Source organism: Oenanthe melanoleuca, chromosome 2 (assembly GCF_029582105.1).
Source record: "Oenanthe melanoleuca isolate GR-GAL-2019-014 chromosome 2, OMel1.0, whole genome shotgun sequence".
Classification (NCBI taxonomy): Eukaryota; Metazoa; Chordata; class Aves; order Passeriformes; family Muscicapidae; genus Oenanthe; species Oenanthe melanoleuca.
The window spans coordinates 117,617,207-117,689,295 of record NC_079335.1 but is presented as its reverse complement, the minus strand read 5'-3'; the positions used below and the strand labels follow the sequence as shown (position 1 = coordinate 117,689,295).

Here is a 72,089-nt window from a genome sequence, read left to right as displayed (position 1 = left end):
CCACCCCCAACACAAAGAATTTCTTCCTCACGTTGAGGTGAAACTTCTCGTGTTATAGTTTATGGCCACTACACCCTATCCTGTAGCTGGGAACACTAAAGAATCTGCTCCAATCTCTGAGCACCTGCCTTTAAGGTATTTTTATGCTTTAAAGAGATCCCCTCCCAGTCTTCTCTTCTCTGGACTAAACCGGCCTAGCACCCGCAATCTCGCCTCATAAGTGAGATGCTTCAGTCCCTTAATTATCTTCGTGGCCTGTGCTGGACCCTCTCCAGCAGCTCCTCGTCCTTCCTGTACTGAGGAGCCCAGAACTCGACACAGCATTCCAGATGGGGCCTCACTAAGGCCGAGTAGAGTACGAGGTCGCGTACTTCTTCTTTACATACACAGGGAAAAAACCAAACAAAAACACAAACAAAAAACCCAGCAGTAACAAGAAGCCTCCCAGTCTCTAGGCTCTGCCAAGGGCAGCCCCGCCCTCCCTCCGCACATGCGCGGCGATGGCGGCGGGGCAGCGCGGCGGGGCGGCCCTGGGCCCGCGGGCCCTGCCCTCGGCCCCGCCGCTGCCCGGCAGCTCCGCACGGGCCGGGGCGGACAGCGGCCATCGCAGCCGGCCGCCCCACACCCGGCCTCGGCAATGGCCGCCGAGGGCCCCCGCGAGTCCCCGCCCGGCACTGACCGAGATAGAGCACTACGGGGATGAAGCCCCAGCGGATGGCGAACTGGCCGCCCTTGAAGAGCTGCTGTAGCCGCTGCTTGGCCTCCTTGCTAAGCTTCGGCATCCCGGCGGCGGGGCAGAGAGGAGGAAGAGGAGGAGAAGGAGGAGGAGCGCAGCCGCTCTCGTAACAGCGCCGTGCGCTGGGCGGGACCCATCGCTGGGCTGCGGGGCGGGGACCGGGGCTGGCCGAGCCCTCGGGCGGGCGAGGAAATGGCGGCCGCGGGGCGCCCGCTCTCAGCGGGGTGCCCGCTGTGCTCCGGCTGCCTTCTGCCCGCTGCGGGCCTGTCCCGGCCGCCTTCCAGCGCCGCAGGCTGAGGGAGCTCAGCGGGACCGGGGTCGGCCCAGCGGGGCCGCGCCGCTGTGAGGGGCGCGGGGGCTGCGAGCGCTGTGGGCCCGCCTGCCCGCCTCGCGTCCTGCCGCACGCGTGTGCTTCTTCTTCCCCGGAGACCCCGAGGTGCTGAGCACACCCCGCCTCTGGAGCGGGGGAAGTGCCTTTGGTAAGTGGAGAGTAGATATGGAGTGGTAAGAGAAAGTGCTCCTGGAGGAAACTGGAAATGCCTCTCCATGGTGCTGTCAGTGAGGCTGCGTCAAGGAAGGTGTAGGCTTGATATTAGCAAAAGGTTCTTCATCCCGGGGTGGTTGGGCACTGGAACAGCTCCCCAGGGAAGAGGTCACAGCACCAAGGCTGACAGAGGTCAGGAAGTGTTTGGACAACACTCTCAGGCACATGGTGTGACTCTTCGAGTGTCCTGTGCTGGGCCAGGAGTTTGATGATCTTTGTGGGTCCCTTCCAACTCAGGATATTCCATGATCTTTGATATCAGGCTGTGTGATGTATCCAGTCCATGGAAACAAGGAGTTCAGGGAGTGAAAACTTTACTAGAAATATGGGGAGAGAGACCTGATTCCTAAAAACTGCCAATACAGCACTTGGAGCTTGTTGTGCTTAAAAACCTCAGAGCCCAGATAAGCACTGAAGCATAGTCTTTGTTAACTAATAAATGTGCTTGCAGAACCACCAAGCTACTGTTTGTTTGACACAACTTACCTGATGCCTTGCTGCACATTGTCTATGCTGTTGACTCATCCAGTTATATCATGTCTTTACCATGTTTTCATTTTTTCTCAGGTAGCCTCCTGCCTTTTGCTGTAACACCAGATTCAAACCAGATGCAGGTCTTCAGGTTTCTGCTATTACTAATGCAGCTGCAGCAGTTACCACCATCAGGCTGTATCATGTCTGCTACCTATTGCAAAGTTCTGCATGTTATATATTGGTTTGCCTACAGCAGTTACTTGAACTTTTGTAGCCATCTTGTCACTTTAAGAATAACAGCATGTCAATGATTTTTAGGGACAAAAAGAATCCAGGGATATAATAAATATTACTTATTCAGATTATACAATTTACTTCCAGTATATGGATGCCTGTTCTGCCATTTCATGATAAAAACAGGAGCTTTTAGCTCTACTTGCTCTCCAGGTAAGGCAGGTAGCAAACTGCAGGCAACATGAGGGGTTCTGGCAGCCCAGAGCTTGCTTTGCCACAGTCTGTGAATTATCAAAGTGTGGGGGATGAAAGAATATTTTGGTGAGGTCATGGCACAAATGTGGAGTCATGTCAGAGAATGCACAGCCTTTCATGTTATATACCAGTCCTAGCTCCCAGTGCTTCCATATACATTAAACGTGGGATACACCAGTATTTCCAGTCATATGGCTGACACACATTTAATGATACCTGACAAGTAAAGTAGAGGCATAGGGTTTGTGAGTGTCTCCTGAATAGCTTATCCCTATGGAAAGCTTAGGCACCAGTGCTGTATTCATCATGAACATCAATATGAAGCTCATAGAACTATGAGCCTACTCCTTTCCCAAAAGAATATGCCTTTGGGGTGGAAGAATTCTGGGAATTCTAACTGAAAACTGAGAGAATAAGTCTATCGATAGGTTTGAGTTTGATTTCAGTTTTTTTGGTATATCACTGTTGTGAAACTTTTCAAGTTAGTACGCATAAGTAGAATTGTACAAACATTCAAAATTACAGATTTACTCTTCTGAACCAGTGTAGTACAAGAGGCACATTCATTAATCAGTAATGGCTTGTCATATTCAAAACAGGACTCAAACCATTGAACCTGGTTTTTTGACTTGCAGGAACCTGTATTTCAGCAGTTTGTATTAAATTGGTTTTCCTTTGTAGATGAGGCCAAGTAAGATCTGTTTTCACACTGTGGTTACTGTTACACTTCATTCTTTCTAAGCATACAAAACCAACTGTTCATTACAGCACACAGCTTGTTAATAATCTCTTACAAAATATTGCAATAAAACATGACCCTCTGTAGTGGAATTAAATTCAAAAGGTACTTTTCCTTCCTGTAATTTTAGTGCAAGTGGGATTCAGATCAAATGTACAAATACCTGATATGAAGGGTTGAACAGCTGCTCTGTCTCCTTTGAGAATTGGTTTAACAGTGTCACGTGTGACACAGTGCATATTATGTTACTGTGGGTGTTCTTGAGAAAGAATACTCACCAAAGTGTGCCACATGTACCAAATCTTCTCTTCTTCCCTTCACACATTGAGTCAATGAGTAATTTTCAGAGCACAGAAATGTGTTATCCTTCATTTCTCATATCTGCCAATTTGAATAAAGAAGATTGTAGGTTATTTTATTGATTTAACTACAGAAGCAAGGAAATTAATAGCACTAAAGTTAGTATTACTTTGCCAGTTTTTTCACAAGCAAAATCAGTGCTAGGAGAGCACGAAGGTGTGTGTTTGGTGTGCAAATAAACCAGTGTTGATTCTGTATAGTTACTGGTCTAAATTTACAGAGCCTCACATACTGAAGCTCTGAAAGGATGTCTGTAAACAAAGAATTTTGATTGGAAAAGAGCACTTATTTCATCATAGCACATATCCATAGTCTCAAACTGGCCAACATACCATATTTGAATTAAAAGACCTCAACTAGCCAACCAACAAACCCACAAAACCTCCATGACAAATAAAACCAGTAAGTGGTTGTGCTGGTTCCAGAAGTTTCCATGCCTTTATTTGATTCCTGTGTCACCAAGGATGTTAGAGGTCTAAGAGCTCAGCAGTCCTTTGGTAATCTGCTGACTCAGTCAAAGGGGGATAGAGAGCAGCAGTCATCCTTCCTGCAAGTTCATGGGACAGCACTAGTCACATAATTTAAATATTGACAATTAACCTCTAAAAGCAAATGTGCCTGTGATAGGGCATGAAACACTGAGCTTTGAGTTTTGAAGGGAGAAAACCTAATACCCAAAGAAATGGGTAGTGTAAGATGGAGGTGACTCTGCCTGGAAAAGACAGGATTTTATGGGTATGCTATGAGTATTCATGTTTGTAATTTATTGTAACACTTCCATGAAGAATTTTTATTTAATTTGATTTTTTCGTGTGGCTGATAATGAAGACGAAAGCACTTGGAATGGTGTATCCATTAACTAAGAAGAACAAGAGCCCCAATTGCTGGAGTGACAAAAGAAAATTAGTGATGCCATAGATGTTGAAAGTCTTTTGTTGCAAAAAAAATAAATCTCTTTGAATTTACTTTGCCTTGTAGCTTAGTGTGATCAGCAATAACAATAAAATCAGAAAGGGAATTGCAGAGGTTTCAGGCATGACAACAAGAACATGAATCCCTACTGTTTTATTAACTCATTTAGCAGTAATTCCACAAGTGTTTTCACAGCAAATGAATATCACTAATACGCATGGTAAAATGGCCAAATATTTCCAGTTTTATGGATAAATTAGGGAATTGAGATTCTTATAGACATGACTGAATCCCTGAAGTGTCAGGTTCAGGGAAATAATGTCACTTGTTCAGATTGCTTTAACTTGTCTTTCTGAGTGCAAAGGGTACCTTTCAGGTTAAATAATTGCAGAGCTCTAAAGCTTTATCTCAGCAAACCACAAACTAAAGCCATGCAACAGTACATGCAACTCAGGCTGATGATGGAGACAAGGTGCAGTGACACATTGAAGTCTGTGAAAAATCACTGTAAACATTGTAGGAAATCCCTGCTGGCCTCCATTATGCACTTAGCAGTCTCACTTTAGAGATTTCCCTGATTTACTGACAAGAAGCTGCATTAAATTCATCTGCTTGGGAACAAAGTTTGAGTTTGACCCTATTTAGGAGGAATTTAGATTTCAAAAATGCTATGGTGTATATTTCATACTCTGAGGTTATACCATAAATCAGTATAAATGGCACAAGAACATAAGGAAGGTCTCTTCAACAGATTTCCACTGCAGGCTGAACCTTTATGATGCCAGTAAAAACAGTAGTATATTCTGACTAGGCATTCTATTTCACTCCATTGTTACGACTAACCTTCCTATTTTTATTGTGCTCTAATAATCATGTTCCTTCTATTCCATTTTAGTATTCCTATTCATCTAGTCTAATAAATCCCCACTTCTCTGCAGTACCACTGATCTGGGAAATGCTCCTTTTCATTTCACAAAGACAAGAAAAGGCAGAGACAAAGTGAAATGGAAAGTACTTCAGTCAAAATAACAAAGACTTAGGCTGTCCAATTAGGTTATGTGTGAAATAACCAGAATTCTAAAATGTCTCCTGAATGTTAATTGAGACCTAGATTACTCTGGGGTGAGTATGTTTGAGTTCTTGCATTTAGCGTAGTCTCAAAACATGCTTGGAATGCAGAGCTGTAATGCATATAAAAAATTTCTCTCCAAATTATAATCTTCTTCATATGATTTTCTGTATGATACTTGGATGTACTCTGGTCACTGTCTGATATGGGATATTTCCAAGAAAAGTGATATTGCCAGACACTGTGCTAGTCTCAGCTGGGGTAGAGCTAATTTTCTTCACAGTGGCTGGTGTGGGGCTGTGTTTTGGATTTGTGCTGAACATGTGGTTGATGTTTTTGAGATGTTTTTGTTACTACTGAGCAGAACTTGCACAGAGCCAAGGCCTTTTCTGCTTTTTGTACTGCCATGCCACACAGGCAGGACAGGTGACCCCAACTGGAAATATCCCAAAGGAATATTCCAGATCATATGACATCTTGCTCTGTATATAAAGTGGGTGGAAGAAGGAGCAAGGAGGGGACATATGTGGTGATGGTCTTTGTCTTCCCAAGCAACTGTTGGGTGTGATGGGGCTCTGCTCTCCTGGGGATGGCTGAACACCTGCCTGCCCATGGGCAGCAGTGAATTAATTCCTTGTTTTGCTTTGCATGTGTGCACAGCTTTTGCTTTCCCTATTAAACTGTCTTTATCTCAACCTGTGAGTTTTCTGGGTTTTGCACTTCTGATTCTCTCCCTGATCCCAGTGTTTGTGAGGCATAGTGAGTGGGTGGCTGCGTGGGGCTTGGCTGCTGGCTGAAAATTATTCAAAATTAGTACAACAATCAGAGTGGCAGGAACAAACAGCAAAGTTTAGTAATTTTGTATATTTAATACAGTAACTGTACAATTTATTTGCTTAAAAATAAACCAAAACTGAATGGTGACATGGATTTATAATTTCATTGTTTTTTCATTACAGCTTCTGAGTCCAGGGAAGGAGAAACGGCAGTCTGAGGTGAGACAGCATTGAAAGAACCTCATCCAATGCTTTTAGAGACCTCTGGGAAGAACTGTTGATGTGCTTAAAAACTGAATATTACCTGCTTCACAACCATAGTGTTGTTTGAAGCATGGCTTTCCCATTCTGCCCATCTTTACTTAATAATGAAGATCAAGTGTTACACTTGGAGATACTGCTACCTTTTACCACAGATAGTTTTTCTAAAAATACAACAGTTCTTCAATGCATGTTTTTAGGATTGCAGTACTTGGCCGAGGATGAAAACAATAATCTGATTCCTTACATACTTTTGGTGATACGCAAAAATCTGATGGACAAAAGGATTTTCTGAGGCCAAAATTAATACCCATATTTACTCATTCATTGTTTTTAAATTAAGCTCTTTTTTTTTTTTTTAGCAGCTGAGCGGAAAATGTTTTGTAGACTCTAGGAGGATTTTCCTCTAAAGCTGTTTTATTAATGTAAACCTTTTCTTTGTCAACAGATCTCAAATCAATTTTTTTTTTTTGCTGAAGAATGTGTTGTTTTAACAGCACATATCTATAAAGATTTTAAAGGACTTTTAAAAAGTTTGTTTTAGGCAAATTTTTACTCAGATTTAAACAAGGTGAGGAAAACAAATAATATATTCTGATTTTCCAAAGTCTTTGCTTGTATGCTTGCCTTTATACCAATTCCAACCTTAGTAAATTGTATTGTAGTGAAACAACCATGAAACTGATAATATAATTCTTTGCAGAGAAAAATGAAATATTTCTCTCTGATACAGAAGATACAATTGCAGCATTTGAAAAATAATTCTAACTGTAAGTTGTATTCTGATTTCTCTCTTCAATGAATGTTGTAATAGTCTTTCTTAGCATCCAACTACAAAAAAATGCTGCTGAAACAACTTTTTCTGACAATGAAATATTTGAAAATGTAACTGATTGATGCACAGCACTTGCTTTACTGATTTAAAGTAGAGCTTTTGGATGCACTCTCAGATTTTGCAAGATAAAGGTATACAAGGTACTAATTAACTGTGGTTATGTGCTAAGAGAAAACATGTAGTAAAGCCAAAAGAAGAACCTCTGAGCTGAAATGTGCCAGGTAGATCTGAAACAGGTCTGTGTGGCTTTTTTCCAGTTTGTTCTGGGTTTTGTCTTAAATCCCAGTAAAACAAATTATATGTAGTTTCAGTTACTGTATATACCCTTAAGTATCCTTTTTTGTTCAACTTCCCAAACAAGAAGTTTGTTTGTTGAAACTAAGATTTTTTTAAAAGTGTAAATTAAAATTTTATTCAGTATAATTTTAATTTCAATAGGATTTAAAGCATAGCACAGTCAAGGTTTTAGTGTTGTCATTATAATCTTTTTAACAATTCGTAATGCAAATTACAGAGTCCAGAGCATAAAAGGAAAGGTAAAAATATGTGTATTTTCAGATCTTAAATAAGATTGCCTAGTCAACAAAGGAAATGTGTCATGTGTATGTACAAACTGAATAATGCATAGTAAAACTAAGTGTAATCTAATTATTTAATTAAACCGAACATAGCTATTAATTTACCTTCATTATTCATTTTGAGTGAATTTACATCAGTAACTTAAAGACAAACCTATTGTCATATTCCTAATTCAGCAGGACCTAACCATGATCAGCAAGGTGAGGAGCAGTTCACACCTCCTCTGGCCAAGCCCCTCAGGATGTGCTGCCTGAGCTTCCTGCTGAAGGTGACACTCCAGCAAGAGCTGCCTTTCAGAATTGGGAAATTCAACCAATATGGACAAAAGTATCAACGTTTATGTCTGTCTTTAGTTTTTGCATTTCAGTAGTTGAGATTTCACTGAAAATTCTTTGAGTTCTTCAGCACACAGAAGATTAGAATTAGTATCATAATGAAGAGTAAATAAGGCCTTTCTTAGGTACCAGAAGGCAATCAAGGAAATCTCTTTTCTATCTTTCCAAGTCTCATCTGGTACTATCAAGATTAAATGAAGCACAACTCATGGTTAATGAAGTTTTTACTATTCCAATAAAATAAAATTTAGTCTCTTAAAATGCTTCCCTTTTGCCTTTCATACGCAATTTCTGTCCATGCTTTGTCTATTTTAGTGGAGTTATATGCCATATTTAGCTTTTAGATTTTACTAATTTCAAAACATTGTCAAATAGACACACTAGTGTGTCTTCTCTATATATTGTCAGCCTGATTCACATGCCTGTAAGTTCATCTAAGACTCTTTGCACAGAAAACAAATGACATTCAGGGAAATACCTATCAGTTTTTCAATAACTGCTGTTCAGTTAGGATTATTAAAAATCTCAAACTTTACTCTCCTACAATTGCAGAACAACTGCAATTTAGTCATTTTAGAGGCTGGAGTCCAGTTTAAGAGGGTGATTTTGGCAATAGGTACTACAGTGATTAATGATATTTCAGTAGCTTTTCCATTACTCCCTGCCTAGAGAAAAAACAAACAAATAACAAAAAACCCCACAAAAAATCAACAAACAAAAAAACCCACACCAAACCCATAATGGCAGATTAGTTGCTTGCCTTTCACTGCTTCTTGTAAAATGTTAATGGACTCCTAAAGGTTTCATTTTTGAATGAGAACAATTTCAACAGGAGCTGTAGGAGATGCAGAGGACATTCAAGGAACTTGTGAAAATTCCTTATGTTCTGCTTTATAAAGTCTGTTTGGCACATTTGGCAGAAGCTGTGAATCTGACTCTGATTTCCAAGCATTTAAACAGTCCAAATAAAATGCTGGTTCTGTAATACTTTCATATTTTCCCTTTTATTTTCAAGTGTATATTAAGTACACATCTGAAGAAACAATATTGTACTCCTTTATTTTAGATGTAGGTAGCAGTCACAAGAGATTAAATGCTGTTGTCTGTAACGAAGCATGAAGATGACAAGATATATGAACCAGAGGCTTTTCAGCTCCATCACATCATCCAGGACATAATTATACAGATTTTGTATTTCAGACACCAGTGTCACCTTGGGGTTGAAATCATTCTAGATGAATCTGTGTGAGTAAGTATAAATAAGATAGTTCCCCGCACCCCAATTAACTTCCTACTTTAAAAATAGAAAGGAAAATATGTCGTCCTGAGTTTAGAGATGAGTTATTTATGTGTGGTATTTGTGATGGAAAATTCTTTCTAAGATAAGCACAGTAACAAATGGTCTTTTCTTCTCTCATATTTTATGGGGACAGGCTGCTTCTAGTGACAGAGTACTAGACTAGACTGATCCTGGTCTGTTTTAGGGCATTTGATTAATACATACAGCATTATCTATTAGAGTCATTAATTGTATCAAGCAAAATATTTTTCTGTAGTTTTTCTATTAAATTTCTTTAAAGCCACATGCAGAATGTTACTTCCCATTTTGTATTTTAGTTCCATCAGCTCTAATATGGATGATATGCTGATGGGCTTTTGAAATCCTAAAAAACTTCAATCTGACAGGGAGCCTAGATGGGACTTCAAAAAATTTTACAAATCATTTAACTACTATTACAAAATTTTTATAAATGCTGAATAAAGATATCAATTAATAAATGTATCAGCCTCTATTAATTTAGTTCCTTCACTTCATTACAGAAAGACACTATTGATCCAAAATTTATTAGCAGTGTTCTGCTAAAGCCAGTGGAGGGCAGACTTGAATTGGAAACTTTTTGCTACTGCAGTTACTTGAAATAAAAATACCAGATAGTGCCTTGAGCTCGAAGTCTCATCACTTCTCTACTATTCTAATTACACTTGTGCTAGATAAAAGCTTCTTTGCAGTTGCTGTTTGACAAAATGAGTGTTTTGCAAATGTTTAAATAAAGATGCTAATATGAAAGTGAATAAGTCAGTGTATCAGCAGCTGTGTGTTACTCATCAGGGATAATCCACACTGCTTAATCCTTAACCATGTAAATCTTGAAGTGTTTTTTAAAAGCTAGTGAATATAATTATCCCCATTTTACAGATGAAGAAAATGAGGAATAGGGCAGGTTTGGGTGACCTACAGAAGCAAGACCAAAATCCAGTTTTTTGAGATCTAATTCAGTGCTTTGGACACATAAAATGTTTTAACTCTTGCAAACATTATGGAAATGATTCCTAATAGCCCAAACTGTGGAGACTGAAGAGCTTACACTGATGAAATAGCAGACAACCTGACAGTCAGGTTGTAGTTCTTAAGAATATTCTTCCCAAGAAGATGGGTGGCAGTCAGATCAAATGCCTAAAGATCCACTTTAAAGTAGTATTTTATTATTAAAAGAAGTACTTCACGTTTTTAAGCATATTTGTTATTCATTAAGGTAGGTTGTAGTCTTTCCAAAAACCTTGATGATGGCCCATGTCTGACTCTTGTTATGTCTAATGTGTTCTGACTTCACACATGTTTAAGTGCTGTTTGAAGGTTTGTGAGAATATATTATAAAAGAGGCCACTTTAAGCTTCTTGGTGATTACTCCTTGTACCTCGTGTAATTGTACACCTCACAAAGAATTGTCACCTCCAAATTGTCATCATTTTCCATAATTCACAGAGGCCTGAATATGCAATTATCTCAAAAGGGAAAAGATTCGTTTGCTCTTCTGCAGAACATAAACTCTCCTCAAAATAGCCACTAATTGAAGGCATTTGTGTACAGGCTTATTTTATAGTAAACCACTGGATGCCTTAGCTCAAGAAGCAGCAAGAAAGATAACAATTCAATTAACAAAAACTGCTGCTTTGAGAAATGTGGTTTCCAGTGTCAAAGTTATTTTACTCATCCCTAATTACACATTGCTCAAAACTGTTAACCATTATTAGGGCAAATAAGTCTGAGATTTGGGAATATGCCTCGTTTTACCTTCTGTAAGCTTCATAGGTTTACACCTCTACCTCCATAATGATCTTTCAGTAATCCTAGATGGTGTATATTTTGTTTGTACCCAAGTTTCCCTTTTATTTGTAAAATATGTGTGAAATGTTCAAAATGTTAGTGATTCAAGAGCAGTTAAGATATTGCAGCCTCAGAAACACATCATTGTTATGCAGAGTTGTGTTTATTGTGCTGAGCAGGCCCAGCTGAGTTACAGAGGGAGTTACAGATAATTCAAATTAACTTTTAGAGCAGTAGCTGTTGCTCTAGGCAGAATTGCCAGAAGCTTGTCCCTATATTTCTTTACATGGAAAATAACAGATAGATGTGTGTACTGTCTGAATAGAGAACATGATGACATTGTGTGCTTATGCCAAAATAAATACAGTAGTATTTTATTGGAAAATTTAAGTTAGTATTGGACTTAAAAAAACTGGAATATGCCATGAATAAAATACATATTTGATCAAGATCAGTTCCTCTGGTAATGTTCCTTCAGAGGTGAGAGTTTTAATGACAGGAAAAGATACTTCTGCATCTATGGAATGTAAACCCTGCTGCTGTCAAGTGGCCAGGACCCTTAAATCTGTGTTGAAGTGTCATTGTCTTAGTAAATCAAAAATGTTTATACTTGCTGTCCCAAGTAGTAGAAAGAACACCAGTAACTCCTTCCATGTTTAGAAATCTGTGGAGTCTGCTACCTGTGAGCAGACTCCACTTAAATAAAGTCTCTGGAATTGCTAATTGCTAACCTCATTCTTGACATACTTCAGCCTCCAACAGCCTGCCACAGCTTCTGTTACACCTTCTGGGATTCTATCTATAGCAATTTTTTTCTCTCCCCAGTTGGCTCCAAGCCAGAAATATATCCATTTCCACAAATGCTTCTTAACCTTATTCACACTGTGGGGAGGAGTCATATTTTTTTTCTTTCTGCTTCTCTGAGTGGTAGATACATCTATAGTAAATTCAGGACTTGGCATGTTTGCTGTTTAATGGACCAGTGGTTACAATGCCTTTTCTAAACTACTGTTTGTTTCACTTTAAGTGCACTGAATAAAACTATTTCTCCATGGTCATTTCATGGGCATCTTACTGTAACATGGCAATTCTAAGAAAACACATTTAATCAATTTTCTGATAAGCTTGTATTCTTTTTTCTCAGTAGGGCTTTCTCAGTTGACAGAAATCTGTTGGAGCGAGTCCAGAGGAGGTCATCAAGATAATTAGAGGGCTAGAACACATCTCCTACAAGGAAAGATTGAGAAAATTGGGATTGTTCAGCCTAGAGAAGAGAAGGCTTCAGAGTGACCTAATTGTGACCTTTCAGCACCTGAAGGGAGCCTACAGGAAAGATGGAGAGGGACTTATTACAAGAGCATGTAGTGGCAGGACAAGAGGGGATGGATTCAAACTGACAGAGTAGGCTTACATTAAGTATTAGGAAAAAATTCTTTGCTGTGGGGGTGGTGAGACACTGGAACAGGTTGCCCAGAGAAGTTGTGGATGCCTCATTCCTGGAAGTGTTAAAGGCCAGGTTGGATGGGACTCTGAGCAACCTGGTCTAGTGAAAAGTGTCTCTGCCCATGGCAGGGAGGTTGGAACAAGATGGTCTTTAAGGTCCCTTCCTACTCAGGCAATTCTGTGATTCTATGTACATGTGTATAGACACTTATGCATTATTTGTATATAAATGTACACAGAACTGCAGGTTTACCAGAATTAATTGAAAATGAGCCAGCTTGAATATCAATACCAGCACCATTTCTGAGGATATATGTATAGACACATATAGCAAACTTCAACTGCAGCTTGGAAGTCCTCAGTGTTTCAGCTACCTAGAACTACCTATGCAAATATTAGTAAATTAGGAGCACTTATATTAGGTTGATACACAGGAGTTCTATGGTAGAGGCAGGAACAGATAGTCCTGAATTTTCTGACTCCAATTTCCACAACATATATTAGAAAAAAGTGTTTTCCTGCACTTCTGTACAGTTGTGGTGAGTGCAGTATCAGAGTCTGGTCCAAGCTCTGAAAAAAAGTGTGTGATTACAAAAATAGTCACAGACCATCACTCCATGTTGGCATGCTAGACTGTGAACAAGGATTCTGCATTAAGATTGTACATAGGACAGTGGGTGGCATCTCTTGCTGCATTCTGTGGCATCTTAACCACATTTAACTTCTATTTTTATTAGATCTTAATGTTAGGGTTGGGAAAAAAAGCAAGTTCTAGCTTGAGCAAAATTTGGTCTGTGGCATCTTAACCACATTTAACTTCTATTTTTATTAGATCTTAATGTTAGGGCCAGGGGAAAAAAGCAAGTCCTAGCTTGAGCAAAATTTGATTTATCTCCAACTCTAATAAATCCAGCCATGCAACTTCCAGTCCTCTCAGGTGTTCAAATGCCTGTCCCTGGAAAACATGCCTCTGCATTAGAACTCATAGAGTGAACTGCTGGATCAGTAAAGTTCTGTTCTCTCTAAAGTACTGTAACTTCACTGTGCTATCCTACATTTCAAAGTATCTAATGCTGTCATGTAGCTGCACCTAGCACTGACTGATAACTCCATACCCAGCACTGGTCAGCACTAGCAAACCTCAGCTTCAAGGTTTAAGGCAGAGTCAGCATTTTGGGCTCCTGTCAGCAATAATCTATAACTTCCATTGCTGGGAACAAGCAAAAAGATATTAAACCAGGAATGGTTTACCAACAGTAAATTTAGAGCAGTAACTTCATGAACATCAGTGGGAGCAGTGTGTTCAAATCTTCCAGCACGTCATGGGAAATACAGACTATCAGTTTTCCATTACTATTTTGGCAGGCATAATTTTGTTATTTTAAAAGCTGTTTATATTGGCCACCCTAGTACTTTCATTATTTCACACATATTTCAGCATTTCAAGAAGTCTGTGCTTCAGCAGATATAGGGGATATAGTGCATGTGTGTCCCCAAATTTTAGTTTCTTTCACCAATTATGATATATTATATTTACCAGCTTTATTTACATTTCAGCAGGGCATTCATCTGTGTGCTGTCAAAGAATGGTGGGGGGGCATTAAATTAGATATTTTAGAGAGATTATGAATTCTAATAAAAGGACAGTTAATGACAATGTGTGAAAGCACCAGTAGCAGCAGCAGAACAGAGGGTTAAAAGGATGGATTAACACAGAAAACCATTCCCAGCAGAAAAGTTAAGGAATTGCTCTGTTTATGTCAAGGCCAAGGACCTGCACTTTGAAAACAGCCAAAACACAGATGACCTGTCAGGATCCTGATCCCAGGAGGATGGTACCAAGGCTGCAGTGTCAGATACGCCTTGCCTTTCCTGTTTTCCTGTCTGGAAAACACACGTGTTGAAAACAGGGAAAAACAGGCAATGGGCAGCATCCTGGCCTATCAGTTGTGGAGAACAAAGCAAACAGGATTCTGAGGTAAAAGATTTCAGCTGGTGCCTCCTAAGGGAAATGACAGATCTGTCCAGAAAACACTTTGTTGTCCCTAGTCAAGGGCTTGTAGTGAGGGCGTGGCAGCAGCATCCCCATTCCTTTGTGTCGAGCTCAAAGGGTCCTGGCCAGGCCACTGGGAATCTATGAGTTGGTTATCAAGAATATACAGTGTCAGAATGTCAGAGAATTAACTCTACAGCAGAATGAGTGCATAAAACTCTACAGCAGAGTGTGAGTGCATAAAATCAGCTTGCCTAAAGATTTTATAAATAAATGCCTTCTCCCCTTTCGTAAGATCTTGCACTGAACAGTGTGTCACTGATTCCTGTGTTACAGCAACTTCCCCCTGTTACACAAATGAACAGCCATGCTTGTTGAGGACCATATCATAATTCCCCAACAGACAGAGGGACAGAGATGCTCATGACTTGCTCTAATTCTTGCATTCCATCCTAGATGTGGCATAGTAACAAACTGTCGCAATTTATCTACAAGTACGGAGATGATCATTTCCTCCTACAGCTTATCCAGAAGGTTGGTTTGCCCAACACAGATGGATTTTGCACAGCATTTCATGACATGGAATTTAAGCTTCTTTGAGGAAACCCATGCTCTACTGAAGTAAAATAATCATCGAATCTTAGTTGAGTAGTTATTGATAAAAAACACATTACTCCATGGAAAGCCACATGAAAAACAAAGGGCTGGAAAGAAAGTGAAGGAGGAATGCTGAAAAAAATGTGCTGTAAGTCCTGGAAATATAAAAATGAGGAAATAATGTGTTGGCCTGGATTTAGCCAGAGTCACAGTATTACTCAAAGTTGGTAGGACACGTGAATAATGCATTCCAACAGCCCACACTATTCCGAATCCTTAGTGCCAGAGAAAGAGACTGCTAGAAGAGCTCAGTTGCAACAAGGCTGGGCTGTAGCATGCAGAAAGGGAGATTTGGATGGGGTTTCTTTCACAAGCTTTGATAGGGTTCACATATCAACTTCTGTAAATGATGAGATTAGGGCAACAGACTGTATGGCCCTTTGCACCTGCCAGTAAAAACCTCATGGAGAAATAAATATCTTTGTCCTTCTCCCTCCTCATAGTAACATTAAATAAGCTACAGTATGTATGTCCACTTACCTTGTCAGCCAGATGTCAGTGAAGCTCAAAGTCCTTGTGTTAAGTACTGCAAAAGCCTTTTCCCAGAGGACTAATCTGGTGTTACCTGGGAGCTGGCTGTATTTGATCTTAGACACGTATCATGTTTGTTCTGACACAACTGTATATTTATTCTTTCCACTTTAGGCCAGACTTTTGCAGAAAGTAGAAAGTCTGCTGGTAGCTCATCAGCCAGTTGGTCTCTGCTGTAACCTTGAGCTGGGTCTTTCTAAATTGAGGTTACACCTGCTAATTTAGCAAGGACTGGTGACATGCTCAGACTGCCTGAAAGAGTTTCTCCCTCACAGCAACTGAAGGGAAAGAGGGCAGGTGCCATAAGGAATTGATGCTTAGAGATCAATGCCTGGCAATGCTAACCTGATAAATGTGAAGTCTTTGAGACACTAAGTTTGTGTCCAAACATTCAAATGTTTTATTGACATCACAAACTGGATTTTCTACCCAAGTAAAATGTCTTAAATCCAGCACAGTCTCATAATTGTCCTCTCTGGAGTGCCTCTAGATCTACAGAGCTCAAGAGCAGAAATTTGCTCTGTGTTTCTTCTCTTACAATAGGTCCTAGAAGGCTTGTCAAGCTTCTGCCTTCATATATATTTGGCACTCAAATCAAAAAATGAGCTCTGGAGAGGGGGAAAGCCTGGTTTTTCTAAGAACTGTGTCTGCCACACAATAAACTATAGATTTGAGGGGCGAAAAATATGATGTGCAAAAATAGGTTTAAACCAAATTTTCTCCCTCACACAGCTGGACCAGGGTGAGTGACCTGAGGGATACTCTCAGCTGACTACCAAGACCTGCTGGAGGAAGGAGGTGACCTGACTGGAAGATGTCCAGCCTAGCCTGTGGTGACAACAAAAGCTGCTCCCCTGTGGGTGCTCAGGACTTCCCTGCCAACAACATCAACTTCTGACTTATCAGGCAAGACAGATCACTGGAGCCCAGCACAATGAATAATCCCCTTGCTAGATCATCTTCAAGGATAAAGAGTCTTAATTCAGGCATTACTAAATTACACAGCTTCAAAATTACACTGCTCAAGATTAATTAAGCTGTGAAAGCAGCCAGGCACTGGGTACTGACAGTAATTCAGCCACACCACAAGAACTCAGTCTCAGTTCTGCTGCAGCTCCACACTGCACAGCAAGGCAATAACCAGGAGCTCAAAAAAAGAGGTGCATGAGCCACTGCCAAAATGCAGTGAGCTCTCATTCAGCTGTGTAACAGCTGTTTTTAAGCCATCACATAAGCATTTTTCATTAAAATATAAAGAATCTCATTGGAAAACCCAAAAAAATGTCTCATGGACCTGCCTGCATAGAAGCACAATGCAAAGAGGTGACCCCAGGCATCACTTGCAAATGAAGCTCAGGCTATCAAGTCTCCATGAGGAAAAGGTTTGGTGTGTTACTCTGGCTACAGAGGGAAAGAGAGCTCTACCATCTGCTGATAGGTACGTGGTAAATACTGCTTTTGTTAACTAATTGCAAGAAGGAAATCTGACAGGAGCTGACTGGAAAGCTGGCACTTCTAACAGTTGTCTTGTGAAGTTTATGACAGTCATAAAAAAACAGTCATGGGCAGATCTCTGACCATGAGGGCAGAATTCAGCTGCATGCACAGTCTTTGGAAGTTGTCAGAGGAGATGGAATAGGATCATAGAATCATAGAACAGTTTGGGTTGGAAGGAACCTTATAAATTTCCTAGTTCCAACCCTTCTGCCATAAGCAGGGACACCTTCCACTAGACCAGGCTCCTCAAAGTCCCATCCAACCTCACTGAGGTAATTTCCTTCTATATATTTTATACACAATACAGATACAAACAACAGAAAAGATATAAACTAGAGTTTCTAGCATGCTTTCATTGTAAAAGTCCCACTTAGGAACAGAGCATTTTAAAATTCTGGCGTTTTTGTATAAGAAAATCTCATGCTCTTTCCCAGCCCTATTATAGATGGTAAATGTTTCTCTTCTTGCAAGGTCAGGATTAGATCCAGCAAGTGAAATACAAAACATTAGAATAATCACAGAGCTGTTCAACAAGCAACACTATCTACCCTGACCAGCCCAGTGAGAAGAAACTGAAATTATGGAATAAATGCCTTGACACCTAAACTGTAGAATACCTTTAAATAGTGGAATATGTTCCCTTCCTGCAGAAGCAGGTTTGCACTACTGTCAGAAACTCTGGTTTGTTCTCAGTCACCTCAGGGCAGCTGAGTTTCTGTTAACACAGAGGAAAGGTGGAAAGTCTGATAAACACTGTTAGAAGACCATCTTACCTGAAAACATGCAGCCCATCATGCAATGAGGACAAACAAATTCCATTTACCTCAAGCTGTAAAACTTTGGTGTCTGTGTAGGCTGCCAGTGGTGTCAGTGCTTGTTGTGTCTTTTTGGACTCTGATGGAGACATTCCATTTTCCTCCTTCACAGGAATCATAAATGGTAGCTGTTCCTTATGCAGAAGGATTCCTTATTTCTTACACTGCAAGACACCATCTGAGTAAAAGGGAAAAGGTGGAATGGTATTTTTGTTTCTGCCTGAAAAAGCAGATCCATATCATAACTACACAGACCAAATGCAGGAAGTGGGATGTATAAATACTTACATTTCCAACTCAAATGCCAACATTTCTGGGCATGCTGCCCCAAACAGTCTGGTGTTTAAGCAGATACCAGCTCTTGGAGAGATTTCTGCACTTTGAGAAGTAAAAGTGCCTCTCAGAAATGCTATTCGTCTTGGCCTTTTGGAGCAGAGAGACCCAGAATGATACCCCCTTGCTTTTCTGCTCATGTGCTCCTAAGAGAGCCAAGGTGAGAGGGAACAACCCAAGTTAGGTCAAGTTAGAGAGGGCTCTTATGCCATAGAGGCACATATGACTGATACATCTTTAGAGCAGACACCATCTGTATGACTGAAAGGTGACCTCCAGAGAGGCTCCAAAACCAGGGCCACAGCACTAAAGACCCAGGACCACACAGAGAAGCCACTACAGAAACTTAGAGCTTGTGTGTTGAAAGCTCTGGTTCCACAAGGTGTCTCAGTGTTGGCCTGGAAAAATCAAATTTGAATGGCATTGACTTTCAAGTAGTAATCTGCATGCAAGTCATGTTCTTCTAGGAAACTGTGGGCCTAAAAAAAGGAAGTTTAAGATAGGTGCAATCAAAACACAGCCTAAGATGAAGAAGGACATTCCTCTTTCACAGGCATCAGCACTGCCACTCTTACTGAATTCAGAAGTCAAGATGTTCACTCATAGAATACAGAACATGCACCTTCATTCCAGACAAGTGGAAATATTTTGAAAGGATGCTGGAGCCTCCCATGAAGTGCTGTGAATAGTGACAGAAGAAAGCAATACTGTGGCTGATCTATTGAAACCAGATCAATGCTGTGCTGTCCTTTTGGAGCAAGCCTGTCTGGCTGCAGCTGTCAGGAGGAGGAAGTGGCTTCAAAGGCTCCAGCCTACATGGGCAAAGCATTTATCACCCTTTAATCTTCCTTTAATTTTTTATCCATGCTTTGGAGTCCTCTATGTAAGTAAGTGCAGATATACAGGCAGATACCCACCTCCCTATTCTCCAGACACAGGTGGATAAATAAAGGTTTGAGCAGCATGCTTTATCCTGTAGGTGAGGGTAGCTGGATACTTTCTCACCTTCAAACAACTAAATGTTGTTAAGACTCAACTCCCCTTTTCAACATGTTTCTCACTTTTTTTATTTAGTTATTAGGGAAGAAAAAATTTTAAACACACTGGCTAATTGTGCACAGTCTAATAAACTGGACTAAGAATAGTTTTCCTGCCATCAGAAAACATGACATTTTTGCATCCCATGTCCAACACTGAGCTACCTGAAGCAGAATGGAAGACAGAATCCATCTGTGTTGGAAAGTGCCACCCTCTCTACCAATGCTGAATCTTCTTACCTCATACACATTGTTAGATTCTGCTTGATTCTCACAGATGAAAAGTGCTCAGGGAAACTTAGAGGAATATCTGGCAATATATTCTAGTGCATACCTTTTTAAAATTGTGGTATTTATGCCATCATCTCCACTTCCAGGGGTCTGCAGGTTTGGGCTCTACTGTACCCAACACTCAGCCTCTGAGGTTTAAGGCTTTGTCTTCATTCCCATGGTCGTTTGTGGTACCTGCACCAACACAGGCCAGTCCTCAAGCCTGAAAATCCATCAGGACAGGAGAGACACAGGATCAATTTCTATGGGAAAATTTGAAAATCATGCTTGGTTTCTAAAGAGTGTTTTAGAGCAGGCACAAGTAAACTATCAAATGGACAACAAACTTCTGAGAAAAGCAGTCCTTTAGACAAGTCTGCATTTTTGGTGGACAACCAAAACTGTTATAGATTAAGAATAATAAATTTCCAGATACCCAGAAACATTAAATCAGTTTCTGGCAGCTCTGCTTAGTTTCAAGAAGTCTACAGAAAAATTGCACTTGGCAATAGCTCTCTTCTCAGTAATTCTGTGCCTGCTCCTAGGAGATCTTTCTGCCACTTAATCTATTTTATTTTGGTTTTCAGTCCAAAGAAGGGCAGTGAAGCTGGTAAGAGGTCTAGAGCACAAATCTTGCAAGGAGTAGCTGAAGGAGCTGGGGGTGTTGGAGAAAATGGAGCTCAGAGGGGACCGTATTGCTCTCCAGAGTAAAGGTGGGGTCAGTCTCTTCTCTCAGGTGACAAGGGACAGGACAAGAGGAAATGGTCTCAAGTTGTATCAAGGAAAGTTTGGATTGGATATTTTAAAAAATTCTTCCTTGAAAGGGTTGTCAAGCATTGGAACAGGCTGCCCAGGGAAGTGGTGGAGTCACCATCCCTGGAGGTACACAAAAGACAGGCAGATGTGGCACCTGGGAATGTGGTTTGGTGGTGGGATTGGCAGTGTTAGGTTAGTGGTGGGATTCAATGATCTGAAAGATTCTTTCCAACCTCAATGACTCTTTGATTTTACATCTATTTACCATTCAAAAATCAGACTAATACAATGTGCTATACGTGTTTTAGATTCTGGTAGGATATATGGCTTAATTTTAACTCCTCCACTTTGAATGAAGATTAATTTTATGCAACACTGCTTTCAGTGCTCTCTGTAAGGTATTTAGACAGGGGTACAGCAGCTCCCAGCTCCTCCAGTGCAGTGATCAATAGCAGTGACACGTTACTCTTATGCCACAGCAAGTGACATATGGCCATGTAGCTGCACATTATAATTAACCACTGATTAACAACAGAAAGAGGATTGACTGTTACATTCAATTAACTTGCCTTCCTTTCAGCTGACAAGCAGCTGAGTGCTGAACATTTAATATACTTTTTGCAAATTTCCTTCTCTGCAAGTATTATAATTGCTGTAATTAGCAGAGATCAACTATGACAGCAAAACTCTCATTTCATCTATACAATGCAGTAGCTTAGAAAAAGTTAGGTTTTATCTGTTTTATTACTTAACTAAACAGTATTTCTCTTCTACAACAAGTTCTCACAGAATTCCATGTAGTTTTTCAGATAACTCAATCAACTTCTAGATAACTCTACCAAAAATTTTCCCAAGAAATGTGATTGTGGTGAGTTCAGTTAATGACAGTCACGTGCACATCTACAAAGAGGTACATCTGTGTACCTGTGTGAAAAATGCTCCAAGTGTCTCACATTTGCAGTTGAATGAGTTGGTATTGTCTCTCATGTTGTTCCATTTACTTTGGACTGTATACCAGTCCATAGGGAAAAGGCTGCCAAGGCACCCTGAACCTCCTTTTTTACTTTTTTCTGTTTTCCCTGTGGTGGCCTGCTCATATTATCTAACAGAGACTCAATGTTTTATTTGACTTGACTTTTTGATCTGCCTGTCAGCATAGAGGTTAGAAGTAACTGGCAAGACTAGAGAGGGGTTTATGCCAGCTAATAACCTGCCCACTGAGCAGATACTGAGAAATTTGAGCAGAAATGGTCAAGTCAGATCACACTTCTGACAAAAGGACCCAGTGCCTTTTGTGCCTTCAGGACTGTAACCCTGCTGACCTTCATGTCATCCATTCAAACCACATGAAGACTTCTATTGCATCTGCTTAACCCTCAAGGAAATGTTATCTGCTGTGATAACTGAGAGCAGGTCAGGCACTGACCCTGTGAGTCACCAGGCTGTGCTCCCTGGCATAAGGAGTCCCCTGTATCCAGACCATGGGCCACGTAAGGGAAGCTGTGGGGCTGTGAGGGAATGATGCCCAGCTCAGGCTGCCCCACCTTCCACTGGCCACAAGAACACCTTTGGCATCACTCTGTCCTTGTACTGACTGGCCATGGGGTGGCAATGTCAATCTTCTGGAAAATACTTTCTTACACTTGCTTCCTGCTCTTCTCCCTTTGGTTTTCTTCCTTGTTCTCTTTTTATAGTGAAGGAATCTATACTTACATTTTAATTTTCTTTATGGAAGTTGAATTCAGCTTTTTCTCCTAGCAATAGTTCACCATGAAGACTTTCTGACCCTACTAGACTGGATATTCTATTCTGCTCCCTCTTCACTCAGCTCCTTACTGAGTGCTAAATATTATTCCTTAAATTAATTTTATGTTCAATGCCAACTTTCCATACAAGTTTCCTCTCCTTGTTAAGATGGCAAATGCCAGAGGCTCTATCCTTTGGCTGAAACTTCTTTGAGCATTGCATCTTGTGCTTTCCAAAAGGTACCAGCCATGCATTGGCAGCAAAGCATGGCAAGAAAATCATCAGCACTCAAACTTATGTAGAAGAGTGCAGCCACCAGCACTGCCCACAAATGTTCTTCTAGTCCCATGGTGGGTTGTTTCAGGACTAAATTCCCTGTGTTTGTTGCTGTGGGAGCTCCAGAACTTTGCTCCCTCTCCAAGAAGGAAGCAGGGAAGGGGCAGAATACCATGGCACAAGTTCTTCACTCAGGAAGGTGCCTGCCCTTGCAGTTAGATGGGAGCCAGGGGAGAAGAGATTTCTTCCAAAAGCTCCCAGCTCTGTGTGTCTCATTCTGTGCAGTTTCTTCATTCATTCAAAAGTGCCCCCAGAGACAGGCAGAGAGGAAGCAACATTTTGAACTGCTCTTGAGGCTTGTGGTTTCTCCTCCCATTCACCTCTTTTCCCAGAGCTCAGTACAAAGTGTGCTTTGTGTGGCATGTTCCTCCCTTCAAGCATGAAACAGAACTACCCCTCAGCACTTGTGCTGTACACTGCCTACTCTTACTGCAGTAGGAAGGAATAATTACAGGGATTATGAATGTGGTACTGAATGTCAAGGCATATTAAAGCTTTTCAGTATCTCAAGAGCAAATCAAGATTCTTCCAGGGGGCTGCTTTTCTGCCTGAAATTGAATTATGGCATCGAGTACCTGATGAGTAGATCTACCTAGCAGCTAATTTTGTTGGTGTATTTAAGAAGTTACTCATCTCACCATTACCAGAATGTGTCAAAACTCCTTGTGCTCCCAAACACCATTTTTTATCCAGTATGGCTCCTAAGGAACAATAACACCCTGTCATTCATGGAGAATGGGGCACACGTATCTGCTGCAGTATGTATCACACATGCCAGGTTCTGTGAAAAAATCATGAAGTGTGGATCTAGGAGAAATCCATTGTTCAGTAATTTCTCATTAGTCCATAAGCACATTTTATTTTGAGCAATGATGCAAAAGCAGGGAATTAGCAGGAGTTGTTCAATGCTTTTGTAGCATGGCTTCCTATGCTGGCAGCAGGGAAAAGCAAGTTCTCATGGATAACCAAGGAAACTTAAAGATATTAATTTGATACAGTGTGCAAAAGAGTCAAGGAGCTCTTTCCCAACCCAAATAGTTAAGAATCAAGATTTGCCAGAGGACTCAGCTAGAGCTGAACACTTATCATCACTCCTAAGGAAGCTTTAACAGCCTTGCTGCTATTCTACCTTAAAATTCAAAAACTGGTAAAGAAAGGTATTACATACTTTTAAGTGGGATTATAAAGCAAGAATAGCAGAAACTAGAATGATATAGAGAGATTTGTTCTCTATTTCTTTCCTCCTTCCCTATTTTAGACATTTAAAAATTGAAAATGCAGCTACTTCATGATTAGTCATATAATCTGAACAGATGCAGTTTGAATCTTAAATCCCAGCACCTGTCCACATTATTTCAAGCTGATCTTTACAGCCTGGCCAGAGAACCACTAAACCAGATCTATTCTTCCTAGACATCTGCCTGCTTGTAAGGCCTTTAGCAAAGCAGACAGCTGCTGACATTCAGAGCTCTGCTGAAGCCACTGATGCTGTGCTAAAGCTTCTTTTGGCTTAATGCAGCAAGAAAGGGAATGTAGGGATTCAATTCAGTCAGGATCAGTAGGAAGGCAGCAATGCTAAGCCAGTTTTTCAGGGTGAGAAGGGAGGAAGACATGGGATAAACACCTCATGGGTGTCAGAAAGGATCTTCCTAGCTTGGGATGTCCTGAATGGTTTGACAGTGCCTGTATCCTTCTCCAGTCATTACAGGGAGAGATGAAATCAGTAGTTTTGCTAGAGAGCAGTTGGATTGGTGTTTCCTAATAGCTGAAATGAGGAATATAAATCCCAATGAACAAGTAAACAATTTCCTGGCAAATATCAATGCTATTACCTTGTGAGAGTCATTCCACTGATTTACTACAGCAGATTTCTTAAACACCAACATTTTAGGGGCAAGACAGTCTGCTGAAAGATGACATTTGGTATGACAGTTGGTTCACAAAATGTTATCATATATAATGCTATCCTGATTCCCTCTGAATTATTAATTAAGTCTGAACTGCAGGCTATTAACAATAAAAACACAAATGCCTTTTACCAACTAAAAAAGGAAAAGGAAAAAATAGTATTGTTATTTTTTTAAAAAAAGAAAACATCTTTAAGAAGTAACTTCAAAAGCCTTTACAATTTATACTCAAATCAATTTACTGCTGGCAGATAAAACCATGAGGAAAATATATGAGTGACTATATAACCTTTCAGTGCCTAGCTACATCTAGTTTAGATGGCATCCTAATTCATTGGCACCAGTGCTGGGGCAAGCTTTTACCAGCTCCAGCACTCTCCATGGCAGTTATACAATCTCCATACCTTGATAGATGAAAACAATACATGAGAAATATACACATACATAACAATTTACATTTTATATGTACCTTTTAAATGAGTGGTATTCAGTGAAATCAAAGATGATGTACAAGGACTTGTAGTGAGGGGTAAAGGTTTACAAGGGGTAATGGTTTCAAACTGAGAGTAAGTTTACATTAGATATTAGGAAAAAAATCTTTACTGTGAGAGTGGTGAGGCACTGGAACAGATTGCCCAGAGAAGCTGTAGATGCCCCATCCCTGGAAGTCTTGAAGGCCAGGTTAGATGGGGCTCTGAGCAACCTGGTTTAGTGGGTGGCATCCCTGCCCAACGGAAGGGAACTGAATCCAGATGATCTTTAAGGTCCTTTCCAACCCAAACCCTTTTGTGATTCCATGACTTCATGCATGAAGAAAGTATCTTTCTTTCCAGAGAAAGCACTGAACATTTATTACTCTGGTTGACTATTTGTATTGCAGAAATTATATCCACACCAAGGACTTCTCGTGCCAATACGTGACACACCTTCATTTATTTTGTTGTGCATTGTGGAGGCTGCAGGTGACATTTCTCACCTCTGAAATGTGCCCTCTCACAGGACAAAAACCTACCACCACACTCCAGACCAAGCAAGTCTGTGTGGAGGACTGCCAGTATTAGTCAGCACTACTGATGAGAACAACAAGCAGGCAGCTTGTCAGAAGAGCTGTGTGACTCAGACTGACTTCCACAAGTCCTTCTGCACCATTACATTTCTGCATTGTCCCTGCACATGCAGAGTAACAGATGATTAAACACAACCTTATTTTAGGAATCAAGTTAAGGAAGCAGGCTCAGTGCACTGTGAAGGCTTGTTCCACACAGGTTTCTGGAGTTTCACAGTGGCATTCTTCCCACTACCCTGAATTAGCAGGTGTATTTATTACCTGGCAGCTGTGGGCTGGGAGAAAACCCCCATACTGAAGTCATCTTTAATGCAGAGCCAGATTAACATAAAACATGAAAAACAACTATTACAAGCTCAGTGCAGGCAACCAGCTGTGAAGTTTGTAGGAACAAATGTAATTTCTGTAGCTTGTTACTAATTGCCTGCAATACCTTCTCAAGCCCCTTTACCTGTGAATTGTCCAGCAGGCTCTCAGCTATACTCTCACCCTCCAAACACAGGCAGTATTTTGGAGTACCACATTTTGAGAAGAGAAAAATTCCCCAAACTCATGTTGTCTTGCACTAATCAATAGCTATTTGACCTGAAATGATGTAAGAGCCCATTTTAAGCACTGCCTTCCACTCACTAACTGAAATTGCAAATCCTACACACTTACAGGACAATCAAGTCTAATTTGTACCTTTGCAAAGGAAAACTTTTACCTACTCTGATGCTTGGAATCAGATTTCCTTTCTCACCCATTTAAATGAAGGGAAATTGAGTTTTGTCCATTCAAAAGATGGTTAAAGACTGATATCTGCAAAACAGGATAAAAAAGGCCAAGGTACTCACTGCCACCTTTGCTTCTGCTGTTACCAGCAGGAGCAGCCCCCAGGGCTGCCCTGGACACAGTGCAGATAATGGCTGTGTGCCAAACCACTGTTAACACTCACACCACCAAAACTGCCACTGCTGCCCAAGCAGAGCTGCTTTACTGACAGGATCACCATCTGCTTCTGCCAGCGTGCAACTCATCTGCTTGGACTTGCCCTTCACCCACCAGCATTTCTCAGCCATGGTGTCCTTCCTGACTGGGTTTGCAGACCCTATGTTATATAAAATGGGTATTCAGCATAATTTAAGTAATGCAGTCAACCATACTATGACTTCTGGATCTGTAGAACGAAAACTGAACAAATATGTTGCTATGTAATGTGTACTTCAACAAAGTCTGTAAAGAGGCAAAATTTTCTGCTGTACAAAGTATATACAAAAGCATGCAACTTCAAAAAAAAAACAAATTTATTTTACTGCCAAAATTATTAAACACTAAAAAGACAAATCTTGTAGCCTATACATTAGGAATGTAAGTTTTCATGTACAATCAAGAAAACACTTCACTGCAAAAGAGGTGAAAAACTGTGTTTCTAAAACAGTGTCACATAATGAGCTGAAGATTGGAAGTGTGGCAGTTGTTTAAATTCAGGTTCTCATGTGAAGACAGGCATCCATAGACTGATGTAGGAAATATCAAATGTGCACATCTAGTCTCAGAAGTAGAATTATACAAATACAAAAGGCAATATATTATACATCTATATACAGCACTGTAAGCCTCAAACACCAACAAAAGGTATTGGACAATTACATTAGAAATTTCTAGAATTTCTCATAGGAAACCTCCTTAGAGAGAAGTGTGGCTAAAATAGCTCTATTTCTGTACCTTTCAAATTTGTTAGGTAATCAAGGCAATTCAAGACATTCAAATCCATTCAGAAAAGTCATTGCAGCTCTACAGCAAGTGGTTAGAGGCCATACACCTTTAGCACAAATGTTACATATTCTCACAACAAAAATAATTCTTCTCAGTTTCAATGAGTTTTGCAAGTGTTGCTGTTCAAAGCCACCCTTGGAAACAGTGCCCTCTGATTTGGAACAGTAAGGTCAGTTATAAACGTCAGCATTGAAACAACTTCTCCTTTTACAATGTGAGATGATTCACTCCTACACAACATTTTCCCTGCAGAATGGTGCAGCTGTGTATGTTTGGAAGGTATTCATCAGACCTACCCACTCCCAGGCAGACTGTAATGTGTGGTGTCTTAATAGGTTTCCTTTACACTCTTAGAAGACATCTATAACAAAGACTTTCCATTTGACAGTCTGAAGTGATTGGATAATGCTCAAACCCCCAGAGTGTGACAATTTTAGAAATATCTGCTTCCTGCCCTACTTCCCCCACCACTCTTCCCACCCCCTTCCTAATCCTACACCATGGATATCTGGACAACAAGGAATTTTGCCCTCACTCCTCCCCGTTGTGCTTTTTTTAAAAAAAACTTTTCAATTTTTAAGAGAAGAAAGAATCACAACTCAAAGTTTTGTTACTCAGGAAAGAAATTCTTTAGACTCCATCAGTATGAGGGTGTGATGTCAGCTCACAGAAACACACTCATCACTGGGTAAGCTACTCCAGAGACCAACACAAATGTGTTTATATGAAGCCACACACGTATGGACAGAACAGTCTTTAGTACCAAGAACCTTTCCTTTTCATCATTTTCTCAAAAAAGCATTAAGATTTTTGTTATTTCACTTGTACCAATATGAGCCTATGTCTTGGTTTCAAGCCAGACCAGCTGGATAAAATAAAAGGATGAACTAACTACATTTCAACACCATTTGGCTTGTAGCCAAGAGTACTGGAAATATTATGTTACATATCTACACTTTGTGGCATTTCAGATCCTAATTTGAAATCCTAATTATTTAGAGCTGAATCTTCCCAGTATAATAAATATCTTTTATACCAACACCCAGCTTGAAAGAGTGCCTATCATGGAGGTAACAAACAACTATGAGTTAAACAATACAAAGCAAAACCAGCAGAAATCTCAGAAATTCTATCCCCTCAATAATACCTCACAACTAATACCATAACAACAAATATTTGTCTACTGCAATTTTATTTATCTATTCCAGTTTTATGTCAATTTAAATCACTGCAATTTTTTTTCTTTAGAACCTACACTGCAAAAGAAGATCAGAAAACTGCTGTTAAGTTCTGCAGGTTATTTCTTTGCAGCATCTAGATGAAATTTCAAGGGAAGGAAGAGCTCTATATTCAGTGTGTGTAGAGATAGCCAATGCCTGGTATCAGCTGCTAACACCCTGCTGTTGCTTGTGGTCATGCATGTCCAGCAGCCAGATGCATTAGTCAATGTGAAACAAATGTCCTGTCTAATGTGTATTGCAGAAAAACCTATAAAAAAGAGGCTAAATTTTCTGCTGTAGAAAGTATTTAGAAAAATAACCTCAAAGAACCAGTTTTTCTCACTGGTCAAAGTATTAAAAAACTAAACAGGGCAAAATCTGTAGTTTATCCATTAGGAATATAAGTTTTCATGTAAAATTAGGAAAATACTTCACTGTAAAAAGGTGAAGTACTGCATTACTAGAATAGAACAGTGTCATACAACAAAATGAAGAATGAGAAATTATGGCATATTCCTTTAAACTCAGGCTCTCAGGTAAATATGAACCCCTACAGACTGATGGGGGTGCTCTGCATGCTTTGGTGAATTTTTAGGAATGTACACATCCAGTCTGTGGTCTCATTAGTACAATCATACAATTTACCTACTCTTTTCATTAATTAACCAGCTTATTAATTGCTGTAAACCTGAACAGCATTAGCTGCTTACAAGTTACTTGTGCTTCAGTTTAAGTCAAAAGTATCAAAACTTATCTCCAAGAAAATGGGAAAGTCTACCAGAATTTTAGTGTTTGTTTTTTCTACAATGTTCTTGACAATAATGGATTAACAGCTGCAGAAATCTGGACAGTTGGGAGCAACTATGCCTCAGATCTTCATCCTACTTCTACACTCATAATAATATATTGTCTGTTCAGCACCTAATAACTGCTACTGGAGTGGTTTTGTCAGCAACTGCTTCTTCAGATTTCTGCATAAGAAGTTTTAATGTCCATTTTGAATTAAAATCTTAACATTATAAAAGCAGTTGTCAAACTCACTGGAGATTAAAGGTTAGGTGAAACCTGACCTTGAAGAGGTTGCTGGTTTGGAATTTCAAACTAGAAAAATAATAGGTATAAAAACCCCTAGGAATTACAGTGCTAGTTATATTTACATAATAGTTTCCCTTTGTGCTTGCAAGTTACTGAAAGTACACATCCTTTGGTAGTATTCTCTTAGTCTCAAGCATGAAATTCATGTTAAGCACAATCACACTCCTGATTTGCTTGAGTCAGTGCACAGGGCTCATACTTCTACATAACATTGGTACACAAGCACATCTCATCCCCACAGACAATAAAAATACTGATGACCAACTTTTCAGTGAGCAGTTTTGCAACTGATATTTAAGAATCCTGAAGAAAGAGTCAGTCACATAATTTTTAAGTCTAAAGACTATTACAGCAATTGATAATAACTCCCAGCCACAAGCAATGCTGCTGTATTAGTTTAGGCCCAGTTGTGAAGACATACAGGTAAACCAAAATTCATCTAAAACTGGACTTACACAGGCATAAAGAAGTATGAACACTGCTACACGTACTAACGACCAATACAAATGCCACCAGAACATCAAACACCCAACTGATGCTTCTAGCTTAACCTTACATGTAAGACAATGTTTGTTCTTCCAATGCTCTTCCAAAATTGCATGACAATACTGCAAGACTCCTCCTAAAAAAAATCCCTGAGTACTTGCAGTTTTGCCTATGCCAAGTGGAAGACAGAATGTAGAATCTGGGAGAGACACTCTCTTTGTTCCCACATGGTACATCTGTAAGAAGCCACACACCTTGGTCAGTGACAACCAACTAATTAACACTTGTTCAGCTGGTGATGGTATAAACTTTTCATGAAGCTGTGAAGCTAACAGAAGTTGACTCAAAATAATTTTAAGTGCTGTCTATTCACTATTACTGTCAAACACGAGCCAAGTAAGAATTTATGGGTTTGAGACTTAAGGAAGTAATGGCATATTAAGAGCTTAATGTACCAGTATCAGGATAAAGTCTCAGTAATTTATTTTTTATACTGGCCAATTTAATATCAATCTGTTGACAAAGTTATGCTAATACTAGGAGGTCGCTGCTGATTAGGTTGTTTGCTTAAAATAGGAAGATCTGTTCTTTCTGTTCCATATATCAATTTTTCCTCCTGAAGACTGCAAGCTGAAAACCTGTTTGCCTCTGTACCAGAGACACCACCACGATTATTTGGAAGTGGGACACCACTGACCTGTTCAAAGGATTTACTAAACACAGTAGTGGTCGTTCTGGCCAGGCTGTGGCTGCCAGGCTTAGGCAGGGACTGGCTGGTTGTCAGTGTCAGTCTCTTCAGAGAGACAAGCTCTAGATTCTCACTCATGGCTCTCTGAGTTTGTTTCCTTGATAAATGCTCTCTGCAGGTTTCCCCTTCTTTTTCCTTTCCTCCAGGTTTGCTTCCTCCAGACCTTCGTTGGCTCTTCCCTAAGAGGCTCTTGCTGCTCGTGGTGCTGCTGTTAGACAGGGCAGACTGACTTGTACCAGAAGTAGCCCTAGAGTAAAACCCCTCATCGGTTTCAGATACTTCTATCAGTTCTTCTTCAATTGCTAAATCAGAATTATCTGCATGGTAGAAACAGAAATAAAAAATTAGCAATTGAGTATCTCACAGTCATTGATTTTACATCTTGTTCAATTTTGATAGATATAAGCATGAAGCCATAAAGCAGTAGAACAGAGAACAGAAGACAATGCTTACCTATTCCATGACATTTTGGAATTAAGGCTCATTAGGATACAGAGTTACAGCAAGTAATGATGTATTAATTACATCAAAAAGCATGCCCCCAATCTCATTTTCTTGTGATTTTGACAGGAAAAAAAAAAAAAAAAAGAAATGCAATCATGTTAATTCATGCAGGAAATTAGAAACTTTGAGATTAGAAAGTACCATACAGAACAAAAAAAAGTGTAAATCTTTTTTTGAGCAAGTGATCCACTACAGGATTTGGCAAAGCTTGTTAATTACAAAGGTATGTGATCAATGCCCCAGGACACCCAATATGGCACCTGCATGTTTAGCAACCCAAGAATGCTTTAGGACTGAAAGGTCACTTTCTGCATCACAGGTCTGGTGGTAAGAGTTGGAAACTCAAGCACAATATGAGATCTCCAGTACACCGTGAAAGGCAGAATTTGGGAAATCTGAGTTACATAGCAAGACACTTTTAGCATCCATTTTGACAGATTTTCCACACCATTGATCACTGGATTTTGTAAACTCACATAAATGTGCTTAATAAACCCAAAGGTGTGTTGAGTCTCAGTGTATTTTCTCCAGATTAAATACATCTACTTGTAAGTACATCATCATTGTCTGTAGCACAGACAAAGCTGTGTGCAATACATGCAGCTGTGTTATTACACATGCAAATACATTAACTGCATACTTTAATTCTTGAAACATGCAGCAGTGACCCTTTCAATCAACAGAGGTACCTTAGAGTGCAGCTACAAGTGCTCTGCTAAAACTGCACTCTGCCAGATGAGTTTATTCCATCCTCCATCATTTTTCTTACAGATTTTTGCCTCCTGATTTCTGGCATGCCTTTGCTGTCAGTTCTAGGATCTGTAGCTGTTTCCTGTACTCCCTGTAAATGCTGAACATCATTCTCTGCTAGAGCTCTGCTCTTTTCCCCATTCCCGGTCCTCTCTCCAGACACACTTGTGACACTAATCTCAGGTATGATAAAGTTGCCCAATTCAGTAGCATCATTACCATTCTCTGGTTGTTCTAGAATTAAAGATGGATAAGAAAAAAGAACAAAACAAAAAATGTCTGAAACAAAACATGAAACAAAAGCCAACAGATACAGATGATTTAAGCATTATAAATTAAAGCAGATGTATACACATATTAACCTCTTGTTAATTAGCAACATTAGCAAGTATGGAATTTTGCTTTATTTCTAAAATGGCAGTCTTCAATCTTCCAGTTACTGGCCTGCACCACATACTGGAAAGGCCCACACTTGATCTTTCAAAACTGAAATTTCTGAGGGTCATGAAACAGATTATCAGAAGCCAAAAAACAGTTAATAATTCATTTTTATGACTATATTCTCTGTATCACCATGATAGAGTGGAACTTACAATGAAATGGCATATCAACTTCATATATTATCATTCAGGATTAGAAATTCTAGACACAATGTCACAATGCTGCACCTTGGTCAGCTTGAAAACTAAGTGAAACAACTAAGCCAACTCAAGCACACTTGGATTTCCATTTTCTTCCTTCATTTCAAAAGACTGCTTTCAAACTGAAGGATATTTCTGGATACCCCAGAAAAACTAGTGGAGAAGAGTGCTGTGGCACAGACAAGACTAAAAATGCACTAAAAGCACAGCTCAGAATAAAACTCAAGAGCTCAGAATAAAGCTCAGGTAAGTCCTGGTTTTATTTGCAATCCTCTGGTCTGGTCTGTGTTACAGAAGGACCACCCAGACTATGCTGCCAGTCTGCTGCTGCACGTGACAGAAGCTGGCAGCACACTGAACTGACAGCAGAAGTCCAAAACCAGAGGAATTTACAATGAGATGGCTTTTCACAGTGGCAGCTCCAATGCTCTTTCATTCAAGGGGATGTCCTCCTCCTCCTGTCCCCTCACTGAACACTCTTGGGCAGGCACAGTGTACTTCTAGGCCTGGTGGCTCCAGCACTGGGCTTTTCACTACCATTTGTGCTGTCTGCACTGATCACAACTGAGCCAGGTTATTCTGACAGGGAGGGACCTCAGTGTCCCCTGTGTAGGAGCTATCCCTTACTTTACCTGAAAATTCTAATCACCTTAAGTCTTTCTAACTAATCAATGACCAATCAAAGTATCTATTTAACAAGCTGCACCATCCAAAGGAAATGGCATGAATAACTATTCCTTACTAAATTCCTGATATTTGTGAGGAAACTCAAAATAGAACCATGGACTTGTAACAACATTTTCTGCAAAAGTCTTCTTTCTTCAGTAGTAAAGGTGACAAAGAGCACCATGAACTGCAACAGTAATAACAATAAATAAACAGTTGTGATAATGATACACCATCAAATATAGCCTTTTTTTTTCTAAAAACACAGGAGCAGAAAGGTTAGTGAGAAGACCAATGCTCTGATTGGCCTCAATGCTCTACCTCCACTGGAGAGAGGAACTTGTGCCTCTCCAATTGCAACCTCTGAAACTCCTTCCTGCTGCCCCAGAGAGAGAAAAGGACAAAACAGAGCTTAACTGTCAGAAAAGCACTAATTATCCAACTCCAAAGAAAGAAGACTCAAAGTACACAGCAGAAAAACAGAGGAAGATTTTATTTTGTAAAAGATTCTGTATAAAAGCAATACCCAGTTATTGTTATTTGGTGGTGTGCACTTCTAAATGTAACATCCAGCTGTGATATCAGCACTTTACCCAATATTGCTGCATTCCTACAGCTGAGTAACCATTACTACACAGGAAATATACCTTTCTCTGAATTTAACTGACTACAGGAAGAAACCAATGGTAAAAATGGGATACTGGGTATCTCAACTCCCATTAATACTGACTATCATAGCATCTACAGTCTTGGGGCAGGGATAAGACTACACATTACACACCTTTCAGAGCAGCATACCCTCCTTATCTTACAACTTTTAAGGACACCCAAACCTTCAGCTCAAAGTGCCTGGTGGTAAAGGTAATCCTGTGCTCAAGCTGGACAGCTCTGGGGGTCTAGCCTTTGAAAGAGAGCTATGAATGCTCAGTGCACAAGGTAATGCAACAAGAGAAAACCAAGGTCACTGCTGAACAGTGTAGAGATGAAAATGAGTAATTATGTCACTGTCATTGTTAACATAGATACACCCACAGCAGTTGAAGAAAATGTATTTGGTGTCACATTTCTGAATGCTTTGAGCAGTACAACCAACCTTGATTAATGCATTTCATGTCTATTAACTTCTAAAACTTAATCCAAAATCATAGTCTACCTTATTACAGTTGCCCAGATCATTTACCTCAGACTGCACAGGCAAACTGCCCATTCTGACTGTAATTCAATTTTAACCCCCACAAGCTCAAGCTGCCTGTCCTGCACAACTGTGTTAGCATATTTAATTAGTCATAAAAGCAAGATTAGCATTAATTTCACACTCCTGCAAGTTACAATTATTTCAGTAATTAATACTGTTTAAAAAAAAAAGTAAAACAACTCTCTTCACAGAGAGAATTCAAAGACTAGTTCTAAACCTTGTGTACTATGAAAGTAAATTTCTGCAGTGAAGAAAAAAGTAACTTCTTATCCTGCTTTTGCTAGTTGATACCTTTGTTCTTGTGTTATATATCTTACCAAAATCTGGTCAGCTCTTCTCAATGTTACATCAGAGAGTTTCTCTTACACACACCTCTAGAAACAAGAGCTACCCAATCCAATAGCACTAAGTAATTTGTTGCTAAGTAGTGGCTAGTATCAGCTCACTCCATAAACACTACCCATTTGTGATTAGATGGATCCATTTTGCAAATCACCCTCACCTTTAGTACCTCTAAAGTACCTATCTGTGAAGTCCAAAGTCACATTAACTAATTGAGTTTAAAAAGTTCTTCTAAGTAACTGCTCCTAATGGACAAATTACAGGGTTAGTATCACAGGCAGATTCAATGTTAAGTCAACCTTTACTTGAAACTGAATTTAATCTAGAGTTCTAGCAAAGGCAGCAAGACCTAAAGTCTGAAAAATTTTATAGTAGAATGAATTTTTTAAAACATAAAGAAAATAAAGCCCATGCTTCTCAGCTGGAAATGTAATTCATTTGGGTTCTGCTATTTTATTTTACACACATAATTAGTGATTGAAAATTGCTGCCCTTGCTTCCCCATGAGATAATTTACTTCATCAGTTCTCCTAGTCCACATAATGTATAACACCAAATATCTCTCAGCTGTCTCCTTTGACTTCCAAATCCATTTATACTAATTTTTATCATGAAAATAAAGATAATCCTGCAAATACATTTTTCCTCTCACACTGTGAGAAAGAGAGAATACTGGTCAAGAGGAATGAGGATTGCCATCTAATTTCTACCAATTCCAGTATTCATTTTAATTCAAACAAGCATGTGTAAGCACAACCCTTGTTACTCTTTCTGCATTCCAATCCTGAAGATGTATTTCACATCTTTCTTTTCTCAGGAATTGTGGGGCACTGAATTAGGTTAGTAGGAATTTTGAAAAGAGGAGACCATCCACTCTGACTTTGAAAAGGCTGTCCAAGTCACAAACAAAAGTTATGTTAGGATTTTATAATGAGAATTTTGATTAGATTAGCTGAAGTGATTTATGAATGGAGTATTAACCATTTAAAACCATTTAAACAATTGACTGTCACTTAGCTAGATACACAGATTCAGCTTTGGACTCTAAATTAGCCAATTGTTTGCACAGCCTTCAAATTTGCAATCACTCCTACAACCTGCCGCATATTCCACTCCAACTCACCTTACACCAAGCAATTTTCTTCCTCTTCATTAAACCCTGTACTGTTGAGACAAATCCAACATTTTCACAGAAACCCAAATAAAATGTTGGCATGAGCTGTTTTGGAAAAGTCCTTAATCTTTCAGTCTTCATCCCTGAACACTGACTACTCACTCCTTGCTTGGACTGCACTTACTGGATTATTGCTGTTTCTTTCAACTTGTCCTACTTCGTAAGATTCTCATAAAATACAGCATTCTCCACTTCTGACTTCAATTGGTATTCTCATTTCCCTTTCATCTTACTGTTATCTGCTGCAGGGCACACTTGTCCCACACTTTTTTCCTTGAACTTCACCAAGCCACACTCTCTGCAAGGAGGCAATAACTGTAGAAACCTCTCTAGTTCTGTATTTGCTGAAAATTTTGCATTCTTATAAGGATGTATCCAATGCTCATTTTGTACCATTTTGGTCTCCTGTATGTTCTCCTGTAAACACAAAGGGAATGTTTATTTTAATATACTTTCAGTTTCTCTGGATGACCCAGCACTCAGTATCCTTGATCTGTGTTTCTCTCTCATTTGAACAAGCATCAAAACCATTGAAAAATAATAGCTAACAAAACTGCCAAGCTTCAGAGGGCATTTAACCATTTAAAAGCTAAGATATCATACCATTTTCTTGTATCTGGTCAATAATCCATGCTTAATAACTCTAAGGCTGAAGAAAGAAAAATAAAATGGTCCTTAGCAACCTTGAGATGTCAGTTATGACCCACTACTCCATCTCACTAAAGACACTAATGTTTTGCTCCTCAGGTTTGTCTGACAGTTTTAAGTAGTTTTTTAATCAACTGAAATGAAATTTAGTTATTTTTTACCTTTCTTCTCTTTCACCCCCGTTGGCAGCTTACTGTTGATACTACTAACACAAATGTTCTACCACCAAGTGTTTCTCAACACTTACCTGAATTACCTCTTGGCCTATTTATGACAAGTAACTTGTCTGCATACTACAAAAGCTCACTTAGTACTTATTATGATGAAATTTTAATGGTACTACTAATCTTCAGTGACCCTATCAGAAAAGCACTCTTATGTACACTCGTGCTCTTAGTCTGTTACTAGGACCACAATCCCAATAGAACAGCTGCCAATTCTGATCACTGCTCCAGTGGCTCTTCCCTCATCTGAAAATGGCAAAGATGCAGAAATACAACCTTTAGACTCACAGAATCTCTTGCTGGTACTGCTACTTCTGCAGCACATTTGGCACCATTTTTTCCTACTCTTAAGCCCAGACTTGTGTTCTGCTTTGTGGAAGCCCTTGTACTAGTTTGCCCAAATACACAGGCTTTGGCTGGAACAGAGACCATTTTCTTCCCAGTAGCTGCTATGGGGCTGTGTTTTGGATTTGGGGTGGAAATGGTGTTGATATGTTGTTGATACAGGGGTATTTTTGTTGTTGCTGAGCAGTGCTTGCACAGATCCAAAGCCTTTTCTGCTCCTCACCTCACTCCATCAGTGAGCAGGGGTGCACAAAAAGCTGGGAGGGGACACAGCTGGGACAGCTGCCCCCAACTGACCCAAGAGGTGCCCCAGACCATGTAACATCACACTCAGTCTACAAAGCTGGGGGAACAAGAAGGAAGAGGAGGGATATTTGGTGTTTGTCCTCCCAAGTAACTCTTAGGTGTGATGGAGCTCTGTTTTCCTGGGCATGGCTGAACTCCTGCCTGCCCATGGGAAGTGGTGAATGAATTCCCTGTTTTGTTTTGCTTGCAGGCACAGCTTCTGCTTTATCTCATTAACTGGCTTTATTTCAACAAGATTTCTCACTTTTACTCTTCCATTTCTTTCCCCATTCCACCGTGGGGAGTGCTTAAACTGCTGTGTGGGGCTTACTTCTTCTGTGGGCTTAAACCACAAGTCCAAAACATAGTAGTTTATCCCTTTATCCTTAAATCCTATTTTTATTTAAGCACTTTAAGATAGATGAGGTTCTGTGGTAAATTTCTTAAATATTTCTTCTGCTTCAGATACTAGAAACTAATTTTCAGAAGAAAGCAGGAACATTGTTTCCTAAAGGAGTAGTTATTGTGTACACTTCCCTTTAACAAAAACATGGCTAAGGATATAAAGAATATACTTCATCTGAATTGTGTTGAGATTCCCATTCACCAGTCAAGAAAATAAAAACCTCCACATTGCTGCTGGACTATAAGTGATTAATATGTGAAATAATAAAGTTCTCAATATTATTTTAAGAACATGGAAAAGCTAAGAATTAATTGCAAAATGTGTTTCTTACCATGCCTTTTCCATCTATGGCCTCTTATAGACATACTAGTCACAGCATTTCTTGATATTCTGGATGAAGTAGGTGTAATTTCAACCTGAATGCATCTTGTACCTTCTTTACTAGATTTCATGGCACCCTGAGGCAGTGAAGCTTTTATTGCATTAGCAACCTAGAATAGAACAGATGCACTTAACTTCCTATCACAAAGGTCCAAATTTTAGAAGAATTCTGTTGGAGTTTTTTATTATTTCAAGAAGAATACTGCATACAATTCCAATTTATGGTCAAAAAGCACACCACCCTTTTGCATGGTCCATAAAGTATGCTGGCTGCACTTAGCTCTCACAACATATCACTTTCTTAAAACAAAGTTTCTAGTTTCAAGATGTGGCTATTCCTTCAGAGTTCTGCTGCACTATTATCTTAGTTCTGAAGACTTAGAAGTATTCTGCTGAAAACAGCTTGGTCACAAGGATAAAATACAACACCACAACTAAGTACAGTGAAAAGCCCCACTGTGCACTCACAGACTGAGCTGTTTGCACCAGCACACACACACATTTATGTTCCTGACATCATCCTGTATCATGTATGCTCACAGCAAGGATCTCCCAGGTCAAAAATTCTACTCAATAAGCTGTTGAAATAAAACACCTACCAGCAGAGGTTCTGGATAGAGTTCAAGCTGTGCTCTATACAAAACATCATCCATAGCTTTCCGAGCCAGATCCCATTCTCCATTATAACTGCAAAGGTAAAATCATATGTAATAATAAGCATCTGTGTCAACAGAAGAACCTTCCTGGTCACATAAGCTTCACAGCTCTGGTGTTCCTTGAGAGTTCAGTTTAAAGGACTGGAACTACTTGGGTTTTTTGTAAGTCTGCTAATTAGAGAACTCTAAAGTAGCCTCTATGGAACAAAGTTTTATTTTCATTGGCTACCCCAAGCAGTTTAAAAATTGTTTCATTAGCTGTTGATCAGCTCAGATCTGAAATACAAATGAGATGTTTTAATATTACTCCACCTTTTCAGTATTCCTGTATTACTAGCCTCCAATTATTTCAGTTACTAAGTAAGCTTTGCACATTAACTGACTATCAAAGGGTAGATGACATCAGAATTTCAGAGAAAAAAATATAATCTCTTTTGCTTAACTAGACTGATGTTGAAACTAACCATGCAGAAATGTGGACAGCAGCCAATGGCTGGAAAAGGCTTTTTGCAGTATTTTCTTCCCATCACCAGTTATACCCATCAAGTGCTGCTCCAGCCATCTTTCCCCAGCATGACACAGGTAACTTCATCCAACTACTTGGAGAACTGTCTCTTCCCAAGGACCTTATTGCTACACACAACATCTGCCCACCAGAAAAAAACATGCCTCCAAGGTAGCATGTCTGAACAAGTACACAAATTAATCTGGCATTTCTCTGCTTTGTTTGCATATTAGAAAAAAAACTTACAAGGCATAATAGATCCCTGTCAGCATTTGCACCATGAATTCAGATGAAACTGGAATCCTGCTGTTGACTCCCTTGTACTTTCTCACTTGTTGGCGAGGATATCCACAGACACAAATTCTAAAGAAATCATACATTTGTCATTAGTAAATTGTGGAACCATCTTTGTGGTTTATATACTTTCAATACTTCACCAATACTGATCAGTTTTTAGAAGCCCTGAGTTACTACTTCTAAAAATGCAAATATTTTGTGCTGTAATTTTCACATTTACAATCCAGATTTGTAATTTAAGAAAATGATAAAAATTGAGTTAGACTTACTAGAAGAAAACCCCCTAAATTCCACATTGCTCAAACCAATTAAAGGAGTTATTCTATATATCCAAATAGCAGCATATAGATTCCACCACATCCAAACAGGACACTGAAAGATTTTTGGGGCTTCTGACACATAGTCCCCATATTCTAACATGCTGTCTACTCTAAAATGCTGTCAGGGTAAGATTTTCAGTAAGCAAAGAAACATGAATGACAAAATCAGTCAGGGATGAAGAACAATGAAAGAAGTTAAATTGTATAGCTTTAAATAATTCAGATCCAAAATTTCAACATTTTGAAGTACAAAGGCTTGCATCTACTGGTAATCTGCTTGGTTTTTGGTTTTTTTTTGGATGCTTTAAAAATCATTTATTCTAAATACAATCAAAACCTAATCAAGCAGAATAAGTAACATCAGTCTCCTTTACACAATCCTTAGATACTAATTATTTTTTACCTCATATTTTAGAGCAGTTTATCTAACAAAGATCTTGTGTAATTACTCTTGTAAATATTGCCAAGTGCTCCAAGCTCCAAAGTCTCCTGCCTCCTTTGAAGAGAAGGAAATCTAACAGGCATCCATTATTATGCTTTAGTAGTGAAAGAAGCCTAGGAACTATCCTAGAAAAAAATTCCTGCAGTTGACTTCTCAGTCTCTTGGGTTTCCTGGGTTAAGGGGAGCATTCTAATTTTTCCCTTAACATGCAGTACACTTTTGAAATCCAGAGAAAAATATGCTTATTTCCCAATCCTCGTCTTGGAAAAAAAAATTGATTTAAAAAACAAAACAAAACAAAAAAACCCCCACACTGTAATTAAAGTTGACGTAGGTTTTGTTTGTTTGTTTTGAGGTCAGGAGGGGTATGTTATTTTGGTTTTTTGAAGCAAAAGCTGATTTTGGAAATGCTCAATGTATCCATAAAAAGGATGTATTTACAGTTTCAACACCTACTATAATTACAAGAAAGTTTCAACCTGCACAGCATCCAAATTTATTTAGCAAACTTACAATGCAAGATATACCACACTTCTAAAAGACACTTCTGGTTTTCTTTAGTTAACACAACTACTGTTATTAAAAACAAACAGTGCCCTTTGACTCCTCCTCTTAAAGGAGAAGCTTAGCCTGCATATGAGCCAGATTATTGCTCCCCATTTTGAGATCTCAACCCAAAGTTATGTATGAGATACGTTAAAAGAAAATAACGCAACTGTAAACATCTATGAGAAGAAGTCAAGTTTAAAAGCAGCCTTTGGGAACTCAAAGCTTGTTTTTATAAAACAAGTCCAAACTGACTGCATTTCAAGCTGACAATGTCATTCTAAGAGTAAACAACCTACAGAAATTACCTTGAACAAATTTGACACAATGACTGAAGAGACATTGCAGGCATGTAGCTTAAGGCAGCATTGTAACAGAGCAGAAGGAAAGTCAGCACTTCAAACCTGGAATTTGAAAGAAACATTGGAATTCCATTACCAACTTTATTTTTTTAAAAGAAAACAAATTCACAGAGAAATTTTAAAGAGTTATTTGAGCAGATGTGGATTTGTATTTCAACACAATTGACAACTGAGTAAGCTTTTCCTCTGCATGTAGTAACATGCCCTGCTGATCTTTCTGCACCTACATTTACACATGTTTAGAAACAAAGAAAGCACATGACCAAGCACAACAGACACCTATCCTCCTTCAGTCTGCAACTGTACTAAAAATTAGGAGCTAAGATCCGTTATGGACTCTCAAGCAAAATCCCATGATACAATTTCACCTGTTCTGGGCTGTCAGCATCTCCCTCTGAGGATGAGGTCCACTGTACACAACCCTGGACAATCCATGCTGTGACAAAGCTCCTTCAGTGAGAGCCATGGAGCCAATGCTGGAAGGCTAAAGGAAAAAAGGGTCATTCAGAGCATGCCCACCTCAAATCTTGCTATAATGCAAGTGAAAGGAGACAACAATAAGCATCACCATATTTATATATAAATTTTAAACAGGATTAATGTTATCTGACTGTTTAGATGTAATTTGTTCACTTTACACCAGATAAGATATGTAGCTTCAGAAAAGAAAAAAAATATATAGTTGCTGCATGGGTATTATGCAATTATGATTATTCTACCTTGAAAAGGCCTCAAAGACCACTCAGCAGTACTCAGAAATCTCAGAATTATGTTCCTATGTCATCATACAACTTGTCAAAACTACTTTTCACTTTTGTTCTTAACAAAAAGGCCCCCCAAAGCATACTGCCCTTCTCAATCAGGAATTCCACTTTGTAGGTGTCACTTACTTCATGATAGACTGAGGGTTTGGATAAAGATGGAATTGTGAAACTCAGCACTTTGCTATGTCCCTCTTTGTCAACTATCTCCTGAAAAAGACAGAAGATATCAATGGTTACACTGTACTATAGAAAACAGACATCCTAAAATGTTAAATACTATTTATTAGAGGGACTGATAGGGGATACTCTAACAATCCAAGCTGGAAACTAGAAATTATCTGTTTACTTTCTATCACAGCACATTTTGTTTGCTTATGAAAACTCTTCAAATAACTTAACCAAGGGTACATCCATCTGCACACATAATCCACTTGAAAAACAATAACAGAAAACATCATGTTCAAAATGGCATTATCTTTTTTTATTTATACACTATCTGCTAATTGTGAAGGTTAACAATCAACAATTCTGTTTTGAAAACTATTAACCATCAAGTAATCATTCTACAAGTAATTTGTTTGGGAAATATTACAGCTCTGGAATGCAGCCTCATATGGTTTGACAGCAGCAGACCACAGCATTTCAAAAGCCCAAGTCTGAAAACTCTGTCTATGGAACTACAAGAAGCATGGATGCAAAGCTTTAGAGAAGCTCCTTTCCTGAAAGATACCACTCAGCAGTAGCTGGCAGACTTCTTGCTCCTGTAAGTTAACAGAAGACTAATGGGTAAGGAAAAACAAGATGTGGTTTTGTACTACAGAAGAGCACTGGAGCATTTCAAATAATAAACTTCTAAAGATCCAAAGCAGACTAGACCAAAACAAATACCACACACTAATTTTCCTTTTCTCTTCTCTAAACTTCAGCAGTTGACTTCATATATCCAGAAGTAATAATTAGAGAGATGTTTCTCTTAACACCCATGCATTGGAAGGCTGAAGGTCTAACTTCATATAGTAATTATTAAAACTCCAGCCTTAAAATAAAATATGAAGTGGTAAAGGAAGACTGAAAAGTATCAAAAGGGCATATAGAAGTGCTCCTTCTGAAAAGCTGCACAGCTCCTCCACTCTCCTCATAAACCATTGATACTTTAATATTTAATATTCTCCTGCATCAAAGTGGAAAACATGTTCCTCAATATATAGGAGAAAGTGAAAGAAGATGGCTACTTCTAAATTCTAATAATAATATTTGTATTCTTCATTATAATCAGGTTTGTTATTAAGTTTCAGGAGTATATTTCAAAATCTGAGGTGTATTAAAAAACCTCTGAAAACGGCATCTAGGAAAGCAAAAAATTTTAACTGCTTGCACTTCCACTGTACATTCCTAAGCCAAAGGTAGAACAAACAAGCTCATGATTTCAAGGTTCAGCCACAATAATTCCACACCCTCACAGTGTAGCAAATTTAAAATTATTCTGAGCAATATTGTTCACTTTCCTTCAGTAAGAAACTGCAGGACTCCTATTGAACATGTTAAGTTTTCAAAAGTCCACTGTACATAGGAATTAATATTTATATTAGGCATTGTATTTCCTCTTGGTTTTGAAAACAGTAGTAGTAGTTGGTTAAAGAGAAAATAAGTATCTAAACAAGTAACCTACTACCTTTTCCAACCTAAAGAACAATACCACCTTGATTGGTTCAGTTATAAATTTTATGCAGCACCAACAGCAGTGAAGAAATCATTGAGAGTATACCATGGCACTGTTTTACCATAAGCATTCTTTATGTCTTAAAGCAAAATGGGGAAAAAAGCTCCCAAAAGTCATGCTGATCTACAGCTTCAAGAGAAGCTTGCTGTGAAACTGTTATGACCCCAGGCAGCTGGAGATGGAAAGCCAAGTTACTAATTGAGGAAGAAACTGTTCACACCTAAGACAGGATGGTACCAGACTGGTTTCAAGCTTAACTATAAATGTACTCTCTTCTGGAAGAAAAACAAGTGATTACAGCCATGTCCATGAACCACTTTAAATTACTCCATCATGGATATGAAGGAGTGAATTGCCTTAAGGTGTAAGGTAAGACCAAATGCTTTTCAGGACTGTTCTTGTCAGATACAACTAAGCATACAGAAAAGACAGGAAGCCTGTTCTCTGCCTCAAGAAGAGCAGAACATAAGGGCTCAGGTCTTTTAAATTAGACTCCTGGGTGAAAGACTTTCACTGGCTTGGTGAAGACACCTGTGATTATTTCTAGGAGATGGATAGCAGCTGCCTTCTCCAGGTTTTCAGAATGAAGAGCCTTGAAGTTTATCACTATTTCACTTCACAAAAAGCCTTCCTAAAACAACCAGAACAAACTACACAGACAAGAATCCCAACAGACATAATGAAACACTATTCTAAAATTGCCATAAAAAGACTAGAATGTAGCACCTTAAAGGGCTCCTTATTAATTCTGTTCTTCAAACCATAGATTTAGCAAGAAACAGGATATTTTAATAAAAAGTATTTTTAAAATGTCAAGGTTATTTCAACATGGGCACCTTTAATTTCTCAAAGCTAAGCAAGTTATTCAGCAGTCAAGCATTGAAAGTAATTTTTTTTGTGGTTTTAGTCCAGATAATCAAAATACCCTAGAAAATATGGGCAACAGTTTCAAAAGCAGTGCCTCAAAAAGTTCTGAAACAGAATGTGAGTTTAATCACCATACCAAGAAATAAGTAACAAACAATTCAAGAATCACAGAAAGAGTAGAGGAAATATTGACCAAAGAATGAAAGCTCATGTTAGAGATTTCTGACAGACACCGACTGGAAGAGTTGAGACTGAAATAATCACTTCATTTCAATTCTAAAACAAAATGCTGAAATACAAACCAAGTTATAAACTCCTAGGAGAAGAGCCTCTATGCATCCACTGCTCTGCAGGTCTCTGCTGGCTGAGACAGCAAGATAGCACCACATCAATTCTGGCAGGAACTGCAGCGTGAACCGCAGCAACTGCTCCTCGCCACTGCGATAGAACTCAAAGAGCTGGTGGCAAACTGGCTCCAGAAGCTGAAACACAAGTCAAAAGCATGAGTGAATAAAACATTACAAAAATCTACAACTTTGTCTGGGTCAATCCTTTAGCCAAAACTGTACACTGATAAAAATGACATTTTAGTTTTCAGGGCATGACAATAGCGATACAATAACTGCTCAAGTCACACACTTTCATGCCCATAACATACTTTTGGATGATGAAAGTAGAGCCATTCATCCTACATAAATAAAAAAATTCCAAAGGTTGCTTTGCCTCATTTTTGGCTTAATTCCTCCAGCCTCTAAGGCAAAAAATTTAGGATAGTTATCACATGCCTCATACCTCTCAACATCTCTAATATACAAGCAAAGTACCTGAACAAAAGGTCTTGTTATTCTACAACTCCAACAGCATACACAAAACAAAGCTAGAAGCTTTACCCATCTAGTGAGAAGAGCTATAACACTTAAATTCCAAGTATTACAAAAACTTAGTACACAATAGAATTAGTTTATTTTCCCACTCTCATTAAAATCTCCGAGAAGCTTCAATGTATTTATACATTTGAGACAGAAATGGGAAGCCTCAAGAGTAATCTTACAATCAAATTAAGCTGATACAAATGGATGTAAAACATTGAAGTGGAAGTAATACACTGAGCTAGATCAATGCAAGTTAAAAAAAGATTTTAAAACAATGAAGCTATCAGCCTGCACTCTGCTCCTGGATTTAATGTGTCTTCTTGTGCTACCACCTACCTCTGCTATAAGGATGAAACATTGTGTTAACCACCACAATGTGTCAATGTATGGAAATTAGGAGATTTCCTAATTTTCTCCAATTAGAAAATATTGACAAAAATAGCAGGCACTTTGAAAGCCAGCTGAACTACTGAATTCAGTTCTGCTATTAGTCTAAGTCACAACTTTACTTTTAATAGAGTAAGTTTTCAGAAAAATCAGAAAACCAAATTCTATATTTATCCCTTTATTGAAGCAAAGGAGGCAAAATCACCAGGGAGACCATGCTAGAAAAATACCTGCTTGCTTTCCTAAGCTTTTCCTCCTGAACACGAAAAAAGTCAGCATTTCTCACCTCAGAGATACTTCTGAAACGGGAAGATTTTAGCAGATTTGAGTTCTTTTTAAAGAAGTAATCTGGGACAATCTGATCCATTCTAAAAAAGACAAACTTTTCACTTCTGAGAAACATAGCTTCACTCTGGAAAAAATCATCTCTGAAAAATCTACAGTAAAGACAAAAATGCCAGGCTAAGCTAAACTAGTCATCAGTTTTAAGAGCAGTACAGCAAATATCCTTCTAGAAAACTTTAACAGAACTTCATTCCATCTCCAGCTTACATTTTTCACACAATTTGCATCCTTCCAGTAATGAACTATCAGTTCTGAATGATGTGCTTGAACTTTAAAAGGCACATAAATAGCTGTGACAGGTATCCATGTTTACATCGTTATCTCACTGCAGACAGCTTTCTATCAGCACCTTTAAATGCATAATCACTACAAAAACACATTTTCTTCCTCAAAATGCCACCACATGCTACAACCTAATATCAGAACGCACTGAGGGCTGTTGCTGTTTCAAGATATCTTTTGAACTAAACACTTCTAAAAGGTATCTGGACCGAGACATTTTTAAATGCTGGAACTGAAGAATGCCCAAGCAATTTCATCTCTCTTCCTTTTAAGCTGCACCCAAGTGTGCTAGACACTCCAAACACTTGCTATCTCCTAATGCAAATTCCCAATTTGGCTCCTATCTAAAAACACAGCAAGAGTGCTTTAAGTAAAAAGCAAGAAATCTTCAATAGTTGAAAAAAAAAAATCAAATATTTATTTAATTATTTTTTTACCATTGGAAGTGTTTAGTGAATTTAAGTCCTTTAAATCTTCACTTCTTCTGGACTCTCCTCTCATTGAACTACATTTTTCACCTAGCAGAGGTCCAGGAACCTCAAAAGTAACTAACAAATTCTTTACTACCACAGGTACTATGAAGTGCATGTTAAACAAGTAGTTCATTTATCTCTCAAATGGCTAATTAATTTTTCAGATAAGCAAACATGAACCAGCAGGAAAATGCAGTTACAGATAAAAATACCCATAATTACTTTACAAATGCTTAAAAAAACCCTCACATCCATCCTGCAAAACAAAATCAATCACAGTTTTACAGTACTGGTAATTATTGTAATAATATATTCAAAGGTGTACAGATGGGGTTGTTTGTCCATTTTTAAACTCAGCATTATTTGTACTGTTCATGCATTAAGCCTTCCCCTTTGCATTACACCTGTGAGATAAGAGAGGACAGCACATACCCTCCACAGTTAAAAGAATACTTCTCTTTCTAACTGCTGGTTTGTAATTCTTTCACAATGTGGAAAGCTCCAAGTAGCCTCTTCCACAAGTGATGGCTACTTGGACAACACTCCAAAAAAGCTTTTAGGACTTTTCTCAAGGCAGCACAACACTCAGTGCCAGCACTAGCTTTTCATTTCAATTCAAAGTCTCACTAACAGGAAAATCTCCAATACCTTGTCCCTGGAATTATCCTAGCAACCTTTTCAAGCAGAAGTTGCAGCAGCATCCTGCTACTAAGGCCACTGAGAAACCTAGTGATAGTCAGAAGTAGTAAGATACCAAAAACATATGGAAGTATTAATTAGGCTATCAACAGGAAGACTCATCAGATCAATTTACATTTTGATACGAATTCTGAAGACCAGACAGGATTGACTCAGTAGTTGAAATGACTCAGAATGCCTTTCTGAGCAGCAAATTAAAATTACATTTGTTCTTTGCTGGACAACCTGGGAGTTTCATATCAGCATTCTCTCTAAAAGCATATATACTGAAAGCATTTTATCCTCTGACCTTTAGTACTGGCATAATTTCAAACCTTGGGAAGATGTCTTATTTCTGGGTCTTTTCAGAAGAATTAAAGATTTGGTGCAATTTAAAAATAATGCACAAAAGGATTTCTGGATGGTAGAAAGCACTTAACAACACACAATTAAACCCAGATCAGGATGTTTTGAACTTATCTGGACATTTTAAAACAAGGGCAGGGATGGGATACAGAACCTTCTAAGTACAGGTACTGAGAAAACCTTCCCCCCCTTCCCCACAATTTTTTTCATATTTTGCCCTCATTTCAGTAAGGGTACATCCACTGTATAAATCCATGTCTTTATATCAAATGCATTTCAAATAACAGAAACTCTAAAACCTAAGCAACAATCCAAAAAGGATGGCTAACCTAACTCTGTTCTCTTGCATTGTAATGGACAAGCTTCTGACATCAAGAGGTCCACATTCAAGTGATAATTACAGGAAGAATTCTGTCAGACACAAACATCTTTTCAATTCCTTAATGCATTTCTTAATTCTACATCCAAGTCCTGAAGTCCATGAATATGACCTACAAGCTTAGCTATGATCAGTAAGTTACAAAACTTAGAATTTTTTTTTCCATGTCATTGCTAAGAACAAACTTTTTGAAGGAAACTCTTCTTCAATTAACTAGCATGCAAGGTCTTGGTTTCATTCTGCCAGTGTTATTTATATCACACATTTTGGGTGAGAGATGCAAAATACTCACTTCACTCTGTGGCTCCTGAATTACTTTATAAAGAGATGAAATCAAAGCAGTCCTGTCTTTCAAGCTAGCAGCATAGCTGGATATGGATGCTTCTGGTAGTGTCTGAAATAAAAATATTATAAGCAAGTTCTATCATAAAAATGCAACAGCTATTTCAATAACAATTTTCCATTACAAGTCATTATATTCCATAGTTTACTATAAACTAAACCTTGTTTCACAAAAAAATCCCCACATTTTCAGACCATTGCCAGAAGACAAATTGCATTTGATAATTTTGCAATTTCATACAGAATGTAACAACAGCAGATAGGAAATTGATAAAAACAAGTTACAAAAAATGCAACTGCCACTGAAATTTCTGTGGGACTTCAGCCCTGTAAAACTTCTACATTTTTCAGATCCATACTTCAAGGAGTTCTCAAGACCAATTGTACACAAGTAGTGAATATATTATTACCAGATATAGTATAGAAAAACATAAATTCTACTTGATGCAAATTCCAGCTCTTCTCTAAACACTAAATATATTTTCTATAAAAATTTGATCTTTAACCCTTTAGAAGATGTGCATTTAAATGTATATAAGTCTTACAGAAATTCTTATCTCCAGTCCTTCAAAGGACTCCACTCTACAGACAGGAAAACATATTTCAAGTGTATCTAAGCAGAGCAGGAGCAAAACCTACAGTCATGTCTGGTACTCAAACCAATAAAATCATTCATCTACGATATACATTTTCACTGCTCTCTGTCAGGAAGTATGTCACCCCAAAGAAGCAAGGAAAAAAATTCTTTCAGCCATTATGTTTATCATATGGTCTCAGCAAAACCCAAGGCTACTGCCTTTCATTTTCTACAGGTTGCAAGCACTCCTGCATATTTCACCAGCAGTGATTCAAACACTTCTGGCTAAATACTGGAGAGTGTATTACCTTGAACTCTGATAACCACTCCTCCACAACCCCAGTGTCCACAGCTAACATCTTCCAACATCTGCTTCAAAACCTTCAGCCTGAAAGAAAAAACAAACACATTGTGAAAATTTTCATCATCTGCTTAATGCAGTGACTGGAGTAAAGTCTCTCTGAATATTTAAAGAATCTTATCATGCTTGTACTTGTTAACATTTTACATGGTGACATTACTTTGAACTTTTATTGTACCTCACTTATGCATGCTGCTGGAAGCATTAAACACAGGAGTCTTCCCATACAGCAGTTTAATAAATTCCAACTATGTATTGTGTGGGAAGCTCAGTCAGCCAAAGATTTTCAGAAACGACATTCTGAAAACAGAAAATATTACCTCCTCAATTTCAATTTATTTTTCAGATTACAAAACTCAAGAGGAAACTGTATGGACTCACTGAAGAGAAAGGACTGCTTAGGTTTTTCCAAGTCAACTGCCATTCCCAGCTTGGAAAAGGTCACTGAAATAAAGGCAGATGGAAAACCTTTCAATCCTCCCCCACCATGGCAACTGCAAGACATGGAGCTAAGATGGACTGCCCAGCCCAACATTCTGCCCAGTCTCACACAGAGAGGTCATCAGCAGTAGGACTTGAACACAGCAGATGTAGAGTGGTTACTGAAATTGATTTTGTATTTCTCTTCAATTTTGAGAAAGCACTTAAAAAGAACTATCCCTTGGAGCAGCTTATTCTGACACAAAAGACCAATGTATCATTAAGATAAAAAACTACTAAAAGTTAAAACAGCATGCTGTTAGCTTATCCAAATTGTGCCCATGGACTTGAACTAGTGACAAAATTAAATATTCATCTGAGGAAAAAATTAACACTGTCTTGGTGAAATGCTCAATCATGGGAGATATCCCATCAAGTTTTACTCTGCCAGTTTAAAATTAGTTTGGAAGTATTGATATCCAAGTATGGGCTTGAAGTATTGATATCCAAGTATGGGCAGTGTTAACAAATTAACACTGTCTTGGTGAAAGGTTCAGTCATGGGAGATATCCCAACAAGTTTTGAAAGTTTAAAATTAGTTTTGAAGTATTGATATCCAAGAATTGCCTTTTTTAACACAAATATTTTGTTCTGAAATCCAGACTACAGTAGAGCATACACAGACTATATACAGTATATTTTAACAAGCCAAAAGGGAGAAGAACCAGATATGGTAATAAAAAGAGCTCACTATTACCCTCCAAAGCAAGGAGAGTGGGGAAAGCCTAAACTTAAGGCTTTAAGCAGTGACCAAGATCTTTCAATGCACAGACAAGGTTGTGAGGAAATTACTGGTAACACATGAATGGTGAAAGGAATAAAATTGAACAGGCTGTCCAGCAGCTTCATTTTAAGATTCACTTTAATACACAATAATACCATAAGGCAACCAGAGCCTTCTGTGCCCCCCTCTCCTCACTTGCATGATGATTAAATAGCAGACCAGGACAGGTGAAATCACGGGGAACCAGCTGTGGCAATGTCCTCTCACATCCCTGAAGCACATGCAAGGCTGCACAAAGCTTACCAAACACTGTCTTTGGAGGGTGAAAGGACAGCAGGGAAGGGCCAAGGAAGCATAAACATTTAATTCCTGTAGACCAGACCACTGCCATGGCTCAATATGGGCTCTTCAAGGATTGTGGGGGAGGAAAGCTGCCCTTTATTTGGGAGGGCAGCAGGGACACGTGGAGCTTGGACAATAAAACAGCTGGGAGTTTATGGGTCACACATGAGAGGGCAGAACAACATGGGTGACATTATGGCAGGTGTTTGCTGCTCATCACCTGAGCAAGACAAAACACAGGAATCCTATACAGCAGAAAAAGCCTCACATTACAGGCACCTGGTACTCACACAGAACATGAACTACCCTCTTGGAGGGGAAACAGGAGAGAGAACAAGCGCATTGAAAACACACATGGAAAAACTGGCTGGTGACATCAAGGTCAGGGCAGACACGGCTGCAATGACCATGACAAAGTAGATCACAGGATCCCAGTAAGAAGGATCAAAGCAAGAAGGAGGATCAAGAATGTTCCAGAATGGTTCATGGGCTTTTGCAAAAATAGCAGCAGCAGCAACAGGAAAACTAGGGCTCCATGACTGAATTAGCAGGGGATCTGCTGAGAGAAGATACAGGAAAAGCCAAGGAACTCACTGTCACCTTTGCTTCTGTTGTTATCAGCAAGAGCAGCCCCCAGAAACCCTGGATCTCAGAGCACAAAAAATTGCCTAAAGTGCCAGAGTGGCTGAGGAGTCTCCATCTATGGAGATGCTGAAAATCCAAGTTTGATAAGATCTTGAGTAGCCAGACACCTGTTTCAATTTTCACTACTTTGTGCAAAGGAGGTTGGTCTTCATGATCACCAAAGATCCACTAAGACCTCATCCATTCTGTCATCATCTATCAAGGAAGAAATGGGCAGGATTGCCATGAAGAATATTAATTTAGCTAAATACCAAGTCTGATTAGCACTGAACAATGTGTAACAATGAAAATACAGAGGAGCAGCTCCTGGATGCTCAGCATAGGTTGAGTGTGTGTGAGACCCTGCTGTAAAGTGAGGCTTTTAAGGATAATACCAAGGCTTAACAAATATAAGGCTAGTCCTATTACAGTTACTGAAGCAACCACCTCACCAGTTCCTACAGAATCCCACAATTTACTAGCCCCACTTTCATTCCTATGAAGGTGGACAAAGGCTTTTGTAGTGTCTCCTGCTTCAGCACAGCTGACAGTAGTAACCATTCCCTACTGAGCCCCATTAACAGCACAAATTCCTGTCCTAATATTGATTGCTTCAAGCAAAAATCCCATTATTTAGAAGAGCCAAGAGGAGTCCTGGATACACCAAGTCCATAGCTGATACCACATTTACCCAAGAGATTAATTTTTCTCACATTTCTCTAGTGATCCATCAAGCATTATTTTCAGATCAAAGGTTCCCAGAGAACAGAGGTTTCAATTGACCAGTAAAAACAGTAAGAGTATCTTTGGCTGGCATTATCCATTGAAATAATACTTCAAGTTTTTATGACTAATTTTATGACTAAGTATTTAAAGATGACTCTTTTTTTTTGGCAAAAGCATGAACTTTTGAAATGACATTTATAAAGAAGAAATAGGACAAAGTTTTTGCAGATCAGATCTTTTATATTTATTTTTAAAGTAGCAGAGGCATTCCATTGAGAGTTAAGGCAGTAGAAACCTACAGGGGATAGACTGTCCTTATTTTACCTTCATGCTTTTAAAAAATCCATATATATCTGCTTAAACCACAGCAATACACATTTGATTATCATAAATAAGAACTCAACTTTACAATTATTTTTCATGAAGAAAGGATTATGTATTCAATCGATGTTCCCCAGAAGGGGGAAAAAAAAACTTTAATTCCACATATCAGCTGTGTGGGATCTATTTAAACAGGCAGACAATCTACTGCTTTACTGAGGATTGCCTCATTTGGACCTAGTTAAATAATAGATCAAGTTGGACTGGCACAATATTTGGACAGAATTGAAAACCCAAGACTGCTCCAAAAGAAGGATTAACAAGTTTCAGTTAACGACAATTTTTTCCTGAAGCCCACAATATTTTTTTTTAAAAAGACTCTAGACTGGGATTTTTAATACCAAAATAAGGCTTAATTTATAGCATCTGTTAACCTTTTACAGAAAAAAAAAAAAAAAAGAAAAAAAAAAAAGAAGCAAAAAAAAAAAAGAGGACCCAGAGGATTAAAAAAACATGCCTTAATTACAGCTTTGTTTCAGTGGATATAACTGCAAGATATAGGCCACTGTAAGCATAAGATGTCCCAGTCACTACAGAATTAAAGCAATATCAAGTGGATAAAATAAATACCTGCTACTTGAAGGATTAAAAAAAAAAAAAAAAAAAAAAAAGAAAAAAAAGAACAGAATTGCATTAAGAATGTATTTTTTAAATACCAAAACCATAATGGAAATTCAAATAACACAGCAAACACTACACACCAAAAAATCTTGTTTTACATCAGCATGTAATTCTCTTTAAATTAATATTTTTTCTTGGTCTTCCCACTAAATCCCTGCAAAGATTTCAAATGAGTGGAGTTTGAGAATTTCTTTATAAACTGTTTTTGTCACCACAAATCAAACAATACTTTGATCAAAGTTTCAAGGTGACCAGTACAACTTGAATAAGATATCAAGGAAATTTATCTGACAAAACCAAGTCTCACTTCGTAGAGACTTCTACAAAGTCCTTAAAGAGGTAATTTCCCACCCTCCCTCACCCTTTACAGCCAGATGTATCAGGAACTTACTGAATTTCCTGTTTTTAATAGAGGTTACTAGGCACTGACTTGGTGGAGGGTCAGCCAAGACAAATTAAGACATGTTCTCTGACAAACTTACTAATGCATCCATCTACTTAAACGGCTTTGCATTTTCATACCTGTCACACAAGACTTGAATATAATAATATCAAACTATTTTATATTAAATCTTTGAATGAACCCACAGACAACATATGCACAGGTTTTTCTTTAGAAATAAATTCTCACAATAGGTGGTTTTCTTGCTCTTTACAGCTACCTAGTGTTTGCAGAATTCATCCACAGAATGCATGTGTGTAAATGAAATCTGGATTAAGTACAAGGAGGCTGGACTTGGATAAAGAATGAACACTTGAGTTCTGCAGAACTGACCTTCTGAAACCACAGTATTAGATATTTGCTAGGGAAAGTCACAGAGCTGGAAAAAACAAAACTAAGAGCCAAAAACTGCTCAAGTCTCATCCTCTGGGAATTGATGGAAGAGGAGAGTAAGCATATACTCTGTCTTTACCTAATCTGTAAAGTATCTGCTTAGAAGTCTGTATTATTTGCTTAAAAAAAAATTAGCTTAATGGAAACATGGAGCAGAAAGTTAAGCTATTTATGAACCATCAGCCAAATCTGTCAACTCATCCCAGAATATAAACAAAGCAAACTTGTGAACATTCCACTAGGATGCATCAGACCCATAAGGGATCCAGCCCTTAGTAAATGTTCATCTTCTGCTCTACAGTAGTTTGCACACTGAAGTAGGGATGGGCCAATTAGGACTCAACTTTTCTTCCCTTTAGAAGTCGTACAAGAAATATCAAAAACCTTGATTCATCAAGTTCATTTAAAGGACTATAGTCTACACTTAAAAGCCACATTGCTGAACCCTTTTTTCTCCTTTGTTTCAGAGACAAAGACACAATCCTTGGTAAGCCACAGAACAGGAAAGAGCACTCAGGCAAGTGTATTCTTGATTCAATTGCCAAAGAAGAGAATGTATTTTCCTGATGTTAATGCACAACTCATTTTAGTGATACAGTCATCTGTTCATTTTCTATACAATTTTGAATATGGCCAGGCTGTTCTGTTCAGACACTTGTAGGTGCAACAACAGACAGCAAAACACTTGAAGTCTCTTGAGAAAAGAAACAGATGCTACTGTGAACTCCAAAAGCCACTCTGACAGGTTTCAGAAACCACAAAGGTCAGGCCTGACTTCTTGATATTTTTCAAACTTCCACAGAGAAACAAACACCCCATTGTGCTGAGCCTGAAACAGTCACATGCTCTATTCAAATATACAACTGCAAACAATGCTCAAAGACTCGGTATCAAATATTCCATGATAATTGCCACCTTCACCTGAAAACAAAACAGCTATGGTGCACCAGGCATCACTGACCTAGGCTCAAGCAAATTCCTAAAATGAGAGATGGTTTTTTAACATCTTCTAACAAGAGAAACAACAAGCTTTAGGTGACATTAGAGGTGACAAGCTCAAAACAAACAAGCATTACCAAAAACAATGTGGGAAGGAAGAATGCATTGAGGTCCGGGCACATGAACTTTTAATAAATGCACAGGAAAAAAAAAAGAAACCATCTGGATGTATGAATGGAAAAATCTACCCAGAGCCACTAAATATGTAAGCACTTAAGTTCAGAAAGCTGGAGTCAAAGGTTGCTCCTGAGCACACTCTTCCAGTTTTCTCTCAGTTCCTTTCTTGGCCTCTAGCAGCAGCCACTCCTGGGCAATAAGGTTTCAGAAATTCTCGTCTGGTTCACTGTGGTCACTCTGCAGCCTTCTGCACAATACAGTAGTGAACACACAAAGATAACTGTTCTGAACATTTGTTTCCAGTGGTTTGTAAAGATTACTGAACCTTAGGAAGTGAAACTGCAGTCAGTTTTAATTTCATCTTGCCAAGGGCGTTATTCAGTTTTGCTTCCCATTTTCCCCTCCCCTTTGTCAGTGATAGAAGTAACCTTAGATAAAAGCTCTTATCTAAAGCTTACACTTCATTTCACAATGTGGAACATCAGCCTTAAGGAGTCAGGAGTCAATGGACTCTTCTATGATATAGAGTTAAATAAGATTTCCCAATCCTGTGCACATATCCTGTGATCCTTAAACAATTTACATTTGGGATATGACAAAGTGATAGATATTTGCCCACCAAATGGAAAAGCTCTCCTGAATGATACCCATTACATTTTTTTTTAAACAACAGATCTATTAATACTCAACCACAGATGACAGACCTCAATTCAGTTTTGATGCCAGCAATTAAGGAAAAAAATAGTCTATAGAAAGGAACCATACATCAACTAGACCATCCAGAAACTATAAATAACTGCCTTAAATACATTTGTTTCTTGTGCAAAGTATCCAGTACCACAGAATACTGGGCTGTAAAGCATCAAATACTTAATGTATCAAACTATAAGTCAGTCTTCTACAGCCTTTCAATTCTGTCAAGAGGGGTGAAAAAAAAAACAAAAAAAAAAACAACAAACCTATGGCTGAAGTCATGAAACCACAAGACCATTTACATTGCTGGTGAAGAGTCACATGGGCACATGTGACCCAAAACATTCATGATGAAAGCTTTCTAAAAAGTCTTAAGCAGAAGGCAAGACTCCTAATAGCACAGGTTTTTGAAGATTTTAATCCTGATCTTTGACTCCTGGCAAATTTATTTGCTCAATTTCAGATTAGCAAACAATTACAAACCACATTTGTACTCAACTAACCTTGTATTCATCCTTTACCACCAAGGGGAAATGTCTCTCAAAACAACCAAATTACTCATGCCAGTCAAACAAGTGACCAGGATAGAGATATGAGACTACAATCACTGATACATTCACTTGAATTTATACAAGCCATAATAAATCAGATCCTTATTGCTTAAGCAGGAGAAAAGTAGCCCTAAAAGCACAGTGCCAAAATGAAGAAAGAGGAAATAACCTCCACAGTTTTATTTTTTCATTGTCTTCTACCACTTCTTCCTTGCTACCTTTTTTAATCCTGCTTTACTATTTCCTCCCTGTTGCCTACTGCACAAATACTGATAACCACAGTCAGTCAAAACTGACCACCTGCAAATCAACTTACTCCACTTACACCCCACTCTCTGGCATGCAGAAACCTTACTCTTTCAAGCTATTTCATCTGGAGTATATCCTCAAATGTTAGCTTTTCTATCATGTGTAATTTATCAATAGTTTCATTATAGGAAAAAAGTTAAGATTTATGACTTCCAAAGCAGTTTGGGTTTTTTAGCATCTAAAATATACTTGCTTCCTATTTTATTTCATGCAAACATTACTGTTTACATCTTATTGATTCTTTAAGAAGGAACAGATATATAAACAGCATAATCTTAGACAGAATAAAATACACAATTGAAAAAATCTTAAATCCTTATGTTTCCTGGATTAATATTGTTAATTGTTCAACACGTACAAAGAAAAATCAAGATAATAATTATATGCATCATACAGAAATAGAATTTAAATTAAGTAACAGTAAAATGAGTACAAGCACAAGCTTAACCAAATTAATGAACTAGAAAGCTTTAGAAATCTTGTCTGTTGTCTATGTATCAAGACTTCTGTAACTTGTGTAGAGAACATCAGTGAACTGGAAATTCCACAGTACATGGACACAGCACTGTAAGGGAAAGCAGTGCTTTAAAAAAACATTTACACTTACAAAAAACATTTTGTACAGAACCCCAAACAAACTTACTGTTCTTTTATACCTTGGTTCCCTAAGCCCAAAGTCCACTACATCCCTATGAAGTCAGGAAGCATTCTCAAAACCCAAAGGCAAATTTAAAACAGTGAAATATAACGAACTATAGAGAGAATAATTGTGTTGCAGCTTTAATTTTAGTATTATGTGTAAGTCTTGAACCAACCAATGGTATTTTCAAAAGCATGGAGTGTTATTTTGGCAGCAATGCTGTGACATCTAGTTAGTTCCTTGCCTCCTCAACCTTCAATGCTACCAAAGTATTGCCTTTACAGGCAGTTAGCTATTCACTTTGTGAAGTCTATTTGCTGCAAGCTAATTTTAAAAACCAAGTTTTGTTCTCTAAGTGAAAATTGCAAGTCATCTCATGTTAAAGTTTGTTCAGAACATTGTCATATGAAAAGAAAGGTGTTGGGTAATTCAGCTGCTGAAAGACTCTCAGTGTAAAGCATGCACAGGCAGATGCTGCACGATAGCTTGAGCATGACTAAAAAGCATGTGGAGAACTGAGCAGGGGCTGAACTTCATCTCTGAGCATTGACTGTAAAATATACAATTTTAACACCTTCTACCATTACAGCACATAGTTTCAGCTAGTACAAGTCCAGAAGCATTCATATGGCAAGTAGCTTAGCAGTGACCTCTCAGAAGGAAAAAGACACAGCTCACAAAGCAGGACAGGAGTTTGACAAAGACTCTTCACTTACTTTTTAGCAGCAACATTAAGAATGCAAGACTTTTGACCAAAACTTCCCAACTCTGCTGGCTGAGTTTAGGATTTTAGGAGACTGCTTATTTCCAACCCTGCTCTAGGTATCTGCACCTCATCCAATTTGGAAAGTATAGATGTCTATCTGCAAGTGAGACACTAATTTTAGAAGATACTACACAAGCCACATGAGGAAGAAATTTTGTAGCAGTTCTTGGGACTTCAATTCATCTTCCTTCTGCCTCCATAAAATGGGAGGAGCCCCACAAACTGAGAATTGGGCTGCAGCAGTCACAGGTGCTTCAGAAGTGACTTATGTCAGGTCTAGGCCAGGCTAAGGTTAATTTTGCAGTAGCTAGAAGGGCAGGATCCAGATGCTATTCTATACCACCTCATCATTGCCAGGGGAAGAACTCTGGGGTAGCCAGTTCTGCATGGTGAGTGATCATGTGTGAATTGTTTGCTTATTTTGTACACTTTGTTATTGACAGTGTAGCTGTTACTGTTTGCTTTCTTATCCCATCTCTGTTGCCAGTAAATTGTTCTTATCTCAACCTGTAACCTTTACTTTTTTGTGCCCCTAATTCTCTCCATCCCTACACAAGGGAGGGGGAAAGGGAGACTGAGCAAGCAGGCATGGTTTGGAAGGTTTTGGTGGGAACATCAAATTGGGGAATACCATTCCTATGCCAGGACAGCCTTACCTGCTAAAGCACAGGCTCCTCTTTCAGGCCAAACCCATCCCAGGGCACCCAGCCCATCACAAAAAAAAGAAAACTCTCCCCAGGGTTCCCACTGGCTTCTCCAGATCCATTGTCACTGTGCTGGGCTACCCAGGGGAGATCTACAACACAGCAAAATATCAGACATTATCAAATACAACTGCAATGGAAAGGTTTTATTTGGATCCAGAACCTTTATTTTAAGTAAGTGCTATGATAGATCCCATCACCCTAACCCTACCAGTGCAGCAGCATTAACATTTCTGATAGTTTTCTATCAGCAAAATATTACTGCCAGCATACCATTCCACCATTTCCTCAAAGATCAGGAAAGAAAAGCAGGAACCTTGCTATCAGGAATGCACCCCAGGTTTTATAGCAAGAAGAGGTTTATGATAGTCTACTGGCAGGTGTGTTAGTAGCTCATTTCCAAGGGAAAATAAAAAAACTGTACAAAGGTACGTTTTCCAGAAGAGGGGTCCATCAATACTAAAAATAACCTTAGGACTTAGTTTTAGTGGTTGGTAACTGCTCCCTGTTAAATTACAGAATTAAAATTATACATCAATATATGCATGAAATGCATGTATTTAGCTGTGTTAAATAGTTTCAGGAGAAACATGCTTTATCTCTTCATGACAGTTCTCTTTTTCTTCCTCATCCCTTCACTTCCCCCACCCCCACAACAGCCCATCCACATATACTCACAAGACTAGACACATTCATTTGAAAAACATTTCAGAGCAACTAAGAACAATTTTTTGGGTTTTTACACACTTTAAAAGCTACAGAAAAACATGACATCACAACTAAAAATTTTAAGGGCAGGACCCACGCTTCTGTCTCATTCAGAAGATGCATCCAATACATTAAATGCTCTATTGTCACATACAAATGCTGTAGTACAGACAAAATACTTGCAACTCAAAGTCTCAAGAGAATTTACTACCCTGTATGCCTTGCTCTGCATTGTAATTTAAAAAAAAAGTCAAATCCCAAAAGCATAATAGTGTCAAAGCAGAAAAGGATTATAATTGTCTTATGTTAAGAGATGTATTAATTTAGATTGAACTCATGTTAGATGAAAAAGCTTTTAAAATAAAAAGTTCCCATTTCATGAAAGCATCTAAAGGTCAGAATATTAATTACTCCAGGAAATAGAAAGGTAATATAACTCAAATTATACAGGTTCTGGAAGGACTCTTTATTTGAGTTCAGATTTCCAGGATAATTGGTATTACCAAGTAATCTGCCATTATTCCAAAGTCACAACAGAAAGTTTCTAAGGAATTTATATTGTTACTACTTGAGTAGCAGAAAACAGTTTAAGATTTAAAATAACAGAACATACATTAATTTTCTTTTTCTGTTCCTTTTATTTTGCATTCTCATTAAATCACACAATGTCTTTTTCAGGTCTGATTTTTAAAAGCATTCTTACATATCCCACATATCTAGTAGTTCTAGAAGTGAGTAGTGCTTTTATAATTAGTCATCAATTCAGAGTCCTAGCTCAGAGCACAGATTTGATTATTTGAGCCAGGCAAATATTTCTGTAGCCTAACTCCAAAGTGGTCAAAAATTATTTCTATAATAATCTCAAATCTGTGAACTTGATTTAGTGTATTATGCTTACAAGCAGCAACTGAGAAGTCACTTGAATGACAGTTGTGGCAATACATGGAAATTGGTCATTGATTGCACATGTATTTGGGGCACAGTGGACTGGATGAACCAGAGCCCAAGGACATCCATACAGCCTAACAACCCCTGGACACAACATGTTCTGCTTGTAAAAACTGCCATAAGCACATGAAAGCAGCATTGCAATGAACCAAGAGCAAAGCTACCTTCATCACACTGGATGAAAAAGAACAAATATAATCTAAGTGAATGGCCACTTTTCAAACAATATGACACTTGAGGGGTAGGGGTTAATTGCACAAAGCAAAAACATACACCTATCATTTAACATCAATAGACACATTTAAGGAACTTAAAGGGTAAGTTTGGCATCACTTGGTTCCTGTTTCATCACTCACTTAACTTCCTATTCTCACTTTTGTCAGTTCCTCTTTTTACTGTACAAGCAGGACCTTCATCCAGGTGCTCCTTCTTCCCTTGACATCAAACGTATCCACATCCTACTCCACCTACTGAATTTATACAGGACTTTCACTCTACCACACCAAGAAGCAGCTGTAAATAGTTAAGGCCACTTTTTCCCAGGATTGGAGAGGCTTTGTGAGCACAGGTGAACTAGCATCTACTTATTTATCAAAACAGGACAAAACCTCTAAGCCACTTTTGAACGCCACTAAAATAAGAATGAACCAAAGACTTCCATTACTTCCTTAAGGAATGAATGAATGAATGAATGAATGAAAGTGTGCATTGTGAATGCAAGAGAGCAGCACACTTCAGAGAGCTCCTCTGATCATGTCGTTTCGGGTGGAAAACCATAATCATTTTTCCCTTTTCCCTGTGCAGCTACAGTTTGCCAGTAACAGTCTGGGCGAAAATATCACTGCACTGTTCCAGTAAATACCCTTGGTAACAAATGCAAATGCATATGCTTCAGGTATTCTTAAATTTTAGCCTAAGAACAAAGAGAATGATATTGAAAATAGATATACCAAACAAAAGCAAGGCAGCAGAAGAATTAAAAGTAACCGAGACAGCAAATTTACTCAGCCAATCCCCAGCATGATGCAGAAGTGCTGGAAGAGTAGTTCTGCTATATTTGTACACATAACTGAAAATTCAACCAATTCCAGCTGAGACAACAGAATCCTGTTACTTCAAGCTGTATCATTACAGACTAAGCAAAACAGATGTTTCCTTTGTTGTGTTTCACTGAGTAACAGAACAAATTCATTGTCTGAAGTGTCTCATCACAACACAACTGTTGTGAAAATACCCCTCATTTACAGTACTGACAAATAATGCTGGTGAGAAAACAGGGAGTGGGGTAAAGAAACTCAATTTTTTTCCTCAGCTTTACAATCAAATAGAAATCACATTCTCTTAAGGCAGGCAGAAATCTGTAAAGATTAACAGTACTCACAAAGCTACAGATGCATATATAAGCAGATGTACAGAATTACTGTCAAAAGCTTCTCACCTGCTCCTCTGGCTGCTGCACTGGGAATTTAGTTCAAAGTGGGGAAAAAAAATGCAGGAGCCTATTAGTCTTTCCATACCTGACATATGGAGTCGATATAATTAGGAACACAAGAGATGTGAGCAGAAAGACTGTGGCTTATTGAGCCTGGAAGCTGGAACTGAGTAAAAACAGTAGCAGATCTGCAGCATGTGACATGAAACAGGCAGGTATTTTGGAACAGCCTAAAGGAAGTCAATAAGATATACATTCTTTTAACTGGGTCTATAGTAATTTGTTTAACCAGATGTGCTATTAGCCACAACACAGGAGTACTATTCTATTATTAGTATAATACTCAGCATTTCACTGGCAAACCGAGTAGAAATTGATTTTAAGGAATATAAAATTGTTGCTTTAGCACCTAGTACCACAAGCTAAGAAACTCCCCAATACTGCTTCTTCCCCCAACTTTGATCACACTTTTCTTCCCCTCATCAGCTTAACACCAAAGACAGGATGCTGCTGTCTACCTACTTCAAATCTGGAAGAAACACCATTTCCTTCAGTCAGCAAATACTGCAAAGGAGCATTTACATTTTTATACCTGAAGATCCTTTAGTCTCCTTCCTCAGGTAGAGATGTGACTGTAGCATACCTGATGTGTTTTACACAGTACACTGAAAATATTCACAGTATTCTAACTGACAAAGAAGGTGGCTGGTGTTAAAAACCTGTCAAATACAATTTTTAAAAATTTACTAGGCAAACTTAATGCTTACACACATATTCCAGTCAGCTCCCTTAATATAGCAAATAGTATTAAAGGATTGAAAAGAATTAAGAGTAGAAAACAGTTGCTTTTACTGAGGAGAACAGGATTCAACTGCTTGAAAACAAATCACAATGACATAGTACAGCCTTGTCCATTAACCAGACACTCATGGAGATCTTATATTATCCAGCACTAGCTCCTGTACAATACTCAGACTACTAGACAGCTTAATTGTTAAGAATTAGATATAATTGCCTACCACATATTTAAAGTGCAATGGGATTTTTCCCCATTCCTAAAAAAAAGAACTGCAATAAAATGGAACAAAAGTAGTGAATCATGGTGTTTAGCATTAGCAAAATATTAAAGTTGTATGCACTGTTCATCAGGTTGAAATTAATGCCTTGCTGAAGCATAAATATTTATCCAGTGCAAACAGCAGGAAACCTTAGGAGACAGCACGGCTTTAAGCACCAAAGAGTGTTAATTAGTACCCAGTGCAGCCTCAGAGCATGCTATGCTATTTTTAAATAAAGGGTAGCTTCCAAATGGAGGAAAGTTACAATGTAAGAGATAAGATAGCCTAAGAAAGCTGCTCTTAATAGCCATCAAATAGCTCTAAAAAATATACTTTTTTTGTCACAAAGTTTAGAATTAGACTTGTGCCAATCAGGATGGACTACAGATACTCAGCAGTTTCTGAATCAGCAATAAGCATGTTTTACTAGTATTACTTTCACCTAAATTTCTTCACTATGCTTCAGTTGTTACACAGCATTTCATCTCATCAGAGGTTAGAGACAGAAAAACAAAAACATGCATGTGTTTTGAAGAGATAACCCATTTCCAAGTCTTTTTCTCAACAACCAGATGATTTCTTCAGCATTGATGGTCATTTATAAATTAAGAAACGCTTCATGCACACCCTCACTTTCCATGGCATTCTCCATATGCAAGAGTGATGATATTTAAATATCTGTCCAAATTCCATGTCCTTTATTGATTCCAGTTCTAACAATTAATGCTACTAATAACAACTGTTTATTGAACCCATCTGTTTTACATTTGTACACAATTTAGAAAGTTCCACTGAAGCCTTATAAACAAAACCCTCAATTCATCACGCGAACACCTACACCAACATCCTCCCCTTTCTAGTACTACAAGACAAAATAAGGTCACATTCAGACAAGTTCAGGACTCAATTGGCTTTAAGTTATAGTGCTTTCATTCACTGTCTCTCCAGTTGTTAGCAAAGCATGTAAGTTCATGCGGGGATGTGACTAAAGAAATTGCCATAAATAACAGTTGCCCTCACAGACTCAGCCAAGATGCTATTTTTATTCTGCTCCTCTTGAACATGCTCCTGATTAGGGCAAAGGCTTCAAACCAGTTACACCACAAGTACAAGCAAATACTTCATATCCAGCACTAATTTAGAAATGCTATAAACTGAGAACTATTACAGTTGTTAGACCTTTCAGATGTCAGCTTTGTTGTTTTGGGTTGTTTTTTCTTTTTTTAATCTAATCCAAGAGTATTTGAGTTTTCATGCTAGCAAAGTTCCAACACAAATTCTGATAGAAATCTGATTTACAGAAAGAACAAATGCAGTCAGCTTGTTATGCCTTGTGCATAACTTTTTAAATTTTAAATGTTTTCAAATAACTTCATATAATTCAAGTGTCAGTTGTTTATAGAGAAAAATCTCAAGTTCATGCAGAAGTACTTCACCTAAAAAGTGTGTGCATACACTTACACATTACAGAGCAGAGGAAAGAGTATGGCCATCACAGGAATAAACACTTTAATTGCATGCAGAGCTTGAGCAGCAGCCTTAAACACAGCCTAGCAGCAATATGCAGTTGCTACACACAAAAAACATTTTCATACTTTAGTACTTCTTGTCTTCAACAACACTGACACAGATTTCTGTCCTTATCCTGACACCTTGTTGCTGCCTTCCAAGATTATCTTACGAAGCACCTCAAATAAACTAATCCAATTTAAGTTTCTAAATAACTGATGTTAATAAAAAAATGCTTTAATTCCAATACATTCTCCACTTCCAAATGTGCATTTCATACATCTCCATTTGAGTTCTAGCAACTGAGGACAGCAAATGGTAAAAGGGCTATTTTTCCTGGAACAGAAAGAAAACAGAGACTTAAAGAAAAGATCCCATGCCTAAAAATCTAACTTAAGTGGTCTTTTTAATATATATACTTGCATAATTAAACAGAACAGCATTAACAAAACAAAAGCTGTAATTCTCCTAAGCAGGGAAACTACAAGACTCCAATAAATCAACAAACCCTTTCAAGTACATCCTACCCAGTACAAACTGACACAGTGAAATACACTGCATATGAACTGCAGTTTTTAAGCATGCTGTATTTCCATAACCCCATGGAAGTATCAGAGATTAGACAGAGTCACTCCAGTCAAACTATTTAACCTCAGAAGATAATTACAGATGGGCAGTCTTCAGTTTTTTCTGAAATGTACAAGGTTTGGACACTAGTTCTCTTCAAAGAAGAGAAGAGTATGCAGGCAGGGAAGGTCACACTGTCAGGCTTCTCATTTCCTACTCAGCAAGATGAGATCTCCTGCTTGAATTTCAGGCACCTTGCTCTTGGAAGACTGACTGCTTGGTAACACTGCATGCAACGCACGTGAGCGCAGTGATTCACAGGTGTAACTTCCACTCCTGCTAACAAAACTACCCACACAGTCCTATGGGAGACCTGAGGATAAGCTTTGTACACAGCCTTCCATTTGTGGGAGAGGAAGCGTGCCAGGTGATGCAGAGTGCATTTGTCAGAGGGAAGGGCTGGGAATGAAACCTGACCTGGCAATTCACATAACAGATTTAAATCTAAGCTCCTCCATGCAGGCTTTGTGTTTGCTGAGTGCACAGGTGATCTTTGTCAAGAGCCCATGAGCTACTACATTTTAACATTCTCATCAACATAAACATTTATGCCTCATAAAAGTTTCATCTGAAAGCCTCAAATAATCCACAAGCTCTCAGTCCCAAAGGGAAGCTTGGGAATCGTGGCTTTTCTTTAAGAAATCATTTTGCAAACTATACATTCTCCCTACAACCTGAAAAAACACAGTGTCACATCAGACCATTTATTTTCTAATTAAAATAACCAGACATTAGCCAACATTTCAAAACTAGTAATTCAAACCTCCAGAATGAACGAGGTGATTTTCACATCGCACACGTTACAGGCTGTGACAGATTAAGAAGACAACCTATTATATACCTTAAGGTAGGCTTTAATGAAAATCAGTTTCCTGACAGTAACACGAGGAAGGTTCAAGATATTGGGGTTTTAGAGGAATGTGTACTATGAATGAGACTTTAACTCAGTGACTCATTATTAGGTTTGACCCAGTCACAGGCATCAGCAAATGGGCTTGTGTCCCAGCTGAGAGCCAGCCCCACTGTGCTAAGTAAAACACAGATGACACACACCACTTGTAGTGCCCAGCCTTACAATATCTCATGCACATGCTTCTGATACGAGTCCTCACAAAATTAGAATCCAAGTGACTTAACCACCCAGCTATGCCTGGGAACACGTCTCCCATGGACTCTCTCAAGTGAAAGCAAACCCACCCATTCAGGAGGCTACAGCAGAATTTCAACGTGATTCTGCCCCTGACAGATTTTTTCCTTGGAAGAAGCTTTCTGATGAAATTTAACACGCCCCTTTAAAACAGCTCACCACTGCAAGGAAATGAATTGTTACAGTTAATAAATCATCCCAAGCAGTACCCAACTTCCTCAAAACTATCATCCCTCTGATGAAAGGCCTGTTAGAAGTCCCTTGCCTCACAGAGAGATTATCACAGAATCAGACAGGTTTTGTATTTCAAAACTAGCAGGTTTAATTTTTTTCCTGCCCTGGAGGAAAAAATATATCCAAAAACACTGCCAGAAGGATCTAAAATTCAAGTTCAAAGTATATTACTTTTACCAAAACTATTTCACTGATGCAACTACAATAGATTGCAAATTCATTTGACCACATTATACAACACTACTCACTTTCTGTAACATAAAAGAACTTGTTGAAAGGTGGAGACAACAAAAGCAAGACACCTTCGGGGGTGTGAAACTATACGATCTTTAAGGTCTCTTCTAACCCAAACCTTTCTATGATATTGTGTAAAGCACAAACTTCTGAAAAACCACTGTAGCATGTAAGTCTGGAAGAAAAAACTGCAGAAAAGCCTTTCAGATACCATGAAATGCAGTCATCAATGTCACTCTACGCTTTGCTCCATATAATACTGCTTTTTGGCTCTTTGCAGTGCAGTTTGCTCAGCTTGCCTTAAAAAAAAAAAGTCACTAAATCTGAATTTGCAGCTAAGGACTCTAACAGTAACCATGTAACAAAAACTTGCATGTTTTGCTCTTCTACCGTCATCTCCTGACACGCTGGCAGCGTGCGTTAAAACTTCTGAAACCTCGATGTCAGCAGGACTTCATAATCTCCAAGTACACAAATTGTGAACCTAAGGACAGGGAGCTTTTTCGGCAGGGAGCTAGAATTCAACCGGACGGGAAAAACGTGACGGCTGTCGGCATTACACGGGACAAGACAAATCCACGGGCGCTCTCTCTGCTCCCACCGGCACCTTCGATACACAAAGCACATGGAAGGCCACTTCAGTTCGACGTGCGCCGAGTTAAAGCGCGCAGCCGGCGGGGGCACCAGCCCCGCTCCGAGCCAACTCCGCCGCTCTAACTGTTGCTGCCACCTCCCGCATCCCCGCGGCGGGCACCGGCGCACCGCGCCGCCCAGCACGGCTCGGCATGAACGCGTCTCGCACACCGCACCCCGAACTCTGCCCGAACCGCCCCGCGAAGGCGCCGGGAGCCCGCTGCCAGGCACGGCGCTGCCCGCCCTGCTCCGGGGACACGGCGGGAGCAGCTCCTTTGTCTCTCCCGGCGCCCCGGCGGACCCCATTCGCCCCGGCGATGCCGCCGCTTGCCCGCCGTGCCCTGCCGCAGCCGGACCGGGGGCGGTGCGCGGCGAGCGGGCGGCCAGACGCGGCCGGGATGCCGGCGGGGAGCCGGGAGGACCCGCGGGAAGGGGGGAAGCCGCAGCCGGTGCCCCGAGCGCCGGGGCAGGGAGCCGCCCTGCCCCTCCATCGCCCCCGGACACTCGCCCTGCCCCCGGCAACTCCGCCGCCCCGTCCCGGCCTCCCTGCCCGCGCCCTTCACCCACCGCCGCCCCGGCGAGTCACGGCCGCTGCAGCCGCGCGCCGCCGGCTGCCCCAGGGTGGGGCGCGGGACCCGCAGCCCGGGGGGCTCCGCTCAGTCGGCCGCGAGTTGCCCGACGGCCGCGGCCGCCCCGTCGGGATGCGCCAGCCCCGCGCGGGAAAAAAAAGTTGTCCCCTCGGGAGCGGCCGGGAATCGAACTCACCCTCCCGCCCGGCGGCTCCGCCGCGGCCGCGACTCAAACTCAGCCTCCCGCCGGGAGCGGCAGCGGCGGGAGGACCCCGCCCGGCCCCGCCGCTGCCTGGCGGCGGCCGCAGCCAATCACAGCGCGCAGCGCGGTCACGCCAGCCAATGGCGCGGCCGAGCGGGCCGTGCGCGCGCCCCGCGGCCCGGTGGGCGGGGCCGGCTCCGGGGCCGGGCGGGAGCGGTGGGCGCGCTGAGGGCGCCCCGGGGGCGGGCACGGAAGCCGGACAAGCTCTGCGCTCCCGCCGCGGCCGGGCCGGGAGCGGGGTGCTGGGGGGAGCTCGGGAGGAGTCCGGGGCGCTGGGCAGAGCCGTGCCCCGCGGGGAGATGCGCCCTGCCCTGGGAGCGCGGGTGGCAGCGCTTGGGCTGGTTCTAGAGAGCAGCGCCGGAGCTGCCGTGTCTGCCGCTGTCCCAGATCCCGCAGTCCCCGGCCTGTCACTGGGCAATAAAAGCGGAGCTGGAGGCAGGAGCAGGGGGCGCAGCCAGGTCTGGCAGTGCCCCAGCCCTCCAGCTCCGCAGGAGATGCTGACGGGAATGGCACGGAACGGAATGCCTTCAATTTGCATCGGGCGTGTCTTAATCATTATTTAGGTACTGGATTCTTACCAGCCTTTCCCAAGTGAAGCAATTGTGGGCAAATCTCATTCTACAGCACTCCAAGGCCTTTTCAAATTCAAGTACTATTTTCTCTCCTATTCCTTTTTTTTTCTACTGACATCCTGGGACTGCTCTGAAGAACGATCTTGAAATACAACCACGTGTCACACAAATAGCCACTTTTTATTTTTACATTTTTTTGTTTCCACCAGAGTTTCTTGTAAGTATACTTTCAGGATGTAAGTTTTATTCCTCAGAAGGGGAATCCTCTGGATTAATAAAGATTAAGTTAATCAGTAATCTAATTGCTGTGTGGTGAAATTAAGGCAAGGAGGCTGTGATTTGGTCTGTGTCAAATATATAATGACAGAGCCTGAATTAACACCACCAACACTGTCACAAAGTGCTGTCCCATATGATTACTCATTTAAAAGCCATGGTGTTCTTTGCCTTGCACATGTTTATTTCTTCCATTACTCTGTACAGGTAGATAATGTGTTCACTCGCAAGTTTATTGACTTCTCTGGAGGCTGGAACCTGAGAAAATACCACGTTCAATCTACTTCTTTCTTGGCCATCCTGCACATGGACACCAGTATCATTCTATCTGAGCTGTGTCCAGACTTGTGCTATTGTACCATTCATTTCCATAGGTATTGTTGACAATAAAATAAGTGTTATTTTCAAGGACCTTTTATAATATAAACCATGATGCATAAAAATTGCTTTTGGAATATAAATGTCTTACTAAGCCATTTGTCTTTAGAATACTCCCACTGTGTTATGGTCTAAACTCATTCTGTTATCAGTTTCTATGACACTGGATAAAATAGGTCTGTTCTCCTGAACAGATAGATATTAATTCCAGCAAAGGTTTATAAAGGCTTTATTATTTCACTAAGATGAAGAGAGACAGTTAAATGCCATAGTCTTAGAAACCAAGTGGAACTTTCAAAGGGAGACAATAAACTTTTACCTTTGAAAGAATACACATCTGTATCACAGCCAGAATACTTAACAGTTTGGGGATTTTGGTTTTTTAAAGCCTGACTGGCTTTCTCTGCACTCCCATCACTATTTCTGCCAACAGCATTGCAGGCATACACAGCTTCCATCAGTGTCTTTCCCACCTGCTGCCTGTAGCTGTTCCTGAGACCCTCCTGGCTTTTGTGACCCAACAGCTGCAAAAAAGGCCAAGTCAATTCAGTCTGAAGAGAACCAAGTAGAAAAACCCAGGTATTTTCAAACACAATCCTGTCCCCTGAGCTGGTTTTCTGCTCAGTTTTGCAGTTCTGGAAGGACCAAAGGACAAGCAATGGGAGCAAAGATGCAGCACTGCAGGAGGGGTTTATTAGCCTGCATGCTCAGACTGGTGTCAGGCTTGTGACATTCTAAGTGATCCTGATAATTGCAAACAGAGGTACTGAGATCATGCTATCATTAGTTATTAATTTTACTGTTAATAATGTGTTATAGCTCTAATGATTATCAAAAGGAATGAATCATCTGCAAACAAAAGGCAGGCAAATTATTCTCATGCAGCAGATAACTGTCCTTCAGTGTCAGGTCACATTAGCAAAAGAAAATAGTTCAGCTTATATTACTTCCACAGATTTTATTTTTTTACCTCCTAAATTATTTTAGTGTTTCAGGCATTCTTAGCATATTAGCCTTAAATATTCTAGATGCACAAAAAAATATGCAATGCATTTTGTTTTTAATGTGTTTAGATTTTTGTGCAGAGATGTACATCACTTACTGCAGTTTATTCTTATGTTTAGGGAGAGTTTTTTGCCATTAGCAGTCTATTTCAAACTTCCCTCTCTGAGGAGGGCCACAAAGAATCAGAACTTTTGTTCCACTTTCACAGCAGTCAGGACTACTCACTGCTGTTTCACAAGCAGTATTTCCAGGAAGAAGATCTCTTCAGATTTCATAAAACATTCTCATTTCTCAGAAATATAATTTGGAACTTGGAGCTTCTGCCTGCTTCATATTTTTCAATCTCTGCCTATTCATTACAAGTTCTTATATTTATATATATAATGGAGTTGTAAGCTTCTTTAAAATTAGAAATCCTTGATAAATAAATACTTAACAACCTTAATCTCTGTCATATGACCAAGTTCTTAAAGCTCAATCCAACACAGAGACCATTTTTAAAAGATAATGCATCTGGACCATGGGTGAAGAAAACAGCAGTTATTTCCAGCCATCTGATCTCAGACCAAATCTGTAGCCTGTGAGACACCAAGAAGGACATGTTTAGGGAGAGAGACAGAATTCCAGAAGACAATTTCTTGGTCCTGTGTCCCAGGGCCAGGCTGGCTGTGGAGCAGCCCTTCTGGTTTGATTAGGATGGAGCAACACTGGCTGCAGAATTAAGAGCAGTCTGTACTCTTGATTGGAAATTCAGCTAAGATTCTCAAAGATGCCCAGAATTCACATTGTGCTCCTGCAGAGCTTTTGATTAACTCCTCTAATTGGCTCTACAAGGGAGCATGGAGTCATTCTTCAAAGCAGCAGAGGTCCAAGAGCTTTGTATCAAATGCAGAAAGCTCTGGAGACTCTGGCATTCTTCATGAAAACAGTTTCAGTAACCAAGGCATGAAAAAGTCAGGGAGAAAAATAGCAAG

The 72,089-nt window shown here is 39.4% G+C and overlaps 2 protein-coding genes, 1 long non-coding RNA gene and 1 other non-coding gene across 8 annotated transcripts in view; 2 read left to right on the top strand and 2 right to left on the bottom strand.

Moving 5' to 3' along the window:
- The window catches only part of TOMM7 (translocase of outer mitochondrial membrane 7), a 5,124-nt gene extending 4,342 nt beyond the window's left edge, over positions 1-782 (bottom strand). Inside the window, exon 1 of the mRNA XM_056482737.1 lies at positions 680-782. Coding sequence (XP_056338712.1) covers positions 680-782 — 103 coding nt within the window. The remainder of the gene's footprint in view (positions 1-679) is intronic.
- A 343-nt stretch (positions 783-1,125) lies between these two features.
- On the top strand, positions 1,126-9,098 carry LOC130248750 (uncharacterized). Its single transcript, XR_008839693.1, has 4 exons — positions 1,126-1,215; positions 6,283-6,318; positions 7,064-7,130; positions 7,951-9,098. It is a non-coding gene; the product is annotated as an uncharacterized LOC130248750 (long non-coding RNA).
- LOC130250457 (small nucleolar RNA SNORD93) lies at positions 6,573-6,660 on the top strand. Its single transcript, XR_008839984.1, has one exon. It is a non-coding gene; the product is annotated as a small nucleolar RNA SNORD93 (small nucleolar RNA).
- A 17,776-nt stretch (positions 9,099-26,874) lies between the features above and the next one.
- Positions 26,875-68,919, bottom strand: HYCC1 (hyccin PI4KA lipid kinase complex subunit 1). Of its 5 annotated transcripts, none has more exons than XM_056482728.1 (12): positions 68,819-68,893; positions 49,959-50,038; positions 49,024-49,125; positions 45,252-45,431; positions 42,489-42,569; positions 41,967-42,082; positions 41,545-41,640; positions 39,878-39,994; positions 39,070-39,157; positions 38,421-38,580; positions 32,183-32,397; positions 26,875-31,226 (listed from the first exon to the last, which is right to left on the bottom strand). In XM_056482728.1, the coding sequence occupies exons 2-12, from the start codon at positions 50,007-50,009 to the stop codon at positions 31,212-31,214; spliced, it is 1,221 nt and encodes a 406-aa protein (XP_056338703.1). In that variant the 5' UTR covers positions 50,010-50,038; positions 68,819-68,893; the 3' UTR covers positions 26,875-31,211. The 5 variants fall into 5 exon arrangements, 4 of the variants coding, with proteins under 4 accessions (XP_056338703.1, XP_056338699.1, XP_056338701.1 ...); XM_056482727.1 differs by having other exon boundaries at positions 31,138-31,226; positions 32,103-32,397; XR_008839692.1 differs by lacking the exon at positions 26,875-31,226 and adding an exon at positions 36,306-36,598 and having other exon boundaries at positions 32,308-32,397; positions 68,819-68,919.
- Positions 68,920-72,089: the final 3,170 nt, after the last annotated feature.

Excerpts from the sequence above, each read along its gene's own strand:
- HYCC1 (XM_056482724.1), bottom strand. The coding sequence starts at position 50,009 with ATGTTAGCTGTGGACACTGGGGTTGTGGAGGAGTGGTTATCAGAGTTC. Across the intron at positions 45,432-49,023 it reads TTCAGGAGCCACAGAGTGAA|CTTCTGGAGCCAGTTTGCCA; the intron begins GTGAGTATTTTG and ends CTTGTGTTTCAG. Across the intron at positions 31,227-38,420 it reads CCATAGATGGAAAAGGCATG|ATAATTCTGATTTAGCAATT; the intron begins GTAAGAAACACA and ends TCTACCATGCAG.